General features: G+C 41.3%; 1 protein-coding gene across 18 annotated transcripts; it reads left to right on the forward strand.

Annotated features, from left to right (window-relative positions):
• The first annotated feature begins 23,509 nt into the window (after positions 1-23,509).
• INTS10 (integrator complex subunit 10) lies at positions 23,510-59,158 on the forward strand. Of its 18 annotated transcripts, XR_003120780.1 has the most exons (19): positions 23,934-24,442; positions 25,018-25,085; positions 26,305-26,408; positions 27,111-27,250; positions 29,483-29,564; positions 30,353-30,493; positions 30,929-31,100; positions 31,854-32,023; positions 33,463-33,596; positions 37,287-37,440; positions 38,899-38,981; positions 40,032-40,184; positions 44,216-44,324; positions 50,030-50,109; positions 51,269-51,431; positions 52,819-52,912; positions 54,421-54,560; positions 56,294-56,371; positions 58,729-59,147. XR_003120780.1 is itself a non-coding variant. In XM_025393884.1 (18 exons), the coding sequence occupies exons 1-18, from the start codon at positions 24,314-24,316 to the stop codon at positions 58,883-58,885; spliced, it is 2,211 nt and encodes a 736-aa protein (XP_025249669.1). In that variant the 5' UTR covers positions 23,510-24,313; the 3' UTR covers positions 58,886-59,158. The 18 variants fall into 18 exon arrangements, 16 of the variants coding, with proteins under 16 accessions (XP_025249669.1, XP_025249670.1, XP_025249671.1 ...); XR_003120781.1 differs by lacking the exon at positions 31,854-32,023 and having other exon boundaries at positions 23,510-24,442; positions 58,729-59,158; XM_025393884.1 differs by lacking the exon at positions 54,421-54,560 and having other exon boundaries at positions 23,510-24,442; positions 31,857-32,023; positions 37,284-37,440; positions 58,729-59,158.
• The last annotated feature ends 1,989 nt before the right edge of the window (positions 59,159-61,147 follow it).

The raw sequence follows: 61,147 nt of genomic DNA on the forward strand, positions 1-61,147 counted from the left end.
TGAGTTACTCTCTATACAGGACAGAAAAAAAAAATGAGTTTAATTACAGACCCTGTTTTTCATATTCAAAAATAAAGTTTTTAGTTATTTTTAGTTATTTTAGTTACTTCAAAACCAAAGTATGATACAAAAATTACCCAGGTGTAGTGGCGCATGCCTGTAATCCCGGCTACCCAGGAGGCTGAGGCAGGAAGATCCCTTCAACTCAGGAGGTGGAGGTTGCAGTGAGCCGAGATTGCGCCACTGCACTCCAGCCTGGGTGACAGAGAGACACTCTGCCAAAAGAAAAAAAAAATTGTGCTCATTGACCTCCCGTCTTAAGGAGAAGGTAAGGGAGGACAACAAAGAGAAGAAAAGAAAATTGAGTCCAGCAAAAAGAGGAAAGAAAGTACACCCAATACCTAGTCTCCCAGCGATAGCCACTGTGGATAATCTTAGCATAGGCATGTCCACGTTCTTTTCTTTGCTCCTACAGATTTTCCCCCAAATATATTGACTTTTTTTTCACTTAAAAATATAGATGATGTCTTCCTTTCTGTATTATTTTCCTCTTTCCTTCTTCTTTTTCTTCCTGAAAAATTGAGTCCAAGATCATTAAATTATTGAGTGGAGCCAAGTGAGGGAGGGACCCTGTGGCTGAGTGTGAGGGGAGGGTAAGGAGGGCAGGCTGTGGTGGCCCAGTGTGGGGTACATCAGAGGCAGCAGTGGGGGAGGAGTAGGGGAGGAGTGAAGAGTGACTTCCGCAACCTCGTGCGAAGTGTCAGAATTCAAGTGGGGCCAGGCACGGTGGTTCATGTCTGAATTTCAGCACCCTAGGAGGCAGAAGTGGGAGAATCCCTTTAGCCCAGGAGTTTGAGATCAGCCTGGGCAATATAGTGAGACCCCTGTCTCTACAAAAAATTAAAAATTAAAAAAATTATCCAGGCGTGGTGACATACACCTGTAGTCCCAACCACTTCGGAGGCTGAAGTAGGAGGATCGCCTGAACCTGGAAGGCAGAGGTTGCAGTGAGCTGAGATCTGAGATCATGCCACTGCCCTACAGCCTGGGCAACAGGGTGAGACCCTGCCTCAAAAAAAAAAAAAAAAAACTAAAAAATTAGAAAAATTTTAAAAAAGAATCCAACTGAGTTAGGAGGACACCAGCTTGAGGGGCAGCCTGCTGCGTGGTGGCTCCCAAACAGGAATTTAGAGAGTAAGCAGGATGAGAAGAGCATTTGTGAGGGGGTGGGCACTGGTGGTGATGGTGAGGCAGGAGAACAGGGTCTGGAGGCAGGGAACCTATGGCTGATTCACACTGACTTCCTAGAACTAAATCAAAAGGAAAACCCTAACTTTTCATGCCCAAGTAACAAAAGGACTGGAGGCTACTCCCTTTGCAAACCACCCCTTTTCTCTGTGGCAGATGAAAAATTCAAAGTACCTCTGATTTGTCCCCTCCTGCAACCAATCAGGCTGGTCACCGGCCAAGGCTTCATTTGCCTGGAAGTATAACTTTGTAACTTTACTTCAGCCTCTGATCGGTCACTTTGCACAACCAATGGGACATTTGCATAGCGTGTAACTTTGTGACTTCATTTCAGCCTCTGATTGGTCCCTTCCCACAACCAATCAGACTGAACAAGGGCCACTACTTCCTTTACATAGGGTGTATACCAAGTAACCAATGGAAAATCTTGAGAGTATTTAAACCCCAGAAAATTCTGTAACCTGGCTCTTGAGCCTCTTGCTCAGCCCAATTTTACTCTGCAGAGTGTAGTTTTGCTTTCAATAAATCTCTGCTTTTGTTGCTTCATTTTTTCCCTGCTTTGTTTGTGCGTTTTGTCCAATTCTGTGTTCAAGACGCCAAGAACCTGAACACCCTCCACCAGCAACAATGGGAACTAATTTACATACATATGGGGTATTCAACTAATAATATATTGAGAACCAGGTGGTTTCTCACTGTTAGAGAAGGAAGGTATTAATATGGAAAAAAAGAAGACGGGTGTAAAAATTGTGATTGTAGGTAGAAACTAGAGAGATCAGTGTGAATTCATGGATATACATTCTATACCAAGGAACCAGGGGTCCTTGAGAAATAGCTAATACTAGGGCTAGAGCAAGGAAAGGACATTATATTTGTTTATTGAGGCTACTGTAGCAAATTATCACAAGCTTCATGGTTTAAAACAACAGAAATGTTTTCTCTACAGTTCTAAAGTCCAGAAGTCCAAAATCAATGTGTCAGCAGGGCTGAGCTCCCCCCGGAGGCTCTAGGGGAGAATCCTTCCTTGCCTCTTCCAGCCTGGAGAACCCTAATACAAATATCAATGTTAATTTCTTGATGTTTATAGTTGTATGTTGATTAGGTAGCAGAATGACCTATGCCTAACCACAGTACGCAAGTATTCAGGGCCATTGGGACATCATGTTGGCAACTTACTTTAAAATGGTTAAGGAAAAGAAATCTTTACTGTTTCTACAATTTTTCTATAAGTTTATTTTAAAATAAAAAGTTTTTTTTTTTAATTCAACAATGCTTTTGAAAGAAAAAAAGTATATGGTGGCCAGGCATGGTGGTCCACACCTATAATCCCAACAATTTGGGAGGCCAAGGTGGGCGGACCTCTTGAGCCCAAAAGTTCTAGATCAGCTTGAGCAGCATGAAGAAACCCCATCTCTACAAAATACTACAAAAAATTAGCAGGGCACAGTGGCACACGCCTGTAGTCCCAGCTACTTGGGAGGCTAAGGGGGACGCTCACCTGAGACTGGGAAGCCAAGACTTGCAAAGAGCTATGATTGCACCTCTGCACTTCAGACCGGGCCATGCAGGGAGACCCTTGTCTCTAAATAAACACATCATTTAAAAGCACATTGTAAACACTTTTCACACCAGCAGTTACATTTGTGTAATATCATTTCAAATGTTTTTATACACTTGTATAGATCATCGCTTATTTAACCAAATCTTCTACTGTTAGACATTTACATTGTTTCCAACTTTGCATTATTTCAAACAGCAGTTTGTTGAACATTATTATAGTACCATAGCTGAGTATATTCTTAATTATTTTCTTCACATAAATTTCTAGAAATGCAAATGCAGGGTCAGAAGCCATTCATTGCATACAGATATTTCCAAACTACCTTTTGAAATGCTAAATTCCCTTGCCACCAACAAACTTAGACCTTTGCTTTAAGTAGAATGATAGGCCACTGCTCAGCCAGAATTCACAGCTCCTTAAATGCTCTAGCCAAGCACTCAAATTGCCCAGATTCCAGTCCCAACTTCTCATTCACACCTTAAATACTTCTCCTGGTTAATATGGAGTCTCTAGGCCAACCTGAGAGTACTGCCCTTCAAAGTGTAAACCACATGTGTGAGCTGAGAATGGGCTTTTGAATTAGATCAAAAGCTAGTATTTGATGCCCAGCTCACCTACTTATTAGCTCTTCTACTTTGGAGAAACTACTTACTGGTACAACATTTTAACCATATGATATGTTTTTATTAAATTCTAAGAGTAAAATCATTTTAAAATATGAAATTGCAAAATCATGTGTGTTAGTCCAGGTCCTCTAAGAAGTAGATACAAACATGGTATTAAACATACAAGAATTGTATTAGAGAAAACACTTGTGGGAGAAAATAGGTGGGGAGCCAAGAAGGCCTGGAGATCCACCAGATTGACAGATTGACACAAGGAAGGAGGACCCAAGCAAAGGAAATAGGAGGGAAAAGTCAAGTGGAAACATCCCAAACAGCCAAGGCCTAGTGATCTAAGGCAATCTCAGTGGACCTTTTGAGAAGTCCTCAAGCTAAAGTCAGCTGGCAGAAGAGTCTGTCTCCTAGAAATGAGTCTGCCTTAGCATCTCAGCCACACCCAGTCATTGGCTTGGCACAACCCCTGGGAAACATGGCCTGGTGCAAATGCGGCAGTGCACATCAGAGCACTGCAGCTCCAGCCCTTGCACAGTTATGCTCCCTGAAGTAAGAGAGCTGCAAGTCACATGCTCATAGTGGCCATACCTCGTTTATTCTCTGTCTCTGCAGGTTTCCAGCTGGGGAGCAATGCAACATTTAACCCCATTTGGGGAATCAGCAGCCCGGACTCTGGAACAAATTCTGCTTCTTGGAAGAAGGAGGTAACAGATTATATTTTTCTATTCATGAAGAGATTTGGAGGACTTATAGGAATAAATTGAGGCAATTTTACCGAGGACCATAAGAGAAGACTAGAATAAATGAAGAAATATACTATTTCCCTGAATGGAAAAATTCTAATGTTATGAAAATATTATTTCTCTCCAAATTATTTGCCATCCCAGTTAAAATAACCATGGGATTGATGACATTCTTCGGCTATCCCTCTTAAAGAATAAATGGGAAGGAATGGTTTTAAAATGTTAGAAAGGATTAATAAAAGAAAAGTTCTTACACTTTATTAATAAAAGAAAAGTTCAGACACGGAAATTTATAATGTTTGGTCGTTAAAACTGTGTGGAAGACAGACTGATGGAAATGATTAGAGAGCTTAATAATAGACCTAACTACAAAGAGTGTTTAGTCTAGATTAAATGAGGCCTTTCAATCAGTTCTGAGATAATTGAATAAATGGTTTTGGAAAAGTCTACTTGGAAAAATCAGATCCCTAAATCTCACCAAACACCAAAATAAATTACAGATGGATTACATTTTTAATGTACAAAAAAAAACACAATAAAATACTTAAAAATGTATGAGAGATTACTTACCTCAGTTTAGAATGGAGAAAGCCTCTCTAAGCATACAAGCAAAAGCATAAAGCCATAACATTAAAGATTGATAAATCTGACTACATTAAAATTTAAGACTTATGCAAGTAAAAAAACACCACAGAAGATTCTGGGAATGTGGCAGTTGCAGAAATGATGTAGTTTTTTGTTATTTCTGAATTGCCATGTAACAGTAGACAGAGAAACTATTTAGCAATGGCAAAATCACTGGCAACATTAACAATAAACCTGGGTGAGAGGGCATGCCCACAGACTCCAAAATTCAAGCAGATAAGGACAAACCACCAACAGTCACGATACCTGTATGGTATTGACATCTTTGCAGGAGGAAACAGAGAGAAGCCACCGGGCATCTGACGGGGTGAGAACAGCAACACCATAGAACAGCCAACGGATATCCACAGTAAAGAACAGCAGAACACCTTGACAGCAGACACTGGAAGAGATTTCCCATGAAAATACAAAATGATACAAAAAGAAACAAACAAAAAGGCATCTTTAAGAAATGGCTAACAGGTCTAAAAGAGAAGCAGTAGAAGACGACTCTGGAACATCTTGTTACAGCAGTTGATACAGTTTGGCAGTGTCCCCACCCAAATCTCAGCTTGAATTGTAGCTCCTATAATCCCCGCATGTTGTGGGAGGGACCCAGCAGGAGATAATTGAATCATGGGGGTAGTGTCCCCCACACTGTTCTCGTGGTAATGAATAAGTCTCACGAAACCTGATGGTTTTATAAGGGGAAACCTCTTTTGCCTGCTTCTCATTCTCTCTTGCCTGCCACCATGTAAGACATACCTTTCACCTTCTGCCACAGTTGTGACGCCTTCCTAGCCACACGGAACTTCGAGTCCATTAAGCCTCTTTTTCTTTATAAATTACCCAGTCTTGGGTATGTCTTTATTAGCAGCGTGAAAATGGACTAACACACCAGGTAAAAAGGAAACTGTCAAAAACTACTAGGGTATTGACAAAATAACTCTGTACAGCCAACTCAAAGAGGATTCTACTGGCCAAAGATAAGACAATAGGCTCTCAAGAAGGTTAATTGTTGCAACGATCTGAAACCCATCAAATAAATTTAAACCCAAGAGTTCATAAGAATACTAATTGGGCTGGGTGCAGTGGCTCACGCCTGTAATCCCACCACTTTGGGAGGCTGAGGTGGGTGGATCGCCTGAGGTCAGGAGTTCAAGACCAGCCTAGTCAATATACTGAAACACCATCTCTATTAAAAATACAAAAAAATTATCTGGGCATGGTGGTGGGCGCCTGTAATCCCAGCTACTCGGGAGGCTGAGGCAGGAGAATCACTTGAACGCGGGAGGCGGCGGTTGCAGTGAGCAAAGATCACGCCATTGCACTCCAGCATGGGCAACAAGAGCAAAACTCCATCTCAAACAAACAAACAAACAAACAAAAAGAATACTAATGAATTAATATTTTTAAAACCTAAATTAATCACTTTCAGATGTTGATAGGAAACCAGTTAATTATCTTGGAGATCTAATTAATAAAGGACATGAATCAAGCATGTATATTTCCTGTCCTGTATGAGCTGCATCCTATATGAATTATAGCACGAGAGTAACAAAAATTATATTTATGAGCATATTCTAGCCAACAAGTGAAGGAGAAGTGATAAAATTTGAATAACACCATTTCATAATCCCCAGTGAATTATTAAATCTAGGCACAAAACATTCGCAGCTGTTAACATCACCATCAGAGAGACCGTCAGACATCACATGCCTCTTGATAAAACCATCGACAGTCTTGCCAAATACATCAAACCTAGTCTGACCCAGTTTCTGAATACAGCTGCCAATTTGCAGATATTAGATGACATTTTAAATTTCACCATGAGTATGCATTTAGTAAAACCCATATCGTGAGAAGCTCTATAGATCAAATAGTCTGGTTTCTTCAATAAATACATTGTTATGAAAAGAAAGAAATGGGGTGGGAGACAGTATAAAATAAAAGAACCTTAAACAACATACTAATATAACAAGAGTTGGCAGGGAAATTAGAATCCTTGTAGATTGCTAGTGGGAATATAAAATAGTGCAGCTGCTGTTGAAAAAAAAAGCTTAGCAGTTCTTCCAAAAGTTAGCTGTAGAGTTCTCATATGATCCAGCAATTCCATTCCTAAGTATATATCCAAGAGAAATGAAAACACAAGTTCACACAAAAGCTTGTACACAAATATTCATACGAGCATTATTCATAGTAGCCAAAGACTGGAAACAACACCAATGTCCAATAGTTGATGAATGGATAAACAAAGTATAGTATATACACACCACGGAATATTATTTGGCCATAAAAAGGAATGAAGTACTAATACTTATTATAACATAGATAAGCCTTGAAAAATTTATGCTAAGTGAAAGAAGCCAGATACAAAAGGCACATGTCATATGATTCCATGAATATGAAATGTCCAGAATAAACACATCCTTAGGGACGGAAGGATTAGTGGTTGTCAGGGCCAAGGTGAAATGGGAATAGGAAGTGACTGCTGAGTCACTAAGTGACTGGTACAGGGATTCTCTTGGGAGTGATGAAAATGTTCTGGAGTTAGATTGTTTGTGGGTGCACAACTGTGAGAATGTGCTAAGAAACACTGAATTGTATGCTTTAAAAGGGTGAATTTTATGGCATGCAAATTATATTCCAATTTTAAAATAACAAATAAAGGGGACATACTAATTTTTCATGAATGATACTAAACCACAGTATTTATGGATGCACGCTTGGGTGTTCAAACTATAAAAGAAGTTATTTTATAAAAATCAGGTAGTGGTTACTTACTGGGGGAAGGCGGGAGATAAAGATGAGCACACAGGGGCTTTCGGGGAGACAAACTTCTCTTTCTCCACCTGGGAAGTAATTACAAAGATGTATGATTTACGGTAATTCACTAAGCTATGTTTTCGTTTTGTTTGGTCATCTATATCCATATTTTACAACAAAAACATTACTTCTAAAACATCATAAGATGAAAAGGCGCACTATAAAAAGTCCATCTATGATGGCAAATGATTAATATTCTTAATTAATAATCTTTTAAAAATTAATAAGAAAAAACTTAGCTCACTTTAAAAATGAACAAAGGTATTTCATAGAAGACCTACATTGGCCAGTAAACATATTTTTTAATGTTCAGACTTTCTTATGGTCAAGGAAATGCAAGTTCAAATAAAAAATAAGAGTGTGATTGATGATACTGGAAAAGATAAAAATAAAATGGCAATACCTAATGTTGTTGAGCTTGGAGAGAACTGACATTCTCCCACAATGCTAAAGGGAATCTAGTTTGTCATAACTACTTTGGAGAGTAATTTGACAATACTGAATATTAAAAATTTTTTTCAAAAAACTTTTTAAAAAACCTTTACCTAAATGACTTCACTTTTAAGAATTTAGTCCAAAGAAATTATCATGAAAGTCTGAAAGGGGATATAAACAAAGATGTTTAGCAAACTATTATATAGTTTTAAAAAACTAGAAATAACTAAATGTCCAATAATAAGGGGCTTTTAAAATTATCAACTCAAGGAAATAATATGTAGCTATAAAAATGTAGAACACCTAATAATGTCGAAAATGTTAGTAAGATGGTTTTGAAAAGAGCAAATTTAAAAGCAATGTCTACTGCAATACTATTATTTCCTTGTAAACATTTATACGATTCCATATAACACACATAAATAACTTTGTGCAGAAGAAATGGGGAAAGCTGATTTATCACAAAGTGAGTATCTGTTACCACCACCCAAGTCTAAAAATAAAATCATTCGGGCATCCCCAAAATGCCCTCCTTCCACCTCCCAATAGCTACACCCTCCCTTCTGTGCAAATAAATCACATTCCTAACAGGATTATAATCATTTCCTTTTCTTTATAGTTTCATCACTTGCATATATATCAGTAAATGCTGTAATTTAGTTTTGTCTGATTGCAAACATTATGTAAATGGAATCCTATAGTATATGTTCTTTTGTTCTTGGGATCTTTCACACAACATTTTGGTTGCAAAGCTCATCCTTTTTGTTGCACACAGTGACCATTTTTCATTGCTGTATACATATTAGAATGGAAAAAGCCTTTCTAACGGGTTACATGAATATACCACGATGTCTTCATTCACTCTGCTCTTGAAGGACATTTAGCTTCCAATTTGGGAATATGCTACTACAAACATTCTTCTAGATGTCTTTCATCACACAGGGAGCGTATAACTCTGTTGAGTGAATTAGGAGTAGAATAACCAGATGAAATGATATGTAGATCTTCAGCTTTTATAGATTATATCAAACAGTTCTCCAAATTGCCTATGAACATTTGTCGCTCTCATCAGCACGGTGAGAATTTCCATTGTTCATATCTTTAATAAGACTGGTTATTGTCAGCCTTAATCATAGTATGGTTATGTAGCAATATCTTGTTGAGATTTGAATTTGTACTTTCCTTATTTCTAATAGCTTTATTGGCCATTTAGACGTAGTCTTTTATGAAGTGCCTATTCAAATCTCTTGGCCATTTTTTCTATTGGATTGTCTTTTCCTCTAAAAGTATAAAATATAAGTGGAGAAAAAGATTTTTAAAATGGACTGCATGGATCCTCCATAATGGTAACAATGACTATTTCTGAATGATGAAATTATGAGTGATTTATATTTTCTTCCTTGGGCTTTTCTGTAGTTTTCTAATGTCCTATAATGATTATGTATTATTTTCAGAAAGTTTAAGTGTTACACAATTATAGTGAATAAAAACAATCAGTTTTAGCAAAGACACTGTCCAGGGAATAAAGTTGGAACACTGACTTGTTAAATTTATGGTATATAGGTAGAGTATCATTTATTTGAAATGCTTGGGACCAGAATTGTTTCAAATTTAAGATTTTTTTTAAATTTTGGGATATTTGCATATATACACTGAGAGATCTCAGGAATAGGACCCAAGTCTAAACACAAAATTCGCTTATGTTTCATATATGCCTTATACACATAGCCTCACGGTAATCTTATATGATATTTTGAATACTTTCATGCATTAAACAAGGTTTTGCCTGTGACCCATCACATGAGGTCAGGTGTAGAATTTTCCACTCCGGTGTCATGTTGGTGCTCAAAGAAGTTTTGCATTTTGGAACATTTTGGATTTCAGATTTTTTTATTAGGGACGTTCAATCTGTATTTGGATGATTTATGGTGGTGAATCTCAAACTATTATAAGGTGTTCCACAGTTAAAATTGAATAATAGTGCCCTTTTCCAATTTTCAATGGTTTCATTTATTTTGCTTAATGCCTTAGTACCAAATTTAAAATACCAAGTTATTGACTTATATACTTGTCAGTGAATTTATATGTCCAATAGGATCAAGAAGAAACAAAAGAGAGAACTTTGAGTCATAATTAGGAAACCATTCTCTATATCGAGAATGTCTTCTTTCACTCTCATCAGAACTCATACTATTGTAGCAGCTTCTTAGATAAAAGTATGTGTTCTGATAAATCACAAATCTCAAGGTGCTAGATTTCTTGTATCCAAAATAATTAATTATCAAACATTAATTAAATAGCTGTACCCAACAGTGTATAGCATAAAAAAATTAAAACAATGATTGCTCTCAAAGAAATGCCATCTAATTGGAGAAATAAATTAAGCTAATGGAAATAACAAAAATATGATAGTGTATAAATAATGCAGGGAGTCAAAGAAAACATATTTAAAAGTAAGATGAAGCCATAAAAGGCCTAATACAAGAGAACATTAAACTTCCAGAAAGTAATTTTTCTTCCTTATTGGGACTCTGCCAAATCACTCTGTCACAATAGATGCTACTCTACAAAAATTAAGATTTTCAATCTAAATTAATGCTATCTTCTTATTTTTAAGATAATGGCCAGTAAATGGTTTTAGGATGGTCTCAAAAGCTTTAGTTCCCCAAGACCCCAATCCTTTCTCTACTAGATTTTATGATATATGTATGTCCTATTTATACACAGAAATATGTCTTCTTTTGTCCTTGCCTAACCTGGAATATGACTTGAAGAAGCCCTTAAAATGTTCTTAAAAATTAATTTCCAACTATGACTCTCAACACTTCTAAATTCCACATAGCAACTTAAAGTCAGTTTTCATAAATGTTAAATTAGAATTCTGACACATAATTTAAAACGAACTGTACAAGAATGTAAGTTTAAATAAGCTTAGAATGTCAGGGAGGTGGCAGGGAAGGAAGCACCATGGATCTGTCTCTTGAAGCAGACAACGATTGTACTGGCAGAATCTGTCTGATGCAACTATTTGGGAATTCTACAGTCCACTCAAAGGCTTGCAGTTTCCAGGCGAAGGTGTGGTTAATTTTGACCAATTTCAGCCTAGTGCAGTAGCAACTTTGCATCTTCCCACCCCCAGCCCTGTGGCAGGCAGCTGTGTTAGGGTGCCTAGAGTGGCTTTTAGGATACAGAGTGGACAATAAGGACTTTGTTCTCCAAATGTTGGGGATCTGTGTTCGGATCATGACTGGTCCTTCTGACTACAGAGAAGCAGACACAGAGGCAGGCAGCCACTGTTGCCAACTCCCACTGCCATTGTTTAATACCACTCAAGCCAAAGTGGCTACCAGCAAATTTAAAGAGATGTTAAAAGACAAAAATTACAGAGTAAAAGATCTCATTGGCTTATATTTGTGACTCTAGAATCAGGAAGCATTTCATTCCACAAAATAGAATAAATGCTCTAATGAGCTCAGCAGAGAGACTTGGCTTTATAAGTAGATAAGGGCTAAAAGCAAAAGCAAGGAACAAAAAGCAGACTGAGCAGGGCATGGTGACTCACGCCTGTCCTCCCAGCACTCTGGAAGTCCAACACAGGTGGACCATTTGAGGCCAGGGGTTTGAGACCAGCCTGACCAATATAGCATAACCCTGTCTCTACTAAAAATACAAAAATGCACACACCTGTCATCCTAGCTACTTGGGAAGCTAAGGCACAAGAATCACTTGAACCCAGGAGGTGGAGGTTTCAGTGAACCAAGATCACACCACTGCACTACAGCCTGGGCAACAGGGTAAGACTCTGTTTCAAAAAAAAAAAAAAAAAAAAAAAAAGCATACTGGTCACTTTGATAGATGCAGAAAGCACACAAACTCTAGGAAGACAAGGGTGGGTCCCCAGTGAAACTCCACCTTCAAGCTGAAAAGCCTGAAACCTGTGGCCCAAAGTGAGAACTTCTTACCCATTTTCCTGCTGTCTCCTGATTGGTTCTTTCTAAATAGTGTCTTTTTACCAACTGAATGTTGCCTTTTCCAAAACTACCTATGGCCTGCCCTGCCCCCCATCCTGTGGCTACAAAGACCCCAGACTCAGCTGGCAAAGAGAAAAAATGGCTGGATGTCAGGGAGAGGTGACTTGACTTCAGAGAAGTGGCTGGACATCGAAGAGAGTCAACTTGACTTCTGAGGAGAGAGGTAAAAAGTCAACTTGACTCCAGGGGAGAGCGACCTGCCCTTCCCATCCTCTTTCCAGCTCCCTTCTCTGCTGAGAGCCACTTTCGTCACTCAATAAAAATCTTTGCATTCACCAGCCTTCAGGTGTCCACATGACCTCATTCTTCTTGGGCACTGGACAAGAGTGTGGGATCCACCAAGTGCAGGTCTCAAAAGAGGCTGCCACACTGGCCCTTTGCTCTCACTGGTGGAGGGCAGCCGCCACATGCAATGAGGCAAAGGGACCACTGAGCTGATAGCACTCTGCTGTCCTCAGATGGTGGAGTTAAGAGAGCATTGTAACATACTCTCTGGGGTTTTGGGGTCACAGGCACCCCCATCTGGATGCTGCTGCAGGCCTGCATGGAGTTTGCTCCTGCTGGTGCCAAAGCAGCCAGCCAGTTCCTATGCTCATTTGCTCATGTGCTCCTTCCCATAAGGAGTTGAGCGTGGCAGCCGGAGTAAATGGGGGCACCCCTATTGCAAGTCCCACAAAGGGGTCAAGGAAAAATCCTGCATCAATTTCCAAATTATTTTCCTTATAGGGTTTAGAAGGAACTTTCTTATTATGCTGGCTCAGCACAACTCATTGCTGTGAATATTCTGTTTCGTGGGAAAATGGTCTTTTTCAAAGTTCAGTTTGATTATGTGGCACTTACCATGAGTGAGTTCATTTAGGTTTGGTCAGGTCTGCTGGGAACTAGAGCAGAAGCTTAGTCCAAATAATGGCCCTCCATAAATTGTTTGACAAAGACAATGCCTTTTTTTTCTCATTTATTTCCCCCTTTTTCTACCTTTGGAAGCCGGACATTCAAAAGCAACTGCATATTTGTGGGAATACAGAAAGTCACCAAACGTGCCTGAGACATAGGCTCAGATAAGATGTGAGAAGACCTTGAGTTTACATCTCAGGCTGATATTACACAGAGGGTAATACTCCACTGAAAAAAAAAATTTACAAACAGCAAACAAAAACAAACAAAAGAAAACCAAAAAGGAGAAAAATCTGCTTTTCAGAGTCACCAAATTATAAAATCCAAATATGCAGTTTTCAATGAAAACAATAAAAGACATAAAAAGAAACTAGAAAGTGTAGTCTATTCAAAGGTAAAAGAAATAGACTGAAACTATCCCAGAGGAAGTTCAGAAAAACACTTTAATAAAACATTTGTCTTAAGGATGCTCAAAGAGCTAAAGGAAGATGTGGACAAAGTCTTAGAAATATGTGTGGAAATATCAATGACATCAAAAAAACAAAGCAGAACAAAAAAGAAATTCTGTAACTGAAAATTATAACAGGAATAGAAAATTCACTAGAGGAATTTTCAAGCAGACTAGAGCAGGCAGAAGAAAGAATCAACAAACTTGAATGTAGGAAAAATGAATTATTGCCTCTAGGGAAAAGAAAGAAAAAAAATGGAAGAAAAGTGAACAGAGCCCAAGGAACTTGAGGGACTACATCGGGTGGACAAGCACATATGTTGTGGAAATTGCAGAAATGGAAGAGAGAAACAGAGAAAGGGAGAAAGAGATTATGTCAAGAAATAATGGCCGAAAACTTTGATGTAGTATGTGAATCCACAAATCTAAAAAGTTCAACTAACTCCAAGTCGGATAAACTCAGAGACCTACACAAAAATGCATTATAATCAGTCAAAAGCCAAAGACAAAAAATCTTAAAAGCAGCAAAAAACAAATAATTCATCCAATACAATTCTGAATTCTCAATAAAATGACCAACAGATTTGTCATTAAAAACCTTGGAAACCAGAAAGTAGTAGGTTGGTATATTCAAAGTGTCGAAAGAAAAATAAATGTCAACCCAGAACTCTATGTCAGGCAAAACTATGCTTCAAAAATGAGGGAGAAATCAAGACATTCCTGGATAAACAAAAACTGAGGGCATTCACTACCATTAGATATGCCCTGAAATAAATGCCAAAGGTAATACTTAAGGTTAAAGTGAAAGAACAAAAGACAGTAACTTGAAGACACATAAAGGAATAAAGATCTCTGGGAAAGATAAATATCTGGTTAGTTGTAAAGCCAGTATTATTATAACTTTAGTTTGCAAGGCCAATTTTTATTTCCACATGATTTAAAACACAAATGCATAAAAATCATTATGTTTTGGAGTATATAATGTATAAAGATAAATTAGTGAAATCAAAGATAAAATTAGTGAAAGGTAGTGGAGCAGGAGCCATATAAGAGCAGTGTTTCCATGTAATTGAAGTTAAAAAGGTATAATTTCAAATTACGGCATGCCATGGCATGAAATGGAGTATAGTGGGGAGAAAAGACGTGGGAAATCTTATTTAATCAGTATGACAAACAGTAAGTAGATTGGCAGCTTTGAAAAAGATAAGCTTGGTGTCTTGAACTTTCAACCAAGGCATGGGTTGAAATCAGAAAGCTTCTATCATGGCCTCCAAGGAACTTCTTATCTCTGCTGCTAGGCTGTAAGTGGCTGAGGATACTTATTCTGCAAAATTCACCTAATCATCCCTCACTGTCTCCAGGCATATAAAAAGAGATAAATTATAAGACAGAGTATTTGTATGGACTTACAATGTGTTCCCATAGTTTGCTTAGTGTTGCAAGGGTAAAAATAGTAATTATACAATGCAGAAATCAGACAGCACCTTGAACAAGTGAACAAAATAAACGTTGTCAATGATGGGCAAATAGACATTGTATACCTTCAGATATGATACCCTGAGAAGAACGTATCAAATATATGGTATTCCAGCTAGGAATGCACAAATGAATCTAACAATAAGGAAGAATTGAACAAGCCCAGAATGAAGAACGTTCTATTTAAAAGAAAATGAAGTGAAACTACATTCTCCAAAAATATCAAAGTCATAAAAGCCAAAAAAAAGGGGGGTGCTGTGGAAATGATCTAGACCAAAAAACACTAAAGGAAAAGTGAATGCAATACCTGATCCAAGACTGGACTCCACTAGAGGAGGAAATGCTGTAAAAGACATTACTGGTCAATTAAAATATTGGAATAGAGATGGTAGATTGGTGAAACTATTCTATTAAGGTTAAATTTACTGAAATTGATAATTATATTGTGGCTATGTAGAACACCCATTTTCGGCTGGCCACAGTTGTTCATACCTGTAATCCCAGTACTTTGGGAGGCCAAGGCGGGTGGGTCACTTGAGGCCAGGTTGAGACCAACCTGGCCAACATGGCAAAACTCCATCTCTATAAAACACAAAAATTAGCTGGGTGTGGTGGTAGATGTCTGTACTCCCAGCTATTTGGTAGGCTGAGGCAGGAGAATCACATTAACCCAGGAAGTGCAGGTTGCAGTGAGCCAAGATCATGCCACTGTACTCCAGCCTGGGTGACAGAGTAAGATTCTGTCTCAAAAAAATAAACAAACAACAAACAAACTATATATATATATATATCTGGTTAGTTGTAAAGCCAGTATTATTATAACTTTAGTTTGCAAGGCCAATTTTTATTTCCACATGATTTAAAAGATAAATGCATAAAATCATTAATTTGTGTTTTGGAGTATACAATGTATAAAGATAAATTAGTGAAATCAAAGATAAAATTAGTGAAAGGTAGTGGAGCAGGAGCCATATAAGAGTCATATATATATATATATATATATATATATATATATATATATAAAACAATTTTCTTATAAAATATACGCTGAAATGTTTAGGAGTAAAGAGCTATGATGTATAAAATTTATTCTCAAATTATTCAGTATAAATATTATACATACATACATATTTATGGAGAGAGAGAGAGAGAGCCTTTGCACAAATAATAAAGCAAATGAAATTAAACGGTAATAATAAGTGAATTCAAGGAAAGGATACATATTTGTTTGTTTGCTAGGGCTACCGTAACAAAATAGTATGAACTAGGTGGCTTACACAATATAAATTTTTTGTCAAGGGTAGAAGTCTGAGATCAAGGCACTGGCAAGGAAGATTCCTTCTGAAGGCTGTGGGAGAGAATCTGTTCCATGTTTCTTTCCTAGCAGTCTTTGGGGTTCCTTGACTTATAGACATGTCACATTGATTTCTGCCTTTATGTTCACATGGCATTCGGCCTGTCTCTGCGTCCAAATTTCCCCCTTGAAAAAGGACACATCAGATTAGGGCCCAGACTAATGACTTCAACTCAAACATCTGTTTAATTCTGCAAAAATCCTATTTCCGAGTAAGTTTACATTCAGAGATACGATGGGTTTAGACTTCAACCTGTCTGCTTTGAGGCAGACATGATTAAATTCATAACAAGTATATAAATAATTTTATACAATTTTTATTCATGGAGATTCCCTGTAAGTTTGAAATTATTTCCAAGTAAAATGTTTTGTTTCGTTTGTTTTTTTTTAAAAAAAGTAAAAGAAATTCCTGTATAGCCCAGCGAGCAAAGTATAAAATCTATTCCAGGAAGAGGTACAGGTATGCCAAGTGAGGTGCAGGATTCTGCTAACCTGTATTAATAGGGCCCTTGGAATTGACAATAAGGGTACTGATCAAATGGGACAAATTATAAAATTAGGGCCAAATTTATCAGTATGAGTGCATTTTCCAGGAATTCCAGATTTGATATGTCCAGTAGCAATCTAGGAACTGTTTTTTGTTTGTTTGAGACAAGGTCTTGCTCTATTACCCAGGCTAGAGTGCAGTTGCATGATTATAGCTCACTGCAACCTTGAACTCCGAGGCAAGCCTCCTCCCTCAGCCTCCCAAGTAACTGGGCTTACAAGTGCATGCTACTGTATCTAGCTAATTAAAAAAAAATTTTTTTTGTAGAGATGGGTCTTGCTATGTTGCCCAGGCTGCTTTCAAACTCCTGGCCTCAAGCAATTCTTCCACTTTGGCCTCCCAAAGTGCTGAGATTACAGGCATGAGACACCATGCCCAGCCATGAAACTGCTTTTCACATGGTCATGCTTTTGTTCTCAAACTCTTTGGGCTTACAGTGTGATTCTCCTATTAGACCTTTGCAGAGGTTCCACACAGCACCCCTACTTGTCACAAACACTATGAATTCTATTGATGTGTTACAATAATTGCAGATCTCTCTCTTGCCTTGATTCTGAAATGAGTATTGAGTACAAATGGCTCCAAGCCAGGCTGAAACATGGCCTAGACTCAGATGCTGGAATTTTCCTAGCATACTTTAGAGAAACAAGTATGGTGGCTGTGCTAGTCAGTTCTCACACTGCTATAAAGAAATGCCCGAGACTGGGTAATTTATAAAAGAGGTTTAATTGACTCACAGTTCCACAAGCCTGGGGAGGCCTCAGGAAACTTACAATCACGGCGGAAGGGGAAGCAGGCACGTCTTACAAGGTAGCAGGAGAGAGAGAGAGAGAGAGAGAGTAGGAGGAACTGTCAAACACCTATAAAACCATCAGATCTTGTGAGAACACACTCATCATGAGAACAGCATGGGGGAAACTGTCCCCACAATCCAATCACCTCCTGCCAGGTCCCTCCTTTGACACATGGGGATTACGGGACTTGCAATTTGAGGTGAGGTTTGAGTGGGGACACAGAGCCAAACCATATCCGTGGCTTAATGAGATGGAAATGTTGGAGGGAATTCATTATCTGCAGTCTGCTCAGCCAACCCCTACCATATACACCAGGAGGGCCCAGAAATGTATTACTGAAGGAAGCATCAACATCCATAAAAGTTTTTATGTTGGCTATCCTCTACGGGCCAGAGATGCAGGCAGGAGATACTGCAATAGAACTGGGCTTCCTGATTTCAATGGGATAAATAGGATTCCTGCGCAGTAGAAGTCAGGTGGCAGCATTTGAGCATCAGAGGCAATAACCTTAATAGGTCACAGGGATACAGTGGCAACTAGAGCATTTTGGCTCTCAGAGTTGGCAGCAGTAGCTAATGGATCATAAAGGTCCTAGGAATACAATAGATGGGCAACCTACCGATTTATGACTTGATTTATAACATCAGAGAAAGTCAAAGCCAAGTGAGCAGAAATCTGACTTGAGTGACCACTGTGGGAAGAACCTGATTCCCAGACTGAAGTCAGTTCATACATCCAGACTTCCTTAGCCGAGGTGGAGGCTAGATTCCTTTTAGGAAGGACTCTGCAACTCAATCACAATTTCATACCATACATCATCCTCAAAGCCTTCCACAGAGGGACCTCCAGCCATTTAACATGGTGACTGGACATTAAAGGAATGGAAAACCCAGGCCTCCTGGTGTTATTAGATACTGACTCTGAATTACTTTTGACCACATTCACCTACTGGTCAGGTGATGTGTGTTTTGGTCCAAGCCCATCTGACAGTGGGTCCGATGATACTCACAGGAAATTATCCTGTGATTGTTTCCCCACAGATACATTTCACAACCAGCAAAAAGAATCCTTGCATCCATTCCCTAATAAAATAGGAGCTTGTATTAGTCCGTTTTTACACTGCTATAAAGAACTGCCCAAGAGTGGGTAACTTACAAAAGAAAGGTTTAATTGACTCACAGTCCTGGTTCTATTGAATTGGACGTGAAACTGCCTCCTGAGCACCTGGGCTTCCTTTTTCTTGTTTGTCTGTTTGTTTTTTTGTTTGAGACGGAGTCTCGCTCTGTTGCCCAGGCTGGAGTGCAGTGGTGCAATCTCGGCTCACTGCAACCTCCGCCTCCTGGGTTCAAGCGATTCTCCTGCCTCAGCCTCCTGAGTAGCTGGGACTACAGGTGTGTGCCACCATGCACGGCTAATTTTTTGTATTTTTAGTAGAGATGGGGTTTCACCGTGCTAGCCAGGATGGTCTTGATCTCCTGACCTCATGATCTGCCTGCCTCAGTCTCCCAAAGTGCTGGGATTACAGGCGTAAGCCACCGCGCCTGGCCCTGGGCTTCTTATACTATGGAACTAACAGGGGCAAAAGAAAGGGGTTACTTTATTGGTCAGACGATTGATCCCGATAACTAAGGGGAAATAGTTGCTGTTACTTGAGCGATGCAGGAGGGACTATATCTGGAACGTAAGAGGATTCATGGAAGTACCTCACGTCCGTCCAGTAATAACTATCGTCTTCGTTTGGGCTTCCTAGAAGTGCCTGAGACAGGGATCTGGGAGCACATGATTTATTGAGAAAATGCTTGTCAAGAAAAACCTACAGAGCAGGGAAGAAGAGTAGAGAAGAGGAAAGAGCCGAGCATGTGTGTGGTCTCAGATCCAGCCTTGGCCCCATCCACCAGAGAGGACTTTGAAATACAAATTATGTCACACATTTGCCCCCTTTGAAGCAGGGTCACTAATCTTTTTACTGTGTATCACCCCCTTGGGAGTGGCTAACTCGTCCAGGAAGCTAAGGGCAGGTCTCTACAGAAGGGAGCAGTTGTGAGCAGTTAGCAGTCAATACTGACAGCAGTAGAGAATGGTTGTACTGCCTGGCAAAGGCCATCTGAGCGGGGCACACGACGTCTACTGTAATCAATGGGAAACAGCAGTAATCCAACGCAAACACATACTCTACTAGAAAGTACCAGGAGAAATAGACAGAAACTATAGAGTAGTGATAACTGATAACAGATTCTCTAAGGAAGCCAAGGGTATGGGATTAGAAGCACAGGTGAGGATTTTGGCCTTGAACAAAAGGGACTCTTTATCCCTTGAAACTAGACAGAATGAAATTGGTATAAAATTAGAGGCTTTATGTAAATTTGTAGGCAAAGGGCCAAGACATTTAAAATTCACCTAAATTTTTAGGCTAAATTGCCAGCCTACTATCAATAAGTGTCAGGCACGTTTTAGGGGTTGGGAAAGTCACAGCATAAAAGACAGGTCAGGTCCATGTCCTGATGGAGTTAACTGTCTGGTAAACCGTCAGTTATGAAACAGCATAAGGACTGGGGAACAGAGGAGGGGTGGGGGCTGAATAGGTTTCCCTGAGAAGCGTTATCTGAAACTCAGTTAGCCCATGAGGCCGGCAGGGGGCAGTGTTCTAGGCGGAACAGAGGTGATATTAGCAAATAGTACACATGAATGTGTGTTAATGACAAAGAATATACTACATTGAAGAACTGAAAATTTCTGGGTAGAGGCTCCTAGCAAATGATGGGGCAGAGAGCTAGCTGCAAACCCCATGGAAGCACAGTTGGAAACTATCAAAGGGATTTTAAGAATACATATACGGGCCGGGTGTGTTGGCTCATGCCTGTAATCCCAGCACTTTGGGAGGCTGAGGTGAGCGGATCACTTGAGGTCAGCAGTTTCAGAGCAGCCTGTCCAACATGGCGAAACTCCGTCTCTACTAAAAATACAAAAATTAGCCTGGTGTGGTGGTGCAAGCCTGTAGTCCCAGATACTCGGGAGGTTGAGGCAGGAAAATCGCTTGAGACTGGGAGGCAGAGGTTGCAGTGAGCTGAGGTCACGCCACTGTAATTCAGCCTGGGTGACAGAGTGAGACTCCCTCTCAAAAAAAAAAAAAAAAAAAAAAAGAATACTTATCTGGGCCCATTGTGCTGGCTCATACCTGTAATCCCAGCACTTTGGGAGGCCTAGGCAGGAGGATTGCTTGAGCTTAGGAGTTCAAGACCACCAACCTAGGCAACATTGTGAGACCCTATTGCTACAAAAAATAAAAAAAATTAGCCAAGTGTGGTGACACATGCCTGTAGTCCCAGCTACTTGGGAGGCTGAGGTGGGAGGATTGCTTGGGCCTGGAGGTTGAGACTGCAGTCAGCCATGATCATGCCACTACACTCCAGCCTGAATGACAGAGAAAGACACTGTTTAAAAACAAAACAAAACAAAAACACATATATGATCAGATGTACAGTCTTGAAAGATAAATAGCACTGTGGTGCTCAAACTTGGCAGTTTAAGGGCCAGGCACGGTGGGTCATACCTGTAATTCCAGCAGTTTGGGGTGCTGAGGAGGGTGAATGGCTTGAGGCCAGGAGTTTGAGACCAGCCTGGCCAACACGGTGAAAATTTGTCTGTACTAAAAACACAATAATTAGCTGGGCATGGTGGCGTGCACCTGTAATCTCAACTACTTGGTAGGCTGAGGCCCAATAATGACTTGAACCGGTGATGAGGCGGTTGCAGTGAGCTGAGATTGTGCCACTGCACTCCAGCCTGGATGAGACAGCAAGACTCTGTCTCAAAAAAAAAAAAAAAAAAAAAAAGTGGATACAGCGGCAGGATAAGAAGGCAAAGACGTGAACATATTGAATGTCTGAGCACAGAGTTTAGCATGAGTGGGAGAGGAATAAGCCCAAAGGGTGGCAGACACACTCAGAGGAAAATGCAGGTGTCAAGGGATAGAGGCCCATGAAGGTAAAATCAGGGAGAAGGGAAAGGAGGAAATTATTAAAAAGAACCAAGGAGAGAGTCGAGGGCAGGGAAGTTAGGAGGTTATGTGAGGAAACTTGGAGTTTGAAGATTTTGACGTGGAAGGCGAAAAGCAATGTAGAGTTTAATCCAAATCACTGAACTGAGCTCATGGAAATTGAAGCCGGGTGCTGGATGGAGGGCATTTTACGTGACTTAGAAGTTGTCAAGGGCTGGCGCGGTGGTTCACGCCTGTAATCCCAGCACTTTGGAAGGCCAAGGCAGGTAGATCACGAGGTCAGCAGCTCAAGACCAGCCTGACCAACATGGTGAAATCCTGACTCTACCAAAAATACAAAAAAAAAAAAAAAAATTAGCTGGGCATGGTGGCGGGCACCTGTAATCCCAGTGACTTGGGAGGCTGAGGCAGAAGAATCACTTGAAACGGGAAGGCGGAGGATGCAGTGAGCCGAGATTGCACCACTGCACTCTGGCTGGGGCAATAAGAGCAAAACTCCATCTCAAAAAAAAAAAAAAAAGGAAAAAAAAAAAAAAAAAAAGAGTTGTCATGGAGAAGAACATGAGCTAGGTGCCTCGAGTCTCCAGTGAGTCAAGATCACAACAAGGAGGCCAAAAGATGTAAACTCACTTGCTATGGTACCTCCCTTCCATACTTTGAGATGCCAGCGTGACACTGTAGGAGAAATGTTTAGCTGGCGACCATTCAAAATCAAGAAGCTGACCAGAAAACAACCACAAACCTGACGTTGTATTCTGGCAAAAAGTCTGGAGGCCCTCTCAAGGTTGGCATCTAAAATACATACAGAAGCTGGGCGCAGTGGCTCAACGCCTGTAATCCCAGCACTTTGGGAGGCTGAAGCAGGAGGATCACTTGAGCCCAGGAGTTCAAGACCAGTCTGGGCAACATACGGAGACTCTGTCTCTAAAAAAAATTTTTAAATTAGCCAGATGTGATGGCACATACCTGTAGCCCCAGCTACCCCAGAGGTTGAGGCAGGAGGATGGCTTGAGCCTTGGAGGTCAAGGTTGCAGTGATCCATGATCGAGCCCCCACAGTCAGTGGCAGCCTGGATTTCAGAGCGAGACTCTGTCTCAAAAACAAACAAACAAACGAAAACAGAATTTCCTTATTTAGCCTCTAAATTTAAAGCCTTAATTTACAATTGTTATTCCACAGAACACTAGGCTCAGGAACAAGTGTGGAGTTTTTTTATTTTTGGTAAAGACCAAAATCAGAAAGTTTAATGACCAAATCAGTCGTTTTTACCATTTAAAAATTCTTACACTTCATAATTAACATCAAAGAAATAATTTTTAAAATTCAAGCTAGCAAACTGCTTTGATGCTGTACACTTTATAAGATCAAAATTATCCTGCTCTCTGTTTAAATCCAATTTTCTACCTTCTTCTATTCTACAAGGCCCAAATAATAGTATCACTGAGTAATCCTGTCCTATAATCATAGAGTTACGCTGTTCTGTGCATAATTAGGGGATATTAAACAGTGCTTTGAAGCCCAACGCCGTGGCTCATGCCTGTAATTTCAGCACTTTGGGAGCCGGAGGCGGGCGGATCACCTGGGGTCAGGAGTTCCAGACCAGCCAGGTCAACAGGGTGAAACCCCATCTCTACTAAAAATACAAAAATTAGCCGGGCTTGCGCGTGGTGGCGGACGCTTGTAATTCCTGCTACTCAAGAGGCTGAAGCAGGAGAATCTCTTAAATGGGAGAATCTCTTAGGTGTTTTTCATCTCTTAGATGGAAAACAAATCTGGAGTTTTGGTGAAAAACACATTGACTCTGGCTGGAGGAGATAATTATAATAATAGCGTAGTTATCTTTCTGTGGGTTTCACGTCCAGAACACTTCAAACATTTAAAAACCCTTGCTGGGTCAGGGATTTAGTCATCTTTGCAGCTCTCACGGACGGCACCCACCAAAGAGCTTTCCAAGTACTTCATTGCTCAATAAACGTTTGTTGGAGAAACCGGCGAATAAAGATGAAATAATAAAACGTGGACGGATTTCGGAAAGAGAAGGAACTCCCGAGCTCATGCTTTGCACGATCACCCTCACCAGCCCCAGGAGTTTTCGCGTAAATCGAAGCCCGGGAAGTGAGTCGTAGGCAGCGGCCCCCGGGGAAGGCGTTTCAGGCCGGCCCGGGTGGTGAGTGCTTTCCGCCGCCTCCCCTACACTCTCTGCTGTTCCTCTCAAACTTCTTCCCAGCCTTCCACGCCGCGGGGACGCCCAGGGACCGCCCATCCCCCGGGACCGCCCGTCTCCCCGCCCCGCCCCGCCCCCGCCCCCGCCCCCGCCCCCGCCCCCGCCAAACTGAGCAATCCCCAGAGAGGATGGAAATAGCGAAGTGGCCTAGCGCCTGCCCGCTCCCGCGCATGCTCCCTGACTTCACCAGGGTCACGCTGCAGCCCGCAGGAATGAAAATCCACTTCTCCGCATTTTGGAGGTGACCTGGAAGCGGTTCAAATGCTCTGGCTTCTCAGAAGAGGAGGGGACCGGGCGGTAACGGGGAGCCAAGGGGAGGCGACGGCTCGTAAAACCCGGAAAAGCTTTCCCGATCCACTCCGCGGGCCTCTGAGCGCCTCCAGACATGCGCAGTAGCCTCCCCCGCGGTGGCGGCAGTGGATGCGGTGGCGGCTGAGAGTCCAGAGCCGGACGTTCCCGCCGCTTCGGGCTGGCGGCTGGAGAGCGCCCGCGTCATGTCGGCCCAGGGGGACTGCGAGTTCCTGGTGCAGCGAGCCCGGGAGTTGGTGCCGCAGGACCTGTGGGCAGCCAAGGCGTGGCTGATCACGGCCCGCAGCCTCTACCCCGCAGACTTTAACATCCAGGTGAGGTCCCGGCAGTGCATGCGGCCGCCCTGCGAGGAGGTGCGCGTTCCGGCTGCCCGGGCCCAGAGCTGCGCCTGCCTGGGGGCAGCCGCCTCCTGCCCGGCCCCCTCTTTTCTCCCCTCCCACTCCATCTTCTCTCCCCTCCCATCCTACACCTTGCTCCTACACCTTCCAGGAGCCCTCTCCCCAGCCCTTGAGAGACGGCCGACCCCGCTTGAGGTCGGGTGCGCTTGGGTCCCTGGGGCCCTGCTTGCCATCTGGCCTAGACAGCGCATGATCGCCACTAGCAAAAGGCCAGTCGCTCGTTCATTCATCATAATGGCAGCCGTTTGTTCAGTGCCAGCGACTTTGGAAACATGATTCCACTTAATCCTGGGAGCCTGAGATTGCAAGTGAACCCCAGGGTCCCACTCTAAGCCGAATGACAAGGCTGCCATATATGTGGCGGTGTGTCACCAGGCGGAGCTTCACTCGCAGGGCCTCCCTTCCCGCGGGAGGGCCAAGGAGAGATGCTGGATGAGCTGGGAGCCTTCCAGGCAGGGGTGAATGACCAGGGTACCTGATGTGTGTTGCAGTATGAGATGTACACCATCGAGCGGAATGCAGAGCGGACCGCCACCGCCGGGAGGCTGCTGTACGACATGTGAGTGGGACGCTTGTCATCACTTTTACTGCACTGCATCTCTCCATGAGGTTTTGTTTCTGTCTGCAGAAGTGGGAGTTGGGGGAAGATCTTCAAGTTCATCTACATCTTCGATACCTAAAGCAAACCTAGTAAGGAGTCCAGGTCTGCCATAAATTGCTGACATGGCTTTTGCAGAAGAGTTTAATTGTTATTCTTATGTTTTATCCTTGTTAAAACTTCTGTTCCATAATTTATTCTAGAAAGAATATGTGCTCATTGCAAAAATTCAAACACTACTTCTTATAGAGATAAAAAAGTGAAAGTGCCTCCTAAACTCAACCAGAATTAAGTTTTGTAGGCAGTCTATCTATACATATATACATAATACATAAATAGGTTTTTGGGGGGAAGAGGTGACAAAAGTGAGACCATACGACCCTTGCTCTGCAGCATGCTTCCTTTACTCACTGTAATGGATCCCTTCCTATATCAGTTTGTGGAGATCCACTTCATTCCTTTTCATGCCTATGTAGTATTTCATAGCCACTCTTCTTGGTAGACATTTAAATAGATAGTTTTAAATTATTTGAAATTGTGTTCAGTGTGTCAACAATTTTGTAGTCATATTTTGGTGTTTTTCTGTGGAATAGATTCTAAGACATTTTCATAGTTAAAGGTTATGCGCATTTGAAAGTTTGATACACTATGAAATTACTCTCCAAAACGGGTGATCCCAATCTACATTACCACCAATGGTATATAAAGAATGTGTTTTCCCATGCCCTTCCCAACATTGGATATTATTAGTCTCCTTTTAGTTCCTACCACTGTGATAGGAGAAAATGGTATCTTGCTTTTTTTAAAAAAAATATGTACTACTCGTACTAAGATTCAGTATTGTTTCAACTGTTTTCTTTGGCTGTGTGTATTCTGTGATTTGCCTTTGCCTATTTTTTCTTTCGAATAGTTTGTTTTATTCTTGTTGACTTTTAGGATTTCTTTCTATATTATGGTTACTTGTCTTTTCACCTGTAAATCCCACTAAAGACTTATGTGAGTACTCTCATTTTTATAAATCAAATAATTCTTATTTTTACATTTTTATTTTGGTTTGTTTTGGCACGTCTAAGCATTCACTTGGAATAAAGGAAACTTTTTCACCAAACGCTAATGTTTTTTCTTTTGGATACTGTATAGACTTTGACATTTTAATTTAATGTATTTATTTTAAAAATAGGTTTGTGAATTTCCCAGACCAGCCGGTGGTGTGGAGAGAAATCAGCATTATTACATCAGCATTAAGGAATGATTCACAGGACAAACAAACCCAATTCTTAAGAAGTAAGAATAATGGTGTATAAGTTACCATTTCTGGAATACCAAATCATAGATAGTAATTTCACCCACAAAAAAGTCACACCTGGGGTATTGATAACCATATGTATGTTTTATTCTTGGCAACCAAAGTCTATAATAATGTCACTCAGTTCCTTGATTTGCTTAGAACCCTTTAAGCTTCTTTAAAGGATATGGATTTGTCAGTGAGACAAGGAATTAATTGTATATATTTTTAACAGGTTTTACAGTAACCAGATAGCAGCTATAGATTAACCAGCTCTCCACAAAACAGGAGAGAAGCTTTTAGTAATTTAGAAGGTTTCTCTTTAAACTTCTCCATGTTGCTGTCATCAATCAAAGATTTCAAATTCTACATAAAATAGCAAGTAGATGTTTAGGTCATTTCAGCTTCAAAAAGCATATGCTCTCTATCTCAGCCTGCAACAGGCATTCTTGTGACCATTCACATACGTCACTGTTTTTTGAATTTGATCAGTCTGCCAAATATTTTACCATTATTCAGCAAACATCCTGTGCTAGATACTATTGGCCCCAAAAGGCTGCCAAGTTGTAGGTAAAACTTAACCATGTTGATTTCACATGTAGTGTTTACTGTTCTGTACATGAAAATGCCTTACTCAGCACTTTTGCTGCAGTCTTTGCTGTCCGCAAGAAACTTTTAAAAGTGAAATGTGTTTCGTACAGGTTTATTTGAAACTCTGCCTGGTCGGGTCCAGTGTGAAATGTTACTAAAGGTCACGGAACAATGCTTCAACACGTTAGAACGATCAGAAATGTTGCTTCTACTTTTGAGGCGCTTCCCTGAAACGGTGGTGCAACATGGGGTAAGATTTTATTCGTCCCCTTCGCTTAATATAAAATACAATGGGTCATCAACAGATTCATCGGTATGGTGAGGAGCTACAAAGCAGAAGTTTCTGAAGAGCACTGGTTAAGATTGAACTGAAATAAAAGGTTCTTTGTTAGTAAAGCTAAACGGACATTCTTTTTACCAAATTTTATAAGTTTCCAGGAGAAGCTGTTTTATCAGAAAAGTTACCAAGCTCTGACAGTACTATTTATTTGCAATCCATATGGTAAAAAGTAATCTTTTTCCATTGTATTCTACAATGTACTTTTAAATTTAGGGTACAGTTTGTAGTCTTTTAACAGATGCGTTTTTCCTGTGCTTCTGCCCTATGGAGACTGTTTTCATTCTATTCCTGCCCTTCATCTGTAATAATTATTGAGTGCTATTGGCAGGCATGGGTAAGAGCTAGGCATCTCCTATCTTCCTAAACCCCCTGAAGTAAATAGTATCCCACTTTACAGATGATGAAACTGAGCTTTTCATGTTTTAGTAACTTCCCGTAGCCAGTGAGGTGTCAGGAGTCAAACCGTTCATTCGATTGGTTCATACTCTGTGGCTTATTCTTTCCCATGCCATTTTTCTGGCATCTGGCCCTGGTTAATCATTTCCATACCTGCTTGTGTTAGTCTCCTAGGGTTGCCATAACAAAGTACCACAAACTGGGTAGCTTAAAACAACAGAAAGACTCTCACAATTCTGGAAGCTAGAAGTGTAAAAGCCAGGTGTTGGCAGAGCCATGTTCCCTCTGAAGGCTCTGGGGAAGACTCTTTCTTTACCTCTCCCTGGCTTCTGATGGTTGTCAGTGCTCTTTGGCATTCCCTGGCTGGCAGCTGCATCACTCCTCCAGTTTCTCCTCCATCATCACATGATCTTTCTTTTGTGCCTGTGTCTTTACATGGTCTTTTTTTGTTTTTTGTTTGTTTGTTTGTTTTTGAGGCAGAGTCTTGCTCTGTTGCCCAGGCAGCAGTGCAGTGGCATGGTCTTGGCTCACTGCAGCCTCTGCCTCCTGGGTTCAAGCAATTCTCATGCCTCAGCCTCCTGAATAGCTGGGATTACAGGTGTGTGTACATGGTCATGTTATAAGGACGCTAGTCATTGGATTGAGCGCCTTTCTAATCCACTATGACCTCATCTTAATTAATTATATCTACAAGGGCACTTTTTTTTTTTTTTTTTTTGAAACGGAGTCTCGCTCTGTCGCCCAGGCTGGAGTGCAGTGGCCGGATCTCAGCTCACTGCAAGCTCCACTTCCCGGGTTTACGCCATTCTCCTGCCTCAGCCTCCAGAGTAGCTGGGACTATAGGCACCCGCCACCACGCCCGGCTAGTTTTTATTTTGTATTTTTTTTAGTAGAGCCGGGGTTTTACCGTGTTAGCCAGGATGGTCTTGATCTCCTGACCTCGTGATCCACCCATCTCGGCCTCCCAAAGTGCTGGGATTACAGGCTTGAGCCACCGCGCCCAGCCAAGGGCACTTTTTTTTAAAAAAGTTAAGATATATATCAGGTCACATTCTGAGTTTCTGGGGGGATATGAATTTGGGAGACACTGTTCAGCCCAGCACACTTTCTGGTCATAACTGTGACCTTTAACCTTCTGTGTGATGTTACCTTTTGCACTTTTCCACTCCTATGAGGCATCCCTGTGTGGTCACAAGGAAGCTGATACCAATGTCTTAGTGGATTTGGGTAAGGGACTATCTATTATGCTAGGGCATCAGCAATGGAAAGGTAGCCTTAAAACTCTGACCTTTCTGCCCAGTCTACGCCAGACTGTATGACTGGCTACTCCTGAGAACTTATCTTGAACATGATACGTTTTGTCTATATTGATACATCTTCATGTAGAGAATAAACTCTAGTTTCTTTATTTCTTAGAAAATCTCTGCCTCCAGTTCCAGTGCTTCCTTTACATTTCTATAGACATTTTGTTAATTCTTGTTAATCGTTAATTAGAATTTTGCTAATTCTGAAGAGAATAACCAAGACAGAGTGGTCAGATGTTCAGGTGAATTTGGCCTTCTAGGGTGTGTGGCTGGTGCATTCTTTTACTTTCTAGTCTTTAAAATGTGATTATTTGTTTCTCAGATAAGTTTGATTACACAAACTGTGATAAGTAAAAAAAAAAAAAAAAAAACCCATTACTTCATATAGTTCTGACAACTTACGCTGTAACACATTTAAATGATTAATTTTGTTTTGAAATAGGTTGGCCTTGGGGAGGCACTGTTAGAGGCTGAAACTATTGAAGAACAAGAATCTCCTGTGAACTGCTTTAGAAAATTATTTGGTAAGGAAAATTGTATTCTCTATTACTTCTATGGTAAGTTAATATGCTGGGGTAAGTGTTGGTTCAGGGATAAGCTCATATATGGAAGGCAAAGGAGCTCTATGTGTTATGGCATTTAAGTTCTTTTTTTTAATTTAGAAAGCATTTTAGCTAGGCATGGTGGCTCATGCCTGTAATCCTAGCACTTAGGGAGGCTGAGGTGAGTGGATCACGAAGTCAAGAGATCGAGACCATCCTGGCCAACATGGTGAAACCCTGTCTCTACTAAAACTACAAAAATTAGCTGGGCGTGGTGTTGCATGCCTGTAGTCCCAGCTACTAGGCAGGCTGAGGCAGGAGAATTGCTTGAACCCGGGAGGCGGATGTTGCAGTAAGCCGAGATCATGCCACTGCACTCCAGCCTGGTGACAGAGCAAGACTCTGTCTCAAAAAAAAAAAAAAAAAAGCATTTTAAACAACTTCTAAACTTCCGTTATGTAAGATCTGGTACCTCTGAAAGAATATGATAACTGTATATGTAAGTATGAAGCATAATAATAAAGAGGCATCTGAATTCAATGGAAGAACTACACCCTCACCCACAGCGTAGAACTGCCCGTGTGTTTCCTCCCTGACTCCAGCTACTGGTGTCTCTCTGCACAGCACATTTTGAATACATGAGTCATAAGGGATTTTCCCCCTATATATTTTAGATACTACATCAAATGAACTCTAAAAGCTTTTGTATCTGTTGGAACTCTAGGGTAGATAACCTAATTAATTTATTTCTTCTTTTTCTCCTCCAACAGTTTGTGACGTCCTTCCTCTAATAATTAACAACCATGATGTTCGACTGCCTGCCAATTTATTATATAAGTACTTGAACAAAGCAGCTGAATTTTATATCAATTATGTCACTAGGTCTACTCAAGCAGAAAATCAGCATCAAGGTAAGGAGGAATATCCTGTACTTTTATTTAAATAGGCTTTAGTAAAATTGCAAATTCAGAAACCCCTCAATGTTCTGATTATTCTTCTCTGGATACTTACTAGTTTGGGAGTGTTTCAAAAGATGGTATCTAGAAAAAAATACTAGAGTTAAAAGGTGAGGCTTTTCTGGAAGCAATGCCACCCCTTGATCCAAACAGTCTTCTGGCTGAGCTGTAACATTATTGCATGGAACATCATACATGTACCATGATGAAGTAGTGCAAATTACTTCTTGCTTATACCAGTGGCCTGTTGTCGGTCCTTGAGCAAAACATAGATGTGTTGGAATTCTGTGCTCTGTGCGTTTTCATGGGGAGTCAGACTTTCTTCATCAGGTACCACGTCAACAATAAGTCATAATGTTAACTGTAGGTTCCTTTTTTCTTCCATCTCAGGTGCCCAGGATACATCTGATTTAATGTCACCTAGCAAACGTAGCTCTCAGAAGTATATAATAGAAGGGCTGACCGAAAAATCATCCCAGATCGTGGACCCTTGGGAGAGGTTGTTTAAGATTTTAAATGTTGTTGGAATGAGATGTGAATGGCAGATGGATAAAGGAAGACGGTAATAAATAGCTTATTTCCAGAATTGCCTATTGATTCTTTTGGATCCTTATAAAAACGAAAACATGCTTTTTAAAACTGTAATATGCATAGGTATAGTTTTTGGGCAAATTTTGTGACACTCAATACTTATGCAAAAGAGGATGGTTTTTCATTTTATCAGAAGATTTCTGGCTGGGCACAGTGGCTCACACCTGTAATCCCAGTGCTTTGGGAGGCTGAGGTGGGCAGATCACTTGAGGTCAGGAGTTTGAGACCAGCCTGGCCAACATGATGAAACCCCATGTCTACTAAAAATACAAAAGTTAGCCAGGCATGGTGGTGCGTGCCTGTAGTCCCAGCTACTTGGGAGGCTGAGGTGAGAGAATCACTTCGTCGGGAGGCGAAGGCTACGATAGGCCAAGATCACACCACTGCACTCCAGCCTGGGCGACAGAGTGAGACACTGTCTCCAAAAAAGAAAAAGAAAAAAAAAACAGATTTCTTACTGAAATATGAACTCTTAAGACGATGTTGTGTTTGAACTTCTTGCTACTTCAGAGAAAAGCTACTTAGCATGTTTGTGTCATGAAATCTTGATCACCACCCTAATTCAGAAGGGAAAAGTTACCATTTATCTTGGACAATAAAGAATAGTTTTACATGCCTAGAGCAACATTCGGTACATGTAATGGCACCACCAGAGCTTTCCTTTAGACTTTTTGCTGACCAGCCCAGAGTAATCGAGTAAGTTTCATCACTCCTTCTTTTTTAGAAGCTATGGAGATATTTTGCATAGAATGAAGGATCTCTGCAGATACATGAACAACTTTGATAGTGAAGCACATGCGAAATATAAAAACCAAGTGGTGTATTCCACCATGCTGGTCTTCTTTAAGAATGCGTTCCAATATGTCAACAGCATACAGCCGTCTCTCTTCCAAGGTTGGTTTGCAAATTTTACAGTGTCCAAAAAGCCGGTTCATACTGTGGGGATGGTAAGGAAGATGAAAGTGCTTATCCACTATTGTTGGATCCGAATAACTGTGGGGCGGTACCAGTCCTTTTTATAGTTGGTGATTTGGTTTTGTTTAGTTTGGCTTAATTGGTAGTTTTTATGTAAGTATGTTTCATTAAAAGTTTCTATATCAAAGGGCATAATGGTACTGCACAACTAAATACAGATATCAAATGCCACTATTTTGAAAATAACGGCAGGCTGGGCACGGTGGCTCACGCCTGTAATCCCAGCACTTTGGGAGGTGAGGCCAGCGGATCACTTGAGGTCAGGAGTTTGAGACCAGCCTGGCCAATATGGTGAAACCCCATCTCTACTAAAAATACAAATATTAGCCGGGCATGATTGAGAGCACCTGTAATCCCAGCTACTTGGGAGGCTGAGGCAGGAGAATCGCCTGAACCCAGTAGGCAGAGGCTGCAGTGAGGTGAGGTTGCACCTTGCACTCCAGCCTGGGCGACAGAGCAAGACTCCATCTAAAAAAAAAAAAAAGAAAAAACCAGTAGATGTAACAACATATTTAAGTAGATTTCATGAAGACATCACAATAGGCAAAGATTTATTCAGTAAAATATCCATTTTATATATAGAGTGTATGCATAAATATACTGTAGAAAATTTGAAAACTGGAAATAAGAGTGAAATCACCCACAATCCTTCCAGTATAATACAGCATTTGTTTTTATGTATTGCCTTATAATATCACATATATTTAGATTTTGTTTGGAATTTGTAACTATAATGTAAGTATAATTTGGTAGTCTTTTTATGGTACTTTAATGACTCATGATCATTATAAAAAATTTGCAGATACATAACAAATACAAAGAAGGAACTGTCACTTGTATTCCACTACTGACAGGAAGTCTTTAACAATTTGGTATATATCTTTACAGTCTTTTTTTTCTGTGCATCTACTTGTTTGTTTACCTAATTGAGATCACACTGAACATATTTTTAATGACTTTTGTCAAGACAGTTGAGTAAGCTTCTCCCTTGTTTTAAGTATCCTTTTCCTAGCTGCATTTTTAAATTATTTTTTTATTTATTTTTTAAGTCTTGCTCTGTTGCCCAGGTTGGAGTGCAGCGGTGTGATCTCGGCTCACTGCAACCTCCGCCTCCCGAGTTCAAGCAATTCTCCTGCCTCAGCCTCCCGCGTAGCTGCGACTACAGACCATGCCTGGCTAATGTTTTGTATTTTTAGTAGAGACAGGGTTTCGCCATATTGCCCAGGCTGGTTTCAAACTCCCAAGCTCAAGCAATCCACCCACCTCAGGCTCCCAAAGTGCTGGGATTATAGGCATGAGCCACCGCGCCCGGCATCCTTGCTGCCTTTGTAAGTGTTGGTGTTTTTCCCCATCCTTAGGTCCTAATGCCCCGAGCCAAGTTCCACTGGTTCTTCTCGAAGATGTATCGAACGTGTATGGTGATGTAGAAATTGATCGTAATAAACACATCCATAAAAAGAGGAAACTAGCTGAAGGAAGAGAAAAAACCATGGTAAGGCTTTCAAATATACTTATTAACAGATTGGATGGGACGGTTTGCTAGAGATGAATCTTTGTAAAATGTGGCTTTGGAGCTAAATCGATAAAGCTTGCGTTTTAAAATTGTATGATATATTAATAATTACTAAGTCAGTGGTTCTCCACTGGAGGTGATTTGCCCTTTAGGGGACATTTGGCAATGTCTGGAGACATTTTTGGTTGTCACAGCTTGGTGGGGAGGGGCCAGGGATGCTGCTGAGTACTTCACAGTGTACTGACCAAAAGGTCAGTGATGAGGTGGAGAACCCATGGTATACATTCCTTACACATGTTTTGACTGAATGGCATTGATTCCGTTTAAAAAACAAAACCAACATGGCATCGGGCCTCTAGAGCAGGGTGCAGTGTGGGGTACCGGCTTCAGAATGGAAAGCTCTGAGGTGTGCAGGGCAGCAGGAACAGCCTGTGGGCAGATGCAGAAAAGATTTCATGAAGGAGGTCAACACTGAAATCAGTGCTGAAAGATGAAGGGTTTTGTCCGCTGGAATTGGGAGGTAGATTTTGTTGAGAGGGAAAAGTTTGCACAAAGATGCAAGAAGCCCGAGAACGTGAAGAGTCGTCAGTCCTAACCTGACCAAGCAGTGCCCCAAGCCCGTCAAGGCTGTGCTCTGTGGTTACAGTGCTTTTCCCTCGGACCTCTGCGCTGCTAGGTCCTTGTCACTTGGTCCCAGCCCAAACGAATCTCCCTCTGAGGCTTCTCCTGAACACCCATCTGAAGTAGCTGTCCGGGTCTCTCTTTTTATTCCTCTGTTTTAATTCTCTGCGGCATCCTCCTTGCTATCTGTGTTTTCTTGTTTATTCACTGACTGGTTTACTTCTTCACTAGAGTACAAGCTCCATGGGGCCTAGCATTTTCTCTGCCTCATCCTGTACCATACCCCAGGCATCTGAGTAGTGCCTGGGCTGGAGCAGGTGTGTGGCGACCATCTGGTGATGGTCGGGACTTCCCATTGATCCCTCCTGGGTTTGGCGTGCAGGCTATGGGATGGCTGTTTAAACCTGGCCCAGCTGTTCTTCCTTCCGGTTTTTTTTTTGGCCTGTCAAGCACTCATCTAGTGAGCCCTGTTCTCATAACCCGGCCTTCCACCCAATCTGGGATTTCCATCCATTTTTGTTTTCATGGTCTTAACTGATTTCATCCTGATTTTCATTCTATCCCTGAGTCTGCCCCAACCTGATGCAGGTCCAGACCTTAAAGGCCCATGAGCTCAGCTCAGAGATATCTTGCTTTGCTCACAGTGTTTTGTTTGTTTAAATAACCTAGCATTTAAAAATTAGAAACCAGGCTGGGTGCAGTGGCTCACGCCTGTAATCCCAGCACTTTGGGGGGCCAAGGTAGGAGGATCACCAGCCCAGGAGTTTAAGACCCACCTGGGCAATATAGTGAGACCCCATCTCTATAAAAAATGAAAAAAAAAACTAGCTGGCTGGTGGCATGCCCCTGTCATCCCAACTGCTTCAGAGGCTGAGATGAGAAGACCCCTTGAGCTCAAGAATTCAAGGTTCCAGTGAGTGATGACCACACCACGGCCCTCCAGCCCGAGCAACAGAGGGAGACCCTGTCTATAAAAATAAAATAAAATAAAAAATAGAAACCTAGCATTTCTCATAACAATCCAGATTTCTGACTTCCTTTTTGTAATTAGGTTATCTGATCACACTGGCCCCTGGTGGTAACCCACAACTGGAGTTGGGGGGTGGCCCACATCAGTTCTCCAGCCAGCTTAACATCACAGGCACGTGTGACGTCATAAGTGGCTGGTGCTGGGACGGGCCTCTCCTGTGGGCATCTGTCCCCCACTTGGTGCATTCTTGCTTCAGAGCACACCCTCAGTGCTTCAGAGTGTACTTGCACATTTCAAAATCAGTTTCTCTAAATTTAAAAACATTTGGAACTCACTAGTCCCACCACATCTGGGGTCCTTTCATAAATTCCTGATCTTATGTTGAGGCAGGAATGTTTTCGTAAGCTGCAGCGCTAGTGCCATGCATGTTCGTGTATATTAGGTTGCCATTACTGGGCAAACAACAGGCCCCTGATGAAATAGTACCTGGCAGATAGGGTTGTGGGGTTTTCCTTTGGTAGAGACAAGGTCTCTCTATGTTGCCCACATTGGTCTTGAATTCCTGGGCTCGTGCAATCGTCCCACCTTGGCCTCCAAAACAGATGGGATTGCAGGGGTGAACCACACACCTGGCCTGGTAGATAGGTTTTGATTGGAAAGGGTGTGTTTTTCCTAATGCAAAAACATTACTTAGGGAGGATGAGTACATGGAGCAGAACGGTGGGGTAGGGTAAGGCTGCCAAGCACAGGGACTAGCAGGAAGATACCAAGCTCAGAAAGTGGAGAGAAAGGTGGGCAGCGGAGGGAGGGGCTGACAGCTTCCTGCCCGTCTTACCTGAGATGAGCTTGAGGATTGAAGCTTTTAGTGACAATAGTTGAGCGTATTTTTAAACGATCTTAGTGGAGTAAAGATCTGCAGGAAAAATTTAATTTGGGTCATTTAATCAGTAAAATGACCTAGGTGGACTAAAAGATTCAGAAAATTCTTAGCAAAATAAAATTCAATGGAGCTGTTTTACCTTTACTTTTTTTTTTTTTTTTTTTGGCAAAGCATCTGACTCTACCCAGCGGTATTTCCAATAATTGCCTCGCTCTGTAGCCCTCTCTTTTCTGAGGGCTTTATATTACTTGAGATGAAAAGCAAGAAAAGTAGAAATCTGTATTGTAAAATACAGAGGGCATTATTAGGTAAGTGCAGACAAACGTACTTTCTGACCAGGACCTTGCACTGGGTGAGGAGAGCGAGAGAGGGGTGACCAGTGCAGGGGAGTCATGCGCAGTGAACCAAAGATAACTAACAGTTATTCTCTGACATTATTTCTTAGAAGACGCAGGCTTTAATTTGGTTGTTGTTGAGACGGAGTTTTGCTCCGTCGCCCAGGCTGGAGTGCAGTGGTGCGATCTCGGTTCACTGCAGCCTCTGCCTCCTGGGCTCAAGCGATTCTTGTGCCTCAGCCTCCTAAGTAGCTGGAATTACAGGTACGTGCCACCATGCCTGGCTGACTTTGTATTTTTAGCAGAGACTGGGTTTCACCACGTCGGCCAGGCTGGTCTCGAACTCCTGGCCTCAAGTGATCCATCCTCCTTGGCCTCCCGCGGTGCTGGGATTATAGGCGTGAGCCTCCACGCCCGGCCCCGAGCTTTAATTTTATCCCAGTACATACCAAACCATTATTTGGAAGTCAATTAAATCATGTCACATATTAGAAAAAAAGAGTAAACTATAAACAGGTCCTTTTTAAGCTGTGTCTCTCAAGGTAAAAATCTAAATTTTTGACTTTCATAAAACTGATAATTTTAAACTTTGCTCCAAAACCACCACAAGCAAACATAAGAAGTTAGCATCAGAAAAAAAATTCACTCAATTTTAAAAGTAAAAATGGAATGTGTGAGAGTATAAAGACAAAAAAAAAAATTAATTTTCAAAGCTAAATTGTTAAATTCAAAAAAAATTGTATGTATGTGGTATCCTTTGATATAAAATTCATATCATGGGCAAAACTGGCAGCAATAATATGGTTCCATATATGACTATATTTCTAACTGAATTAACCATGTTCTCCACATTCTTTAAGCAGAGTTCAGACGACGAAGACTGTTCGGCGAAAGGAAGAAATCGTCACATTGTAGTCAATAAAGCCGAACTTGCTAACTCCATTGAAGTGTTAGAAAGCTTTAAATTGGCCAGGGAGAGCTGGGAGTTGCTCTATTCCCTAGAATTCCTTGACAAAGGTAAGAAAGCACATGTCATTGGTGCTGTTTAATGTTTTATATAAAATCATTATGCTACTTGAAATGTCAGGTCACTCATGGCAAATTAAGTTGATTACAGTAGTTCATGCATTTTTTTTTTTCCTTGTTTTGAGATGGAGTCTCACTCTTTTTCACCCAGGCCGGAGTACAATGGCGTGATCTTGGCTCACCTCAACCTGCACCTCCTGGGTTCAAACAATTCTCCTGCCTCAGCCTCCCTAGTAGCTGGGATTACAGGCGCGTGCCACCATGCCTGGCTAATTTTTTGTATTTTTAGTATAGACGGGGTTTCACTACATTGATCAGACTGTTCTTAAACTCCTGACCACGTGATCTGCCTGCCTCAGCCTCCCAAACTGCTGAGATTACAGGCATGAGCCACCGTGCCCGGCCGTATTGCTGTTTTTATCTGCATTAACTCCATTGTCTGCCAAAAACTATAGGAAGCCTATTTTCCTTTGAGTATACTGGGTATTTTGACATTGCTTAGAAATCACTAACTGTTTGCTAACTAAGGTATCCTTACTACACTCTGGAATCGGGGCCCCTTATTTTACTTTTAGCCCGTGGATATTCATCCCCTGGCTGCAGTCATGTGTCATACAGAGCCCTTGGCCAGATGTGCTGTGTCATCTTTTCTAAGTAAATTTAGCACTGTTCAGTTTCTCTTTGTTACATGTGGGATTGTGAACACATATGTGACAGTTCTAGAGGGGATCTTTCCTTTAGTTAGAAATTGATTTTTTAAAAAATGAATAAAACCTTTTAGTGTCATTGTATGTTTGTTATTTTAATTAGGTCAAAATAAAATGGGCCAGGCAGGATGGCTCATGCCTGTAATCCCAGCGCTTTGGGAAGCTGAGGCAGGTGGATCATTGAGCTCAGGAGTCAGAGACCAACCTGGGCAATATGGCAAAAACCCGTCTGTATAAAAAAACAAAAACAAAAATTGGCCAAGTATGGTGGCATGTGCCTGTAGTCCCAGCTATTCAGGAGGCTGAGGTAGGAGGACTGCTTGAGTCTGGAAGGTCGAGGCTGCAATGACCCATGTTAGGGCCACTGTACTACCAGCCTGGGTGACAGAGAGAATGTCTCTAAAAATAAGATAAAATAAAAATAAAATGGGACCTTGTTTTGGGGAAAGCAAAGTAGTTTAAAAGATAAATGAAGAAATGCATGAAAAGCATGTTAAATAGTTCTTGCCACCTGGTATGTGCTCAGTAAGTTGTTAGCGTCTGCAAAATATTGCTTGTGTATTACTGAAAAGTGTTGTGTGTTTCTTCTCTACTTGAAATTCTAGAGCAGTGTTTTAGAAATCAAAGTCAAACTTGCTATGCATTTTTGGTAGTTTGTCTCTGTTCTCTCTTACTGGATTTGTTTGTTTTCTGCGTCTGCGCTACATATATTTGGTAAATTTGTTCTTGACTTCTCACTCAGAATTTACAAGGATTTGCTTGGCCTGGAAGACGGATACTTGGCTTTGGTTAAGAATCTTCCTCACCGATATGATCATCTATCAGGTAGCGTATTACACATATTTTAGGTACCTGTGTCTGTACAGGATGGCTGTGGTGGCAAACCAGCTTTCCCTTGCAGAATGCGTCATGTTCCCTCTTGGGCTAGTCTACTGCCTGCTGACACCTGTTCTGTCTTCAGTGGCTGAGGGGGTATGGTCCATTTTCCTTTCAAAATAACTCTGGGCCGGGTGCCGTGGCTCACGCCTGCAATCCCAGCACTTTGGGAGGTCGAGGTGGGAGGATTGCTTGAGCCCAGGAGTTCAAGACCAGCCCTGGCAGCATAGTGAGACCCTGTCTCTACAAAATAAAAAACTTAGCCCTAAGTGTGGTGGCATGTGCCTATAGTTCCAGCTACTCAGGAGGCTGAGGCGGGAGGATCACTTGAGCCCAGGAAGTCAAGACTGCATTGAGCCATGATAGCATCACTGCACTCTGGCCTGGGTGACAGTGAGACCTTATATCAAAAACAAAACGAAACAAACACTTCAAAATGACAAGCCTGTACCTTCTGTGTTACTTTTGGTATATCCAATCACACCTCTCTGTTACTTTTCGGTAAAAGAGGATTACTTCTCACCCTCCTTCTCTCTCTGCTGGTGGAGTCTGCCTGGCCGTACTGTTCTCCAGCATCTTAGACCTAGAACCGAGAGAGTCGATAATTCACCAATGAGGTGTTGTTGGAATGGGCAGGTTGCTGCTTCCATCCTTCAAAAAGGAGAAGTGGTGCTTGTAGTAAAATATTTCTAAAGAAATGTTATATCCAGAATGTGCTGGGTCAAAGGGCTTGGTTATTTTCTTTAGTCTTAAGACCTAAGACCAGAAAGAAAAATCTCCATCCTTATAAAGTACCGCCATAAAGAACTCTCACCTGGCTTTAATTAAGTTGATTTGGTTCTATTGCCAAGTCTCCATTTCTTCCTCAGATGAGGGAACCAAGCTACCATCTTTGTAAGTTGCTTGTTCGTTGCTTCATGAACTCTGTTAAGGGCATTTTTTAAATTTATTTTTTTAATGGCGATGTTTTTCCCCTCCTTTCTATTCCATCTTTCTTAGGGTCAATATAAAAAGGCGATAGCCAGCCTGCATCACTTAGCAGCTCTCCAGGGATCCATTTCTCAGCCACAGATCACAGGGCAGGGGACCCTGGAGCATCAGAGGGCACTCATCCAGCTGGCGACCTGCCACTTTGCGCTAGGGGAGTACAGGGTGAGTACTGCACACATGCTGGCCGCAGGTACACGGGGCCACCTGGGCTTTCTCCTTTCCTAGCGTGGCTTTTCATTCAGTGCACGTTTGTTTCAATTTGATCATTCTGCCTAGACTTATTACTTAATCTGCTAGTGAATATCACAATGATTTTGTTTTACTTAATTTTCTCTTTACTACAGCTTCCCTGAAATAAGGCATCAGTACGTTTTAAGTTTCTTGTTCATTGTTCCATTTGTTGGAGGATTTTTCTTTTTATTATTTTTCTTTTTATTATTATTACACTCTTGCCTGTTCCATTGTACTTGGAAAAACAAGGCCATTATTAAGTGGGAAATGGAAGATTTATATTTAGCTTACTCAAATCTCAGATTCTCTCTTTAAATGGTAATAACATGCCAGGCGCGGTGGCTCACGCCTATAATCCCAGGACTTTGGGAGGCTGAGGCTGGCAGATCACCTGAGGTCAGGAGTTCGAGACCAGCCTGGCCAACGTGGTGAAACCCCATCTCTATTAAAATACAAAAATGAGTTGGGTGTAGTGGCGGGCACCTGTAATGCCATCTACTTGGGAGGCTGAGGCAGGAGAATCACTTGAACCTGGGAGGGAGAGGTTGCAGTGAGCCAAGATTGCACCACTGCACTCCAGCCTGGGCGACAGAGCGAGACTCTGTCTCAAAAAAAATAAATAAATAAAATAAATGGTGATAACACCTGATAGGCGTGTGGCAGGAGCAGATTTATAAATGAGTGTGTTTCCTCCAGGAGGTTTTGAGCCCTTCCTACTACAGGGTGGTGACTGTGTTTTTATCTTTGGACTCTCATGACACCTACCACAGTACAATAAGTGTTTGAATTCAATTAAAATGATAACCATGTTGTTGTGTATTCAAGGACTGTATAAACTCAAGGCCACAGCATAACACAACAAACTGATTTCTTCTCACCTCTCTAGATGTTGTTGATCACTTTGTGATTATAAACCCTAAATTTTTTGTAACTTGAACTCTGAAATATGATTATTAATTTATCCTGATGATCTTTAGAAAGCAACAGTTGGAGAATGTGTAGAGCATTCAAAATTGAAAATGCTTTTCCACCATTATTTATATAATTATCCATCAGTTACTTAACTCTAAGTTTTAATTAATTCCTTTTAAGAACTTAAAAGGCAGCACGTATTTACACCGACATACGTATCTCACGTAGAATTAGCTATACCGCGTACTACTTCATTGTAGTAGGCAATATAAACTACTAAACAAGACAGACTCGTCTAGATTAAACAAGACAGACTCATTCCCTTTGAGGGCTTAGTTCCAGCCTCTGAGTTTATCACTATTAGACCTATGGGTAATGTCGGACTTCCTGCCTTCCTGTCTTTAGCCCAGACTCAATATGTCCAGATGTAAGTGTCCTTAGTTCTCTGGCTGTCTTAGTCTGCTTGGGTTGCTATAACCAAATACCAAAAAGTGGGGGGCTTGTAAACAAAAGGAGTTTATTTCTCATAGTTCTGGAGGCTGGGAACTGCAAGGTCAAGGCGTCAGCAGATTCAGTGTCTGGTGAGGTCCCATTTCCTAGTTCACAGAAGGGACAAGAGCGCACTCGAGAGTCTCTCTGATAAGGGCACAAATCCCATTCATGAGGGTTTTGCTCTCATCATCCACTCACCTCCCAAAGGCTCTCCCTCCTGATGCCCTCACATTGGGGGTTAGGTTTCAACTTACAAATTTCGGTGGGAACATAGACATTCAGACCATAGTACTGGCCCTTAGACACAAAACTTTCAAGTCTTCGTGGACTCCTACTCTAGCAAATCCTTTTGATTCTTCCAGTGTGATAATAATCTCTTTGCTATATTACCTTGTATTTCTATTGTCACCACCCAAATCCATGCCTTTTAACTAAGTTTTTGGCCTATAACCCTTTTTCCAACCCTATAAAATTATGGTCACTGCTTTCTAAAATACTGCTTTCATCATTCCACTTAATTGAAGTGTTGGCTTTCTTGGTGCTCAGTGTTGAACCCTGCTGTTGGCTGGGGAGTAGAAGCAGGGTGTGGGGAATATGGGATCCCTGCATTCAGGGCCATATGGTTTGAGTTAGGGAAAAAAGTGTATTTGTATAAGACAATGAAAAAAATCAAATATTAGTTGGTAGTCCTCAGTCATAGACACAATAGACATTCGGGGAAGGGCATTTTCTTTGTTGGGTCCAAAGAGTCAAGGAAAGATTTATAGAAAAGATTGGCTGGAGATGGGCATCGAAGGATGGCAGCTCATAGCTCTGGAGTACAAGTCCTGGCCAGCTCTGTGACATTGGCAGGTTACCTTACCCGGGCCTATCCAACTCTAGAGTTCAACTTTTCAACTACCAGGCTGCCCATCTCTCTAAACTAGAGCTTCACAACCCTGTGGGCCTAGGTGGGTTCTAGAGGTGCCAGTATATGGATCCTGCAGCCTTTGGGGCAGTCAGCCATGACCTAGGGCTGCTGGGGCCACCCAAAGTCAATTGCTGCCAACCCTGAGCAGCCACACACAAATTACCTTCAGGGTATGCCACAACATGAAAAGGGTTGGGAAGCATGGGTTTAAATCCCCACTTCTGAGAGTTCAACAGTGAGAACACTTGGACACAGGGAGGGGAACATCATACACTAGGGCCTGTCAGGGGGTCGGGGGCAAGGAGAGGGAGAGCGTTAGGACAAATACCTAATGCATGCAGGACTTAAAACCTAGATGATGGGTTGATGGGTGCAGCAAACCACCAAGACACATATTTTTATTTATTTATTTTTTTGTGAGACAGAGTCTCGCTCTGTTGCCCAGGCTGGAGTGCAGTGGCCGGATCTCAGCTCACTGCAAGCTCCGTCTCCCGGGTTTACGCCATTCTCCTGCCTCAGCCTCCCGAGTAGCTGGGACTACAGGCGCCCGCCACCGCGCCCAGCCAGTTTTTTGTATTTTTTAGTAGAGACGGGGTTTCACCATGTTAGTCAGGATGGTCTCGATCTCCTGACCTCGGGATCCGCCCGTCTTGGCCTCCCAAAGTGCTGGGATTATAGGCTTGAGCCACCGCGCCCGGCCCACCAAGACACATATATACGTAACAAATCTACACGTCCGGCACATGTATCCCAGAACTTAAAATTAAAAAAAAAAAATTACCCAGAGACCCAGAGATGTCTCTGGCCTTTTGCATAAAACAAAACAAAACAAAAAAAGCTCCACTTCCTCCTCTGGAAAATAGAGAATAAAAGGGTTTGCTTGACACAGATAAAAGACTCACTGCATGGAATCTGATTGTTGTTAGGAGAATTTGAGTAGATAGAGGGGGAACGGTGATGCAGACTGTCTGGATCAAGGCCAGCCTGCACAGAGGCCCTCGAGGCTCGCCTCCACTAGCACCGCATCCGTCCAGTGTCTCATCTCTGTCCTAGACCAAACCTCTGGCCCTCAGGTAAATCACCTGAACCCACACATAGCCCTTCCCCGTGTCTTTCTCTCCTGCTTGAAAGGCCTCCTTTCTGCATTCCAAATCCTCTATTTAAGGCTTAGGTCAAGATAACCTTCCTGCCTGAAGCTTTTCCTGCTAGTTTCTCCTGTGTGTATTTTCTCCTGCATTTTAACTTATGCTGTCTATCACACCCCTTAGACCTCTGCTACATGTTTTCTGTGTTAGTTTTTCTATGCAGTGAGTTAGTATCTTTCAGGCAGGGACATCTTTCTTTTGGCTGCTGCTGTGCTGTTGAACACCTCAGTACTTAATGCTTGGTTAATTTTTAAGTTTTGTTTTTTAATAGCAAAGAATGGGTTATTGCTCCCTCAAAGGTCTAGTACATAGATTTGAGTCTTATTGTTTACTCTTTCTGTATTGACTGTTGAGCAGTGGTAATGATCACATAAAGAGGCAGAAATACAGACCTCCATGGACACACTGCCTGATTGTATGCTTCAAATATTTTGGTCCTTTGTTTACTTGATTTCAGTTCGGAAAGCTTCAAGTTAGTTCCTTTTTGGTCTTTTCTGCTTTAGATGACATGTGAAAAAGTCCTTGATCTGATGTGCTACATGGTACTACCCATTCAAGATGGAGGCAAATCCCAGGAGGAACCCTCAAAAGTAAAGCCCAAATTCAGAAAAGGTACAGTGACATGTTTTATTATTATTTTGTAAAAGTAGCTTTAGAAAGCCAGGCACGGTGGCTCACACTTGTAATCTCAGCTATTGAGAAGTTGAGGCGGGAGGATAGCTTGAGCCCAGGAATTTGAGACCAGCCTGGGCAGTGTAGTGAGACCCCATCTCTTAAAAAATTTAAAAAGAAAAGTAAAATAGTTTTAGGACCCAAGGCTGAACAATGTTTTACAGTTCCTAATGAGATAATACTGCTGCAGGGCTTGCCAAATTGTATAAAAAGTTAATCCCTTTCCACGTTTTTCCTTGGCTCTGATTTCATGAGCAGCTGTAAATGTCTTTCTTCCAAAGCTCTCTTCACTTCCTGAGTTTGTTATCTCTTTGACAAATTTCAGTGAACTCTTTTTCCCTATCTTTACAATTCTAGAAAAATGTGTAGATGATTAATGAGGAGGTATCTGTCACCATATCCCTCTGAAACCACTCTGAGCTTCAGCTCAAGCTTCATGTTGCTTGAAAAATGAAACGTACAACTGATCTAAGTTGGTTAGAAAAAGATTCATAAATTAAACCTGAAGAAAAAGTTGGAAAAAGATACATAAATTGAACCTGAAGAAAATAGATGACAGGAAAGAATAATGCTAAGAGCAGAAATCAATGAAATAGAGAACATTAATAAAACTAGAAGTTTTCTTTGAAAAATATTATAAAATTGATAACCCCCAACAAGATCGATCAGAAGGAAAGTGAACATAAATTACCAATATCAGAAATGAAAAAGGGAATGTCATTACAAATCCTACTGCAATCAAAAGGACAGTAAAAGAATACATTATGAAAAACTTTATGCCAATAAATTCAACAACTTGGATGAAATGAAAAAGTTTCTTAAACACAATTTGCCAAAATTGACACAAAAAAGAAATAGAAAATCAGAATGTTCTGCCAGGAACGGTGGCTCATGCCTGTAATGCCAGCATTTTGGGAAACCAGGGGGCAGATCATTTGAGCCTAGAAGCTCGAGACCAGTGTGGGCAACATGGTGAAACCCCATCTCTACAAAAAATATAAAAATTAGCCGGAGGTGGTGGTACACACCTGTAGTCTCAGCTACTCAGGAGGCTGAGGTAGGAGAAGCATTTGAACCTGAGAGGCAGAGGTTGCAATGAGCCGAAATCACACCACTGCGCTCTAGCCTGGGCAACACAACCAGACTCTGGAAAAAAAAGAAAGAAAGAAAGAAAATAAATAAATCAGAATGTTCCCTTAGCTATTAAAGAAATTAAATTTGTTATCAAAAACCTTTCACAAAGAATTCAGGTTCAAATGGCTTCACTGGTGAATTCTATCAAGAATTTAGGAAGAAACAGTGCCAATTCTACACAAACTCTTATCAGAAAATAGAGGAAGAGTCTCAATTCATTTTAAAGGCTGACACAATAACCCTGATAGTAAAACCAAACAAGAGTATCACAAGAGAAGAACTTGAAAGGCCAGTGTCCATCATGAACTATAATAGGTGTCAAATCCTTAACAAAATATTAGCAAACTGAATACAGCAATATAGAAGGACAATCTATTATGACCAAGTATACTAGGAATGCATAGGCGTTTGAACATACAGAAATCAGCGGCCGGGCGCGGTGGCGCACGCCTGTAATCACAGCACGTTGGGAGGCTGAGGCGGGAGGATCACGAGGTCAGGAGATCGAGACCATCCTGGCTAATGTGGTGGAACCCCCATCTCTACTAAGAAATACAAAAAGTAGACGGGCATGGTGGCAGGCGCCTGGAATCCCCGCTACTCTGGGGGCTGAGGCACAGGAATCGCTTGAATCTGGGAGACGGAGGTTGCAGTGAGCTGAGATTGCGCCACTACACTCCAGCCTGGGCTACAGAGCGAGACTCTGTCTTAAAAAAAACAAAAACAAAAACAAACAAAAAAATCAGTGTAATTCACTCCATTGGCAGATAGAAGGAGAAAAATCATGACTGTCTTAATAGATGCATACAGAATTCAGTATCAGTTCAGGATAACAAAAATCTTAGCAAACTAGGAATAGAAGGAAACTATTTTTTAACATCAAACTTAACCATGAAATATTGAATGCTTTCCCCCACTAAGATTAGAAACAATACAAGGATGTCTGCCCTCACCACTTCTGTTCAATAATCTGGAGATTCTAGGCAGTACAGCAGGCAGGAAAAGTGAATAAAGGCATAAAGATTTAACAAAGACGACTACCTTTATTCACAGTTACATATTTTGGCCAGGCATGGTGGCTAATGCCTGTAATCCCAGCACTTTAAGAGGCTGAGGCAGGAGGATTGCTTGAGCCCAGGAGCCCAAACCAGCGTGGGCAACAAAGTGAGATCCCATCTCTACAAAAAATTTTAAAATCAGCTGGACTTAGTGGTGTGAACCTGTAGTTCCAGCTACTCTAGAGGCTGAGGCAGGAGGATCGCCTGAGCTCAGGTCAAGGCTGTGGTGAGCTATGATTGCGTCACTGCACTCCAGCCTGGGCGACAGAGAAAGATTTCCCTGTCGCAAAAAACAAAAACAAAAGAACGAACACAGTTACATATTTGGCTGTGTAGAAAACTTGAAGGAATCTCCACAAATTCCCAAGGCTGGGCACAGTGGCTCACGCCTCTAATCCCAACACTTTGGGAGGCCGAGGCAGGTGGACCACTTGAGGCTAGGAGTTTGAAACAAGCCTAGCCAACATGATGAAACCCCATTTCTACTAAAAACACAAAAATATGCCAGGTGTAATGGCACACGCCTTTAATCCCAGTTACTCAGGAGGTTGAGGTGGGAGAATCACTTGAATCTGGGAGGCGGAGGTTTCAGTGAGCCAAGATTGCGCCACTGCACTCCAGCCTAGGCAACAGAGTGAGAGCCTGTCTCAAAAAAAAAAAAGTTCCAAGACATTTTACTGTATAAAAAATCAATTTGTATGCTATTAATAAGCAATTACAAAATGAATTTTTTAAGATACTGTTTCTAATAGCATCATAAAAACATAAAATACTTAGAGGTAAATTTAATGGAAGACACGCAAAACCTCCACTTTGAATATCACAAAATATTTCTGAGAAAAATTAAAGATTTTTGAAAATAGATCATGTTTCCAGATCAGAAGATTCAATATTATTATGGTGCCATTTCTCCCCAAATGTATCTGTAGATTCAATGCAATTTCAACCAAAATTACGGTAGACTTTATGGTTTTTGGAGGTTTTTTGCTAGAAGTTCACAAAGTGATTCTAAAATGTAAGTGGAAATATTATATAATCTAGAATAGTCAAAAGTTTTTAAAAAGACACAACTATGTGACTTATACTACATAATAACAAGAGTTAATATACAAGCATAATAATCAAGGCAGAGTTGACAAAATATTGACATAAGAATGGATAATCCAAAAATAGACCTGCATAGATTTGATCAAATGATTTTCAGTGAAGGCATCAAAGTAATTCAATAGGGAAAGGAAAGACTTTTCAATCAGTGGTGCTGGAGCAGATTACTTTGTGTATGTTTGAAGTTTTCTACAACAAATTGTTTAAAAAAAAAAAATCTAGCCCAGACTTCTTCAAAAATTAAGTATTTCTGTAGAACAGAAAGTTTCTGGTTGAAACTCATGACCCTGTAGATGAAGACTCACAGCTTGAGAAACACTAAGGTGTACAACTAGGAGGCAAGGTATATAATTAGGTAACAACATGTTCAACTTGGTAATGCTAAGTTAGTTTCCAGAGTGGATGCATGACTTTATATACCTTCCAGAAACTTATTAGGTGGATAAGACTGACCTAGCTGACTTCAAGACTTATTTTAAAGCTTTAGTAATTAAGATAGGGTAGTAATGGCACAGGGGTTGACCAGTGGAACAGCATAGAAAACTGAGAAATAGATGACATTAAAATTCAGTGGGGGAAGAATGAATTTATTCAGTAAGTGGTACTAGAACAATTTTTTATTCAAATGTAAAAAACGACAATAAAAAAATGAGATCCCCTCCTTCACACTACATAGACATCCTGTAAATTTTAAGGTTGAAATGTGACAGCAAAAACTCCAAAACTTCTAAACTTTTAGAAGAAAATTTAAAAATAGAAAGATTAGTAAATTTGATCACATTAAAATTAAAATACCAACAAAGGCTATTACAATCAAAGTGAAAAGATAAGCCATAGATTGCCAGAAAATTGTCTATCACACAAAATCAACAAAAACTTAGTATCCAGAGTTTTGCAAGAGCTCCTCCAGACCAATAGGAAGCAATTATCCAATCCCCATAGAAAAACAGGCAAAGGACAGGAACAACAGATTCAGAGGAGCAGAAATCCACATGGCCAAAAACTATTTGGAAAGATTCTCAGCCTTTTGTCATATGGGCAATTCTGAATAAAACAATAAGCTACCATTTCACACACATCAGAATGCAAAAATTGAAGAGGCAATGACTGTTAGGGTGTGAAGGAACACAGTGCCAGGTGCTTCTGGGAGGGGTGTAAAGTCATGCAACTATTCTGGAAACCAACTTCACATAATGAGGTTGAACATGTCATTACCTAATTATTAAATGTACCTCACCTCCTAGTTGTTACCTTAGATTAGTGTTTTTCAAGCTATGAGTCTTCATTTACTGGGTCATGAGTTTCAACCAGAAATTTTCTTTTTTAATGAGATAGAATTTAATAATATTTTTAAAAGACATCTCAGATAAGAAGAGAGACTATTATTTCATGCACCTTTTGTTTTGGATATATCACATTATGTAAGTATGTGTGTAAAGGATCCCATGTGAAAAAATATATTTATTTCTTGCTATCTTGCCTCTGAGCAGAGAAAGATAACAGACATACAGAGCACAGACCAAAAAGGGAAGATCGGGATCTTGCTTTGAAAGCTGTTGCTTAAAGTTATTTCCACAAATGTATGAGAATATGTAAGAATGTATATTTATCATTGTAATAGTGAAAAATTGGAAATGTCAATATCCACTGTAAAAAGAATGGATGCATCAATTACAGCATACGTAGACAACAGAATACTATATAACACTGAAAATGAATGAACTGGAGCTACCTGTATTGATATTGGTCAGTTAATAAACCTGAACCACATGAAGTTCAGTAAAAAAAGCAATTTGCAGAAGGATACATACAAAATGACACCATTTATACAGTAGACCGAAAGCACGCAGGACAATCCATTGTTTCCTATGTGTGTAACAGTCATAGGAATGACAACCACTGCCTTCAGAAGTATGGCTACCTCTGGGATGGAAGAGAATGGGATCAGAGAAGGATACACAATAGGCTTTAACTGATTTTGTGATTATTGATATTAGAAATGTTTAAAATTAAAATATTACCATTTCTTGAAGCTGAGTGGTGAGCACACCAGTGTGTATCATATTCTCTGTATATAATTTGCTGTATATTTGAAATGTTTTCTCATAAAAAGTATGGAAGCAAGTTTAGGAAAGAATATTGATAAATGAAATCTAGAGACCATCAAAAGCCAGTTTCACCATCACAAAGTATAATTGTGTTTCAACTATATTTGAAATCGTGTGACTGTTGCATATTCTTTGTTTTTTTATTATTATTATTTAAAGAAAGCATCTTAAACAGTTGCTTTTCAAAGCTGTTTTCTCTGATCATAATGTGCATTAACCTAACATTGTGGACTTCTGTTAGGTTCGGATCTGAAGCTCCTGCCATGTACCAGCAAGGCTATCATGCCATACTGCCTGCATTTAATGTTAGCCTGTTTTAAGGTAAGCTCAAAGTTGATTAGCTTGAAAAAAATTTAATTTCAAATATTATTCTCATGACTTGAGAACTTGAGAACCTTGCTAAGGATTGTTATTTTAGTACTTTCCAGAGCGGCCCAAACAGTTAGAAAAGCACATGGGCTAGTAATTGACAAATCTTTATTAAATAATGACTGCGCTAGGCAAAGAGAAGTCAGAAGTTCTCCCCGTCCTCGAAAAGTGTAATGGTAGGACAGATATGCAAATAACCTTGACTGTTGTAGTGTTTGGTAAATATTTTATCAATATAAATACATTAGCTACAAAGAAAGGGAATACAAATTGCGGTTGGGTTCACGGAGGGATAATGAGTTTGTCATTGTAAAGACGTGCTAGATGAAGCATGTTAGGCGTAGAGATAAACACCAGTAACAGCCCAACAGTTGAGAAAGTTCCAGGATTTGAAAGAACACCAAGGCCCTTGGCTGCAGGTAGAGCACAGCCTTAGAGCAGGGAGGCTTCATTGTTTCTAGAAGGTTTGTCGGCCAGAGAGTAAAACATTGAGACTCCACTTCAGTGCAGTAACTCCCAAACTTAACTCATCATCCATATCACTTAGGGCAACAAAAATAATTTAAAGTGTGATTTTATGCATAACCGCTCATTTGAAATAAAAACTCTTGTGACCATTTCTCTAGTTCACACTTCTGCTTATTTCCTTGTGGCTCATCGCCTTTCCTTCTCCCCAATCCCATGTTCTCTGCAAACAGTTCTCTCCTAGATGGCTATCTCTTGCCCACCTTCTGCTCCCATCTGCTCCCCTTCAAAGAAATCTCCAGATTTATTTCTCCGTTACACAGGATCAGTCAAAGTTCTCTACCCCTGATTCCCATATGCAAAAGCTTCAGGCCCATCCATGTCCAACTCCCATCTACACACACTGCCAGCGGCTGTGCACAGCCCAGAGGGAGCCTGAGGCTTCTTTGGTTAGAATCCACCTTCCTTAGAAGGCCGCTGTGATGTTTACCAGCCATTTCGTTTTGCCTTTGTTTCCTTCTTACTCTAATGACCTTTATCACACATTTGCATAGACAGCATGTTTTTGGAAAGTGATGTTTGGTGTATTTCAGATTACCCTGTGACTTCCCTTTCCTTCTCTCTTGTATAAATCTTTGTCTTGCAGCTCAGAGCTTTCACAGACAACAGAGACGACATGGCATTGGGGCATGTGATTGTGTTGCTTCAGCAAGAGTGGCCACGGGGCGAGAATCTTTTCCTGAAAGCTGTCAATAAAATTTGCCAACAAGGAAATTTCCAATACGAGAATTTTTTCAATTACGTTACAAGTATCCTTTTTTCTTGTTTAAGCATAACACGTTCTGATTTTCTGTAGAATGAATACATGATACAAAAAGAATGTATTCTTCCGGATAGAAATAATGATTTTTACTATTTTGCAGCGAAGAGAAGGAATGGGGATTAAAACCGGGGCTGTGGCAGTTGATCTTGTGAAAGTCATAAAAGACGTGATTCAAGGAATTGGGAATCTTACCGCCCTCTTCCATTTTCCACTGCTAGCTGACTTCTCAGAAGGTAGCCAAAATGCCTCCAGTAATAGCCTACAGGTTGCTGATAGGTCCGGCTTGCCTGGTTTAGCCATGGAATATAATACTAATAGTTCCTCTTCTTCCATCTATCAAAACAATGCCTCCTGTGGCCTCTGGGGACAGTGGCTGTGCCCTCCGATCACTTGTTAGGGCACCCTGCCACAACTATCTTACCTACCAATGAGTACCCACCAGAGATGCTGCACAGCACGGTAGCTGCTTCTGACATTAGGTAATGCGTTTATTTCACACTGTTTATTAGGGAAAGACCTTTGAATTAAAGGTTAGTTATCAATTTGGGTGTTTTTACTTCATTGCTTATCTTGTTACATTATTTCTGGATCACAAGGAATATAAATGATATTCTTGTTCAGGTGCTCAGGGCAATAGTTTTTATTTTTATTTTGTTTTTTTAGAGTCAGGGTCTTGCTGTGTCACCCAGGCTGGAGTGTAGTGGTGTGATCGTAGCTCACTGCAGTCTCAAACTCCTGGGCTCAAGAGACCCTCCTGCCTCAGCCTTTTGAGTAGCTAGGACTGCAGGTGTACACTACCATGCCAGGCCAAAGTAACAGTTTTTAACCTTTTCTGGGACAGATATCTTTTGAGAATCTGATGAAAGTTACATATTTTTCACTAGAAAAATGCATACATGAATGTCATTGACGTATTGCATCAAGTTTGGGTGACTCACAGAAGCTTCCTCCTCTGATGCATCTAAAGATCCTTGCACCCCAGCTCTGAAGAAGTCATCACTTTATTTTTATGAATTTTATGTTCTGTAACACCAAACAATCCTCCCTACTCTCACCACCTCTTTCATTTCTTATTAAGAAAACAAAAAGATTTTGCTCTTGTGATCATGTAGTATTAATTATCATCGATATGGAAAACATGTTGCCCTCATGCTCTTTAGCCTGGCACATCTCCTGCCAAGAGTTATCTGTGCGAGGGAGCTTGGTGGGTATAAGAATGAGGTTTTGGAGTCAGACAGATCTGGGGTCAAATACAGAGTCTGCAGTTAGTGGGGTGGCAATGGGCACGTTACTCAACTGCCGAGACCCCATTTCCTCATCAGAGAGAACTGGCACCTGTTTTTACCTGTGGTTAACCTGAATCTGGCCTGCAGATATTGATATGCTGGAGGAATTTGCCTACTTGAGAACTCAGGAAGGTGGGAAAATTCATCTGGAATTACTACCCAATCAAGGAATGCTGATCAAGTAAGCATGCTCTCTTTTGCTCTTCCACGCTGAGTGCTCACCTTTTGTGTCTTTGTATGAAGTATTTGTAAATGTCTATACCTATCAAAACTTTAATGCAAAGGACTTTGAACCTGGTCTCTGTTTTGACAGTCAGTTTGATTCTGGGTTATCTTTTGAAAAACTCGCATTTCCTTAACTACGTTTCTTAAAAACACTTTGCTTAAATTGGGGTATTTTTGTCACATTTGCAACTTTTTCACTGGACAAAAGTCTCATTCATGGTATCTTTTCCTTTCAAAAATTTATGGGGTGATTCTATACGTTTCTGATTAGTCACAGAGTGGCTTTAATTAAGAACAGCTGTGTGGCCAGGTGTGGTGGCTCACACCTGTAATCTCAGCACTTTTGGAGGCCAAGGCAGGCAGATCACCTAAGGCCAGGAGTTCAGGACCAGCCTGGCCAACATGGTGAAACCCCGTCTCTACTAAAAATACAAAAAAAAAAAAAAAAAAAAAAAATTATCTGGGTGTGGCGGTGGGCGCCTATAATCCCAGCTACTTGGGAGGCTGAGGCAGGAGAACTGCTTGAACTCAGGGGGCGGAGGCTGCAGTGAGCCAAGGTCGCGCCATTGCACTCCAGCCTGGGCGACAAGAGCGAAATTCCATCTCAAAAAAAAAAAACAAAAAAAAAACAGCTGTGCTTAATTAAAATTGTGCTGGGTTAGAAAAATTCTTCAGGAAAAACTACAGACTTTTTATTTATAAACGACCTATGAAGCCCTCCTATGCAATCCTCATTACTTACACAACACAAAGTATTAATAGCCAGGTGTAGTCCCTCTAAGAACACACCTGTCCCAAGAAATGATGGTGGGAGTGGTTGGTCTCCACCATACTCCCCTGAACCCACAAGATGTTACTAAAATTCCAGGTTGGCCCAGATGAAAATGCCAAATTAGTGACCATTTATGATTTTTAAATAGCTCATAAATCTTGCTTCTCTCCTTCAATCCTCATTGTAGTTTCGGTAATATATCCTCTCTGCTGTAAATGCCACGTGTAGTTTTATTTTCATACTTCCTCCTTTGCTTCCTGCACATTCAGTGTGTCTGTAAGTCAGTGTTAGAATTTCTGCAAGAGACTGAATCCTGAATGAGAAGAAAGTACTGCTGAAACTAAAAACATTTTTCTTTTTCCCTCAATGATGGAATAAACTAGTTTTCAGTTGTTGAAAGCAAAACTCCACATCTTGTTCTATCTTGATAGTCTTAGAAATGCCGAGGGAAAGAAGTAAGAAATGTTCCTTTGAGATTTCTGTAACCTCAGTAATTTGCTGTATAGCAAACATTTCTTTTTATGTCTAGCAAGAATAGGGTCTTGTGGAATCCATTCTCAAGAATGGAAAGATTAAGTGTTTTTTTCCCCCTTCATGTTATAAGTGTTATTAAATTATAAACTTTTAGAATAAAAGGACAATGCTCTTTTAAAAAATATACAAGATCTTTCTGCATTGGGTTGCTTAAGCAGGATGGACAAGGACTGGCATCTTCCCATCCCCATTTACTTTTCTAAGATCATGAATCGAAACTATGGGAAGAATAACTGTTGTTCAAAATATTCTTAACAGTGTTTGGGGATAAAGATTACCTTTGGATACGGAAGCCCAGGTAACCCCTTTTGATTTGTGATTTGTTTTCTAGACTTTGAAACTGGATATACAAATACAGCCCGAATCAAGCTTTTTAGTTAATTCCCATTAGCAGTCACCTTATGAGTTAATACAGAGACAGCCAGAGTGGAACCGAAGTCTGTGTACATAGGATTAAACCTACGGATGATTATCACTTTACCTAGATAATGCGTAACTATTAGTGCAGGTGTGAGAGACGGATTGTCAAAAAATCAACAGTTGAACCTCAGACTTCATTGTACTGAACCTTTCTTCTTTTACCAGTTTTTACTGAGCTGAAGAGTGACATAAGTCCATGTGGACGAACCCTAGGATGGGGAATGAGAGCAAGGGAGTGTTGGGTACCGGCTAGTATCACAGGGAAGAGTGTTTGGAGCTGTTTGTGTAAAGGATACCCATCATGCACTTCTAACTAGTGAGGGATAACTCCAGGCTCTGCCACCTTGATCAATATGGCCGTTAATTTCTTTTAACTTTCTAGAGAAGACAAGCCTCTTAGGAAGGCTGCAGTTTCATCAGTTTGGAAGCAGGAATAGGGATTATTCCGTAGTGATCTGACCGTTTAGGGATTTGCCCAGAGTCTTCACTGTGTGAATCTCAAGGTTAATTACTTATGCCTAAATTAACATGGTAGAAAGCACACTGCTTAAGGCAGAGAGCTCTTCCTCACTGAGGAATGGTTGGACTCTTTATTAAACAATCTCAATTCCTTTTCCCTTTGGGTTCCAAACAAGTTCTCTGAAGCCATTACAGACCTTTTGGGTGGTCCTTCCAGACGAGTGGCAGAGATGTTGTGAGCAGTGTACACTTCTCCCCGGGGGTAAGGCTGTGAGTCTGCCCTAGCTGTGGCATCTGGGATGCAAGCAGGTACAGTACCAACACTGAAGGCACCCGGTGCTTCACTCGAAGGAGGGAGAAGCTCTTACTCTGTTATACAGACCTTTTGCTCTTAAGTATTTTAAAATAGAGAAATGTTTCTGTGCTGATAAATGCAGTATCCTAGTTGTATTAGAGTGGATTAAAATGGAAAACAATGTCCTACTTATACTCTGAATAGGGTGGATAATAATGTTCTATGAGGTGATCACCAGCTAATATACTAAATCTTTGTTGTTACAGAATTCTGCACAGCCATGGGTCCCGGACTCTTATTTTCCCCCATCTGTTCTCAATATGTTTTTGAAATTCAAACTCACCCTTTTTTTTTTTTAATCAAAAACATTGCCAGACCATTTAGTCCTCTTGGAAGGGCCTCTCCGGTGGGGCTTCAATCCTGTTAAAGATGGTTACCAGACATCACCAGGTTGAATGCTGGGACTGGTGTACCGTGAGAAGAGTGGAAAGTAAAGAGGCTGGCTTTGAAAATGTGTCTTCTCAAAGGCTGCCCCTACTCCCTGTTGCCATTCAGCTGCATTCCATCGTCCTCTTCCTCACTGGTCGCTTTTTATACCACCTCCAAAGGGGGCTGAGCTCTGGGACCAGGAACTGAGACGCCCCTGGACACGCACCAGCAGCAGCGGGTGCAGTGAGGGCTGGCTAGCTTCTCCCCAGTCTCCTTAAACACCCAGCCACGGCCAGGGGCTTGTTGAGGTTAACGAGTTTCTGTTTAGTCTGCTTCCAGTCTTGTGTATTTTCTCTGGAGTGTTGTTTTTGCAGTGCAGGGTGAGTCGGTGTGGGTGTTTGAATGCTGCTGTTTGCTGTTTTTTAAAGGCCTTCTAGCCCTCCCATGGGGTTGCTGCAGCAGGAATTCTTACCTGTGCTTCAGCCCAGCATACAGACTGCTGACAGGTACCAAGTGGAATAAACGCCCGCTCATAGTGTGCTGTTTGTCAACATGTTCACTGCCCATGGTTCTCAGCTCTTTGTTCCTCAGTGCTCTTTTTCATGCTTTCTTTATTTTTTAATTTGTTCTGCATTTTGGCAAACCATCTGGTTGTAATATTGTAACATTTCTTATTTTTTTCCATAAGTTGCCAGTGTGTTTGTGTTCGATTTAAAAATCATTATGGATCTAGAAAAAAAATGAAAGCTATTTGAAACTGTATTCAATTACGTGCACATTAGCTTGGGTGCACTATGATTCTCTTTTGATAAAACGTTAAGGCTTTTGGTCATATACATTTAAGGATGCTGACATTTATTTTAAGTACATTTTTACTTGTGGATATTCATACGAGTGACCAGTCGTAATGGTCATATTAGCAATTAGTTGCCTGGTATCTAAATAGGCACTAATATGGTTTTTTTCCTGCTACTGATGTTTTTTGAGACCTTACCTTTCTGAATTGAAAATATTTGATAGGCTAAAATGCCACATTTATTAGCTGGTTTATCCTATTCTTAAACCACAAAAGCTTACTCATTCTCTTTTTCATCATAGTGGCTCTAATAGAAATATAATTGAATTGTGCCACTCTTTATATATGGAGATAATACAACTGGACCCTGATTGGCAGAATGTAGCATTTAGTTATATTTTTAGTGGTATTAAAAGCAGGGTTTATTAGCCAGGCCTGGTGGCATGTGCCTGTAATCCCAGCTGCTCGGGAGGCTGAGGCACAAGAATTGCTTGAACCCAGGAGGCAGAGGTTACAGTGAGCTGAGATCATGCCACTACACTTCAGCCTGGGTGACAGAGCAAGACGCCATCTAAAAAAAGAAAAAAAAAAAGGAGGGTTTCCCCTTTAGCTAACTGTCTGCAAATGCCAGTAACTTCCACATGGTCAGAGGGTCAGCCCCGATTTGAGGCTGCAGCCTGGGACCCAGACGAGCAGTATCTCAGGGCAGCATAAAATGGTTTGCATCTATCCCAGTGGGACCTCACTGACGCTATGTCCTAACTACTGAGCTACCCACCCAGACCTGACGAGAGACAGTCACAAAGAACTGCGCATTAACCCCACGGCCCTGCTGTTTTCCTCTGTAGATCTTTAAAACATCCACGGGCATTAGAAGGTTCTGTAATAGCTTTACTTATCTAACAAAGCTGGATTTTTTTTTTCATCTGTCGTTTTACAACTTGGTGACTCCTGTTGTCCATATTTGATATGATAATTAATACAAGTTTTTCAAAACAGAAACATTTTAGAGTAATTTCAACACTTTTATCTTGCCCAGAACATAAAAAGTCTTCAGTTTCAATCCTTATAACTTTGTGTGAGGGAAATTAGCAGCAGGGTGGGAAACAGAGGTGACTTTTATTTGTCTGAGTCTACCAAATTGCTGAACTAGTAGGTACAACTCCCTTCCTCTTAACTGAGCTGACTGATTTTTGCTAGATTTTTCTTTTCCTTTCTTCATTTTGTTTCTTCTGTTTCCTGGGATTTCATGTGTGATTTCTTTTTCTAAAGCACAACTTTTGGGGCATAGTTAGAGACCTTTTTTGCCTGTGTCCCCACCACCCCTTCCACACATGTGCAGGTCTCCCCTGAGCGCCCGGACAGCATAGGACCACGCAGTCCACTGCCTCTGCCCCTCAGAGATTCTGCCTCTCTCTCCCGACCTGTGCCACATTCTCGTGTCAGGACCCCAGTTGCCCCTGCGTTTTCTCCAACATATGAGAGTCTAGATGGGCACGGCATTTAGAGGAGCTGCCCTGTTCTGGTGTCCTGGGGGGAGAGATGTGCTCGTGACCCGGCTATGCAGGAGCCCTGAACCTTTCTGGGAGCACCAGCTGCGGGGGCCATGGTGGGAGCTCACTTGGGTGATTGGCTCATTCAGGTCTCCCTTCTCCTTGCTGCTGCCTCTGGAGGGTCTGCCGGCCTGGCTGGACACGAGCTCTTTGTAGCCAGTATGGACTGGACCCATTTGGCCCTAAGTAACTGAATTGTGTACCAGTCAGCAGTAGGGATGCATAACACCAGCGTTTCATTGATTCAAAGGCAAAGCAGGTGGCATTTCACTGAACAGTGAAATGTTTGAAATAACCTTTTATAGAGTGGGAAAGATGTCTGTCTAGTTTTAAGTCTTTCTGAAAAGGAATGGGCTGGAATGTTTGGTTGGTTGCAGCTATTCTTGTGTTCTTTTTAAAATATCTTAACTTATACTTAGATATGGGGCAGGCTCTATTCCTACCCAAGTAGCAGCGATCAGTGATGCCGGTGCTAACCCCTGGTCTCTGTCTGTTTCCCTATTGCTGACCTCAGGCACCACACGGTAACTCGAGGCATCACCAAAGGCGTGAAGGAGGACTTTCGCCTGGCCATGGAGCGCCAGGTCTCCCGCTGTGGAGAGAATCTGATGGTGGTTCTGCACAGATTCTGCATTAACGAGAAGATCTTGCTCCTTCAGACTCTGACCTGAGTGGAGACCTGTCCACCAGACACAGCTCGGGACTGTGTGATTTTAGGAGAAGACACCCAGCAGTGATTGACGTGGCACGCAGCCGCGGTCACTGTTGCTGTTACAAAGAAGACAACCAGCTGAGTTCTAACTCCTTGGTTGCTTAAAAGTAGTTCCCAAGAGTCTGAGAAGCTATCTCTATTTTTAAGAGTCATTTTTTTGTAATTTTTGTAAAACAAAGACCCAATCTGTTTTGTAAATAAAAATCATCCTAAAATTTGAAGTTTTTAAAAATTTCTTTTGATTCTTATGAGTTTTTGAACAGGGGTGCATTTTTCTTCTTTTCTAAGCATATAGCAAGGGGGAAAATCCAGCATAATTGAAGTGAGTAATCAATTTTACTAATACAGATACTTAAAAGACATATGTCTTCCATGATCTTAAGATTTTATTTTTCATAGTTAGGCTTTGGTCAGTATTACATGTCAACATAATATTAGACGTTTTCATTCAGGTGGTTAGAGTTTTCATTCACCCAGGTTAGAGTGCAGTGGCACGATCCTCACTTACTGCAGCCTCAAACTCCTGGCCTCAAGCAATCCTCCTGCCTCAGCCTCCCAAGTAGCTGGGACTACAAGCATACACCACCATGCCCAGCCATTTGTTTTTAATTTTATGTGGAGACAGGGTCTCACCATGTTACCCAGGCTGGTCTCAAACATCTGGCCTCCAGCAATCCTCCTACCTCAGCCTCTGAAAGTGTTGGGACAACAGGCATGAACCACCATACCTAGCCTCATTCGGGAAGTTTTAACACCAAAAACATTGAGGTAAAAATGAACTTGAGCCTGACCTCTCCCCACTGACAGTCCCCTGAAGGAGAGGTGCTCAGGGCTGCTGAAAAAGCCCAGGACAGGAAGTGGAGGTGAGAGGCGACGTGAGCCGAGGAGCCTCCCCACTGCTGTTTGGCCCCAGGAAGGCCCTGCTGCTGTGCCAGGGTGGCCCACTGGTTTCTACCCAGGGGTTTTGGAGCCAGGTGGCCTTGTGTGGCTTTGCATCCTGGCTTTGCCCTGCCCTTTACTTGCTATGTGACCGTGGACAAGGTAACTTCTGTATGCGTCAAGCTCTTTGTCTGAAAACGGAGCTGAATGGTCCTCCCCTCGCTGGTTGTTGGGAGGATGAAATGTTGCTCCCTGTGAAATGCTTGGGAGGGGGACTTGAGTGTAGTTAGTGCTGGCCAATATTAGCTATTAGGCTAGATTTTCTTTTTAGTTAGACTAATTTTATTTTCCTTTTGCTCTTCATGAAATAATATAGCAAACGTCAATAAAATGTGTTTCAAGGGAGTATTTAAGAATGAAAGAGCTAAGAAGTTTCGCAGTTACTCTGTAAAAAGTCTTAGAAATCTTTTCTAAATAAAGATCCTTTTTATAGCTATATTAAAATCAATAAGATGTTTAAGAGACATCTGATCTCAAAAATATCAACTAGCTTGTTTTGCGGTGTTTATTAGTGTAATATGAGTTTATTACAGATATATAAGCAATCCTTTTTTTAATCATGGGTTGTGCTGTCACCTAAAACCTCCCAAATTAAACACTCTCACCTTTTGGTTTTCTAACACTGTATTAGGGTTCTCCAGAGGGACAGAACTATTGGATAGATGTATATATGAAAGGGAGTTTGTTAAGGAGAATTAGCTCACATGATCAGAAGGTGAAGCTCCACAGCAGGCCGTCTGCAAGCCGAGGAAGAAGGAAGCCCACAGTGGCTCAGTCCAAGTCCAAAAGCCTCAAAAGCGGGGAGGCCAACAGTGCAGCCTTCAGTCTGTGACCAAAGACCCAACAGCCCATGACCAACCACTGGTGTAAGTCCGAGAGTCCAAAGGCCAGACAACCTGGAGTCTGACGTCCAAAGGCAGGAAGCATCCCGCACAGGAGAAAGAGGAAATCCAGAAGACTCAGCAAGCCAACTTATCCCACCTTCCGCCTACTTTGTTCTAGCCTCGCTGGTGCCTACCCAGCTTGAGGGTGGGTCTTTCTCTCCCGATCCACTGACTCAGATGTTAATCTCCTCTGGCAACAGCCTCACAGACACACCCAGAAACAACACCAGCTATCTAGGCATCCTTCAACGCAACCAAGTTGACACCTAATATTAACCATCACGAACAGCTTCCTCAGCTCAGTGTTTGGGGGCAGTGCACATCACAACAAGACTTTCCGATACTAGCTATAAAAGGATTAACCACCTTTTTTTTTTTTTTTTTTTTTTTTTTTTTTT

This window comes from Theropithecus gelada, chromosome 8, assembly GCF_003255815.1.
Source record: "Theropithecus gelada isolate Dixy chromosome 8, Tgel_1.0, whole genome shotgun sequence".
NCBI lineage: Eukaryota > Metazoa > Chordata > Mammalia > Primates > Cercopithecidae > Theropithecus > Theropithecus gelada.

Coding starts and splice junctions, on each gene's coding strand:
- INTS10 (XM_025393881.1), top strand. CDS start 24,314: ATGTCGGCCCAGGGGGACTGCGAGTTCCTGGTGCAGCGAGCCCGGGAG. Junction 24,443..25,017: donor CCGCAGACTTTAACATCCAG/GTGAGGTCCCGG, acceptor TGTGTGTTGCAG/TATGAGATGTACACCATCGA. Junction 51,432..52,818: donor TTTTTTCAATTACGTTACAA/GTATCCTTTTTT, acceptor TCTGGCCTGCAG/ATATTGATATGCTGGAGGAA.